Raw genomic sequence first — 71,245 nt, forward strand, 5'->3', positions numbered from 1 at the left:
CGCTGGGTCACTGAGCAAATCCAAGGGGACTCGAGGCTGTGCAGGTGGATGGGCACAGGTGTCCCCTGCTGCCCTCAGCTGTCACCCAGTGCCACTGGGCCCTGCCCAGGAACCTGCCTGGCATGCTCGGGTGCAGGGACAGCCGAACTCTGCTGCCAGCACCCCAGGGCTGCCCCTGCATCTCCCGAACACCTCCCATGTGACTCCAGGTCACAGGGTTTGGCCACACCTGTGCCACTCACAGCTGTCTTCATCTGTCAGCAGGAAGAAGGAAGGAAAGGAACCAGGGCAGGAAGGGGAGGAAAGAGGAGGAAACGAGAGCAGGAAGGGCAGGAAAGGAGGGAGAGAGAGAGAGGGAGAGGTGAGGAGGCTGCATTCAGCATTGAGGAGCAGAGTGGCCGATAAGCACCGTACCTGAGGCTTCCAATGTCTTCCTCAACTTCCACCAGCACTTTGCCCAGCGGCCTGGCCGTCCTGACGACCTTCCCAGATGTGCTCTTCATCCCTGAAATCGTGAGTGCTGCCTTGTCCCTGGGGGAGGGCCGTGGCTGCTGCTTGGGCACTCAGCACAGGTTGTGCTGCAGATGTCCGAGGGGTGACACTTGTCCCCAAACACGTGGCTCAGGACCCGCGCCAGGTCCCTGAGCCACAGGGGGCTGGAGGGCATCTCATCCTCGGAGAAAACCACAGGCTCTGAAGCTCTCCTTTACTCTGCAGTGGGATTTTTCCGGAGCCTTTGAAAAACGTTTTAATTTCCTGCCTGAAAAAACACCAGGGGCTGCCGGTGGTTTTAAGTAGGCGCCAAATGGAGCTGGTTAATGAGCGGAGGTGATTTTAGCGGATAGCACAGGCTGCTCGCTTGGAGCAGGGGATTAGGGAGCGGAGAGAATTGTTGGCAGCAGCCGAGGCTGCTCTGCTCCATGGCGGCATTCCTGAACCGCAGGTACAGAGCTGCTGGACCCTGGGCGTGTGGGAGAGCAAAGGGTGAGCAAACACCTTGTAACCTCTTTCCACACTGTAACTTCATTGAGCGGAAGGAGATCATAATCTTAATGGATTTGGCGTACGTGGTTAAGAGCCATTGCTCTGAGCATAGGTTATTGGATACAAAGTCTCAGCCTGAACTTTTCATCCTGTCCTCTGCCCCACGCATGAAACGTGCTCTTCTCACAAGAGCTTGGGAGGCTTTTTTCCAAATTCCCAGCACTTTGGTCCAGCTTTGAAAGCTCTGGCTGAGTATTGTAGGATGGCATTTAGATTATTTTATGCTAAAAAGTTCAGTTTTGCCATCTGGCACCAAATCCTTTCCTGTCACCCAGCCTGCCCCCCACTCCTGGGATTTACAGAGTTTCCTTCATTCCCTTGGTGATAACAATATAGCAAAGAGGATGTAGACCTGATCTCTGCCCAAGAGCAATGCCGAGGTATCCTGCAGCTACAGGAGGGAGGATGTTGAGTGCCTGTGGAGATTTTGGCTGGGCTGACACTTGCCAGCCACCCCTGCCCCTAAGTTATGTTGGTCCTGTTGGCCTCAGAGAGCTCATTCCCCTTGAACTGTTTCTTTGTAATCCCTGTCTCCAGGGGATTTGGCAGGGCAGCTTGCTGAAGTGAGCACCCTTTGGTTTGGGTAAGGTCTGGAAATGTGCATCCTGAAGGCCCAGGAACCACCCAGGAAGGAGGAATGCTGCATGACTGGATTTCTCCATCTCTAGGCAGATTCTGGGCTGTGCAGCTGTGTGACCTCTGCTGTGTACAAAGGAGGTGGCTGCTTTGAATCAGAGGGATAAAGAGTTTCTCATTCCTTAGTGGAATCTCAGGTTGCCTACCTTGGGCTGAGATGGTAACATAACAAAACAAAACAAAATTGGCATTTTAAATGCTAAGATGGTTGTGAAATTTTCAGAAGATCCTACCTGCAGCTCAGATGATTGCCACATTTGCATGGGCTGATCAAAAGCTACCATTTTTAATCCGAGAGGCTCAGTTTAATTCTTGTAATCTATTTAATTTGAAGAACTTTCTGCACATATGGCTACCCAGACCTATGTGGAAAACCTGAAACAAGCTGAAAGCAGATATGTTTGCTTTGTAAAAGCTATTTAAAGGACAAATTTTTTCCTTAAACTGCTGTCCACATCCTGCTGTGAGTTATTGAAAGCCTCTCAATCCTTCCTTCCTTTTTATGAATCTTCACCATAAAAACCAAAGTCAATAATCAAACCAGGTCAAACAGACATTTCTGAGTGGGTAAGCACAGCCTGCAGGAAGGAGAGATGGTGAGTGGTAGGAAGTGGGCTGTGGTGCTTCTTTCCCCAACCTCGTATCTCACCATAATTTATGCTTGATTTTAATGGAGCATAACGCTTTTCCTCAGGATTTTTAGCTGCAACACACTCATTGTGTCAGCCCATGAGTGATTAAAAGGACTGGATTAGGGTTCAAGGCTCAGCCTTTGGTTGTTACAAGAGGGACCACAAGAGCAGCACTTTGGAAGACCCATTTTCACTCAGGTCTTTGCCACATCTCAACCACATAATTGATGTAATGTGTCAATTTGCACAATGGCACCAACAAACTTTCCTTCTACTGTGGGGTGACACAAATGATGTAATATTTTCTGAGTAACCATAAATCAGAGACTTTCTTTCCACTTGCAAAATGATTGGAAGGAAATGGAAATGGAAATGAGTATGAGCTGGCACTTGGATGCTGGCTGGGATTCACTGGCCATACAAGGATCAGAATGACCTTAGAGTCAGCAAGGCTCTCCTATCTGCCTGAATCCCAGACTGGCTGGTGGTGAGGGATAGGTCCCCATAACAGCACTGATCCACAGAGTGTGGGCTCAGCTGTGGAGCTCCTCATCACAGGATGCTGCACAGACTGAACTCTGCACAGGTCCGAGGAATAACTGGGCTGATTTTGTGGCACAGAAAAGCTACTGAGGGCATTTCAGTGCAAGGCACCACTTGCACTCCAGACATTCCACAACACTGAACATAATGCTCCCATCCTCTTGTGCAGGAATCTGCTGGTGAAGGGATAGAGCCCAGACATAGCTGTCCCTGTGCACCACCCATGGCAAAACCCATGGCAAACTCCCAAGGCTGGCTGAGAAGGTCCCACCCGCTCCCACACCAGCAGCTGGGACCAGGCACAGCTCTGATGTAGCCAATGAAGGATGACCCAAAAAGCTGGAGCACCAATACAAACTTCCTTTCCCAAGAAGGATCTGAGAGCCTCAGGCTCTTTTCCCCTACCCAGGGGGTCAAACCTCTCCTCAGCCTGTTCTCTCCTTACAGAGTGATATTTGCATGTGACCCTTGTGAGGGTAGGTGTCTGTGCTGCTTGTGACACTGCTCCTGGCAGGGATCTGACACGCTGGGTGTGAGGCAAACACACCTCTCCTAAATCAGCCTCCCTGTTCATTAAAGCCAGCCTTCAGAAAGGTCTGAGCCAGCCTCCTAAGCACACTGGTGTAGGGAGGGTGTGAGTGGTAGTGGCACCAGTGAGGAATTTTTTGGTCAGGATCAGTGGCAGATACTCCCAGCTAAATGCTCATTTTTGAGTGGAGGCTGGGAAGAACTCATGGGCTGCTGCCATGTGCAGTGCCAGAGACATGAGGGGCTTTTGGCTCTGCTCTGGACAAGTCACTTTATCCCACACTCACCCTGTCCCCCACTTTCACTTGCAGATCTTTGGGGGCCTTGTGTGGATCCTGGTGGCATCCTCGAAGGTCCTAGAACCCATGCTGCAGGGCTGGGTGATGTTTGTCTCCGTGTTCTGCTTCGTCATGTCCATCTCTCTCCTGTGCCTCTACATCTGTGGGGCTCATGGCGGCGGCGGCAGCTGCTGGGTCACCTTGGTACGTGCCTGTGACAAACCCTAGGGGTGGCTTTGTCACCAGCAGGGTGCTGCTGCTGCTCCCCATACTGCAGCCTGGGGATGGTTGTAGGGGCAGTGTGACTCCCTTGGAGGTGACAGTGTGATCCTTGTTCCTTAGGATGCCATCTGCCACAGCACGGCAGCGCTGTTCTACCTCAGCGCCGCCGTGCTGGAAGCCTACATGACCCATTTGCTTGGCATCTCCGTGTACCTGTCACAGGAGTACAGAGAGAACATTGCTGCTGTGGTGAGTGCCTGGCAGGAGGGCAGGGAATGGCAGCAGGTGGCTCTGGAGTGGCCTCAAGTGCAAATCTGTATTTGCACCAACAGTCTGGGGAGGGGAGAGAGAAACCAGTTGCCGTCTCAGCATGCACGGGTGTCCCCAGACATGTGGCACGTCACAAGGAGTGGGCTCAGTGCTGGGGTGGCACCGTGCCCCAGAACACTGACGAGCTGCTGTGTTTTTCCATCCCAGGTCTTTGCATTCGTGGCCACCCTGCTGTATGTGATCCACAAGGTGTTCTCGCTCCTGCGGTGGAAATCGTCCTGAGAGCCTGAACAGCCCCAGGAACAACAGCTGCCCTCTCCAGGCTGGGTTTGGGGTTTGTTTTCTAATGTATAGCCTAGAAACAAGCAGCTTTTTATGTGGGATCTTGGTGATGAAGACAAGGGGCCTGCCAGAGAAAGGAATATCTTGGCACAATCTGTTTCCCTTCAATATCTTCCAGGCTGGGTACAGTTTGATGCAGGGGCCAAAATAAAAAAATAAAAAAAGCCATCCAGCTTTAAAAGAACATAGTATAGTTGGGTTCAAAGGGCTAAAATATCCCTGGACTTCACCTTTATGTGTCCAGAGTTGTTACTGGTATCAGGGGAAAAGTGAACAACAAACACCAAGGAGCACAAGTGTGAAACTGTCATTTTAATTGCTGTGTGCCCATTTAAGTGCGTTTCCCCCCCTAAAACCGCCATGCAAATTAATATTTTCATGCAGTTTCTGAAAATGCCTTCTCTGACTTGCAATGAACAATGGGAACAATATTTAACTTAGCTCAGGAGCAATGTGGATCACTGCAGCTCCTGAAGGCTGCTGCTGAATTTTGAGGTACAACTGTAAGTCCAGGAATTACCACTGCCCTTGATCCCACCCCTACAAAGCACAACCTGGAAGGGGCTCAGTGGGCTGTAGGAGAATTCTCTGGGTGATCAGGATCAAATCCTTAGTAAGCAGAGGCAATCAACTCCTGCATTTGGTGAATGGCTACTCTCTCACACACTGCCACGGTGTCACTAATAAAGATGGGTTTGCTGTGATTTTGAGAATGGGTGAGTCCTTGCTGCTCTTTTTCCCTTTGCTGCACCCAGACAGGGCAGTGCCACCATGGGGGTTGAGTGAGTGGCTGGGCGGAGCTCAATTGCCAGCTGGGGTTAAACCTTGACAATGAATTAATTGAAGTGGGGTTTAGGCCCAGGAAGGGATGTTTTCAACCTGTTAGAGGTGCCTAAAAACCAGTAGTGCTAAATTATCTCTTCTAGGTTGTGGGGAAGAGAGAGAAAATACAAGAGAGAAATAAAAGTTGAGTTGGAGGCTCCTCTGTTGCTTCATATCCAGGGAAACTTTTGACCTGTGACCATGGGTTTGGTTTGAAGCTTTTTAATTGCAAACTAAGAAAAACATTTGTGGAGATTTTTTTCCTCGCTGAAAACCAGCCTGACTTGTTTTGCTTGTGTTACTGTGACTACAGGGAACTGGTTGCAACAGAGATGGAAAGAGAAATCCCTTTTCAGAGCAGGGAGGGAACTCAAAGCCACTTTGGACAATGGCACATGGCTCTGAAGTTCAACATCCCCCTGTTGAAACTGGTTTCACCATCCCATCATCATGGGGTGTGTGGGGGTGTTGGTGCCCAGGTTCTATGAACGCCCCTGAATGTGACACAAAGATGCCTTTCTGCTTGGATGGGTTTACAAAGGCAGGGATCTGCAGCCCTACCCTGGGCCTTGGGATGAGCTGTCTCTGTTCCACCTGTGCCCAGGCCCCTGCACCCAGCAGCGCTGCCTGTCCCCTCACCTCCCTGTCCCTGTGCCTTGTGGCCATCCCATTTGCAGCCCACGGCTTGGCATGGCCCCAGTCTCCTTCCTTCTGCTTTGCTTTGCCCTTTGCTTTCCCCTTGCCCTGCACACACCAGTTCACACCAGTCTGCACCAGTCCTCCTCTGTGTCCCTCTGTCCCACCCTGTTTGCTGAGTGCCTCCCCCACAGCATCAGCCCAGCCTTGCTGGGAGCCAGCAGTGGGGAAAAGCAGCCAGGTGCTGCTGGCATGGCAGTGTCCATTGGCTGGAGGGACACTGAGGGAGGCTCTGTGGCCTCAGTGTCACCTGGGGAGGCTTGGGCATATGGAAGGGACTCCCCCCGCCACCACTCACAGAAATTGGAGCTGGAACTTTGATACCCTCCTGGTGTGACCCCAAGTTCAACCCCAGGCAGCTGAGCAGGGGGAAGGGGGGGCCCTGCTTGGCACAGGCTGCAGGGCCCCAGCACAGGACAGTGACATTGGGAGGGGTGGCTGCTGAATTGCAGCAACATGCTCCTTCCCTGCACAGTGGAAAGAGGAGAAAATGACACAAAAGAGGTTAATCATATCCAGCTTTCCTGTCACCTCAACACAGCCCCAAAGACTGCCATCCGTGCCCTGGAAGCTGGGCAGCCCAAAGGAGCTGTCTGGAAAATGGCTCACCCCCAGCACTTCCTGAAGGAAAAGATGCTGCCCAGAGCTCTCCCAGGACCTCCAGACCACATCTGCAGCACATCTCTTCCCCACAGAGAGCCCTGAGGGCAGCACTGACCCCAGAATTTGCTGACGCTCTGCTGGAAACACGGGGCATGATGGACACTGCAGGCTAGCAAGCCTTCGGGGACACTTCCATGGGGCCAATGGCACTCTGGCAGGGCTCCCCAGGATGTGGAAAGGCTGGCCCTGCACTTTGTTCAACACAGACACTTCAGTCCCTGCCTGCAGAGCTGGCCTGGCCCAAAATCCCACACCCTGCACTTGCTCAGGAATTCCCAGATCCCCCCAGACCGGTATCCCTCCATTGCAGGGATTCCCTTGCAGATGTAACTGCCAGATGGAGCAGCCCATTTAAAAAGCCACAAATCAGGCTTTTTTTCAGAGCATTTACAAGTGCCATTCACACTGTTGAAACACTGGGCCTACTGTGCCCCTGCAGCCACACCAGGTTTCATCTGGTTGTGTAAGTGGAATCCTCATCTCTGCTCTTCTCCAGCTCCCTCAGCAGGACAAGGAGGTCTCCAGGCACCTGCCCTGGAGAACAGGCAATTACATGCTAGTTAAACCAATCTATGCACCTGCAGGCAGGCAAAGCCTCAGTTCCTATTAAAAACAAGATTGCAGGCATATTCATTAACTATGCCCAGATTGTAATCTTGGTTGCTCTTGCTTAACTAAGTGGTTTAACCACCCTGTTAACTATTCTCCAAATATTTGCATACTGGATACCTTGCCTCCAGCAATGCAATGAGTTAGGAGAACCTCCATCTTCTTCTGAATTGCAGGAGAAGAATTTGATTTTTAATAGAAAATTATGACCAGCTCCATGGAAAATGCAGGAGTTTCTCATTTTACAGCCAGCTTTGTCTGTGAGCAATGAGCAATCTGTGTGCTGGGTAAAACATCTACACAAGCCCCTGTGTTAATATGAACAAAACTGTGGGAACAGTAAAGCCACAAAAGATGAATTTAATGTAGGGACCTAAGCTCAACAGCAGAGATACCAGCTGAAGGTGAGCACACATTCCCCAACAACAGCTTGATGTGCTAGGACAAGAAACTTTGCAACCTGAACACCTGGAAATCCCTATTGAAGGTATATTTTGACTGAGGTAATAAAGGTATTTTTTTTCCTGGCAAAAAGGAAAAAAACCTTCATCCCACTGCTCAGCAGGCATGGCCTTGGAAATAGAATTTTCATTGCAAGAGTGAGATAAAACTCAACTAAATCCACCCTCCCTGTCTGTATATACACAACTGCTGTTTTTAGAAACCTGCATTGAAATCAGTGTAAAACATTGCTCCTAAATGTCTTTAACATCAGAACTCCAAATGTAAATTCCCAGGCTGGTCTTGAAGGATTTCTAAGGTATTTTCTCCCATACTAACAAAAGAGGTGGCCCAAGCATCTTTTGGCATTTGGGGAAATGCCATGACAGGCACTCAGAGACTGGGAGGCACAGAACTGAGCTCCTGAGCCCCCACTGCTGCTGCTTGCTTCAGCATCTCCCAGACACCAGCATGTAGCAACAACAACAACAACAAAAAGACCCAAACAAACCCAAACTAAACTCACTCTGATGATTCTTTATTGTTTTCACAATCTTGTATTTTCAACAGTTTCCCAAGAGCTTGTGAAAGAAACATGGACAAACCACCTCTGGAGTGGAGTAAATGCATGCTTGAAGCCCAAGACTCGTTCTCTGACTGCTTCCATCTGAACTTTCCCACCTGGACAGGCTCAGGGGAATTGTGGGAAAGCAAACAGTGCTCCTGGATGGCAGCAGTGACGTGGATGGCACGAGAGAGCTCCTGCTGCCCTCCCTGGAACTCAAACCCAGACAGCCTTGTCTTGAGCCAGGCTTTCCCAGCTGCTCTGAGCTGGAGACACCACGGCGGGCCCGAAGCTGTCAGCACGCCGCCCGTCTGACACTGGCCCAGGGGGATTTCAGCATTCCCTGGGCTTCCTTCACCTCCCTCCATTCCAGCTTTGTGTTGGGAACCTCATCCTCAGGCTCAGGCTCCTCACGGACAGGCCCCTGGGGCAGGGCCACCACGATGGGCAGGGGGCCCTGCTCCTCCCGGAACTCCACCACGTAGAGGCTCTTCTGGTCCGCCAGCTGCTGGTGAGTCTCCTGGCAGCAGGACAGGGAAAGGACAACCAAAACTAGGATGAAAACTGTGAGGCTTTACTTCAGGCCAAAACCTACACAGGATGTGGGGCAGGGGAAAAAGGCCCCAAAAAGTCATTTCCTAATAAACAGTTAAAGCACTGTGTAAATGAAATGCCTTGTCAGGTTTATCTTACAGGGCAACAATTCAGATAGCCAGACCTCAGGTACACTGATCAGCCCTGCAGTGTCATCCCAGAGGAACCTGCTTCTGGAAAGACATACCCTGCTCATAAACATGCCTGTTGGCAGGAACATCTTTATGTCTTTATGTGGATATAAATTTTGCTTTGGTAACAGAAAAGTGCCTGTTACTGCCCAGACAGGTGGCATTAACTAACATAAAGGTACACTCATAAAGATATGAATGTAACATTATTTTCAATTACACCTGTCCCTTGCCTACAAGGTGTTTTGATCTCATTCAGATTTTACAGAGTAAATGTTTACAGGTGACAGGAAAGTTTTCCTTCTCAGGGCAGTGAAGAAAACATATAAAGTGCATAACTCCAAAAGTAGTAATTTATACAGCAAACCTTTCTTCTGTTTGTTCTGTGGAAGATTCTCAGAGACATTAATTAAAAATACAATGCCAGACTTCCCCAAGTGTGACTGCCCTGAGGTATTGCTAAGCTGGGAGATCTGTGACTCCCAGCAGGCAAAGAGGATCACAACCCCCTCACCTCCTGAGGCTGAACTGATGACATTGGCCAGGACAGGGTGACAGATTTGACAGCTACAGCTCTCAGGGCTGTATTGGCAATGGAAGCAGCTAAATCTTGGCAGCCACCAAAGCTGCAAACAAGGGAGATAACCACGAATTTCCAGAGGGCTGACTCATCCTGAGGCTGCTGTTCAAAGGATATAATGCTGCATGTTGGAGCTTCTCCACCAATTCCAGGCAGCTGGCTCAGACAGAGACATCTCCACTGTGAGCACTCAGAGGTGGAGGGAACACCACCATCTCCCTGGCTGAATTCAGAGATCTCAATTACAGCAGCAATAGAAGCAGCTGGGGCTTCAGTCCTTGCTCAATGAGAACTTGGAGCACAAACAAGCAGCAGCAACCACACCTGGCCCACAATTGCCTCTGCCCAGGATTTTTCAGTAGTCACCAAATCCCCACCAAATGAAAGCTCAGGAATTCAGATGTCCCCTGCAGACACCTGGCTGTGGAACAGGCAGAGTTACACACAGCTCTTCCTGACTGGACAACTCAATAAAACTGCTGAGGAATGACCCCCTTTGCTGATTTTGTTTGTAAGATCACCTCATTTTAAGCGTGGAATATAAACTGTTTGCCCACAAACCATTACAACATCCATCCCCTCCTGTGCCCATACCTAATGGGCACTGGGAGTGTACCCACCTGTAGGGTCAAGCCCCTAAAGAGAGCTCTGGTGATGTTAATCAAGTTTTTGGATCCAGTGACCTTGGCATACATGTCCTTAATGCCAATTAGCCTGCAGAGGGTGATAATGGCTCGGTGGCAGTGCAGACCATACCCTGGGGGGAAAACATAAATGAGCACTGTGTGATTATTTATAAGCACACAATTTACTCAGAAGAGAGCACTGAGATGTCTTTGTTGTTTTTGTTACCCAGCATGGTAGAACACATTAGATGTTGAAAATGGCTCCAGGGGCTGTGCAGAGGCATCACTTCCCTTTGCCTGGCCCAGCAATTGGAATGAGTTGGACTTTGTCATAATTTTAGTGGCACAGAGTGAAGGAGAGACAAACATATTTCAAAATCCACAAACACAGAGGTTTGTGTGTGACCTGCATCCCTCTCCATCACAGAGATGGAGATTTTATCAGCTCCAATGCATAACTGTACTACACTGGCATTAATTGCAGATGGTTTCTTACACCTGCCAGGTTTTAATGGGGGAGATATTTTTTGAATAGTCTACTTTTGATCCAGAGAGCTTTGTTTCACATGGCTTAGTCCTAGTGATCTTTAAAAACTGCAGGACAGTCTTGCTGCTGCTGAGTAAAGGACACAAAAAAGAAATAAATCCTGGGGACCAAATGGCTGGAAAGCTACAGAAAATGTTTATTTTAGTGAGGTTATCTGATTGGAGACCTTGTCAGTTAGGAAACTGAGGGAAAAAGGGGAAACCAGAAACAAAATATACAGAGACACAGATCTGAAAGAAACCCAAAGAGACAAAGAAAAGAAAAAACCACCCCCCTAACTGATGAGCTCTCATGAAACTTCAGGTGCCACTTCCAGGAAGATCAAACTGTCTTCACAACCACCAAGGCTGTAAAGGAAGAGAGACCTGGAGTGGGAGGGGTGTGAGAACTTACAGCTCTACACAAACCCACCAGTGGCTGGAGCAGGACCAGAGTCCATACCCAGCTAATTTAGGACTGAAGGAATTACACAGAGAGCTCCCACCAGTGTAAAAGGGACAAATCCCAATTTGCAAGAGCAAAGCCATGGCAGCAACAGTAGGTATTTCTAAAGAAAAATGATTGATGATTTTCAACATTTAAAACATGGTAGACTAGACACTACATAAGTTCATCAAATAAATACCAGTCAGTAATCATGAAAAATTCAAAATTTAAACTTCTTTAATTACCTTTGTTTTGTTTCTTCATGCGGATTTTTGTCCTTTTAAATTTCACAGAAATGTCATGGTAAACTGGAGGGGGGGAAAAAGGTATTATAGATAAATTCTTCCTTCTAGAAAAGCTTTAGTTAGTGCCTTCCTTTTTCTGAACTGTGAAGTTGGTTTTATTCTCCCCTGATTTCTTTAAAGAGGATGATTAGTCTAGGTACATTTCAGGAATAGATTATGAATGCTGAGATACCTGTGAATACTGTTGAAAAGTAGGTGTGCCTCCAGTGAGCCACATTTAGTTTTGACCTGAGCTCACATGACACAGTTTTACTCATATTTTTAAAATAATCTACTTTTTAACCTAAGATTTCCCCATAGGCATCAGCATTCTTGGATTTTCCATAGAGAATACTAACAAAAAACTACCAGGAAACATCAGGCTGACCCTCCAGCCCAGGCTCTCCCTGCCTGCTGGGTCAGCACACATGGACTGAGTCACAGGGAGTCATCTCCTCTGACACAGTAAGGGGAAAAGCACAGGAATTCACTGTAAAGAAAAATGCCCTGACAGTATCTGACTCCCTTAACTCAAACTGTGCCAGAAAAGATCTAATCTTGCTATTAAGAGCCTGAAATACTGTGCATGAGGTATCCAAATTTTAAGCACAGCACCATGGAATTGTTTGGGTTGGAAGGAACCTTTTAAAGGTCAGCTGGTCCAACCCTCCACAATGAGCAGGGAAACCTGCAACTAGACTAGGTTGTCAAGAATTATAATACAATGCATCAGACCAGAAAAACTTGATTTAACATTTTTTTTATGCTTTGCAAGTAGTTGCAACCAGTTCTTGCTGGCATATTCAATGCTCACATTGAGAGAATAATACTTACTTGTGTGGTTCTGATACAGCTCTATAAAGTGTAAGGAACTTATTGCTTTATTCTTTGCCTAGGGAACAAAAGCAGAAAACATTTTTCCCCTTGAATTCTTCTGCTAAGCATTTGCAATTTACCATTATTCAATTAATTAGACATAAAAAAAGAAAGAAAAACAACTTAGGAAAACAGATTTGCCACATCTAAACTCTGTGGAAATGAAGATGTTTGGTCTGGAGAAGAGGAGGCTCAGGGGAGACCTTACTGCTCCCTACAGACACCTGAAAGGAGACCCCAGTGAGGTGGGGGTTGGTCTCTTTTCCCAAGTAGCAAGGGATGGGATGAGAGGAAATTGCCTCAAGTTGTGCCAGTGGAGGTTTAGATGGGAAAAATTTCTCCCCTGCAGGGGTTACCAAGCACTGGACAAGGCTGCCAGTGGAGTGGCTCAGTCACCATCCCTGGAGGTGTTTGGAAGATGTGCAGACAGGGCACTGAGGCTGCTGGGAGACTTGGCAGTGTTAGATCAACAGCTGGACTGGGTGATCTTAAAGGGCATTTCTAACCTAAATCATTCTATGATTATCTGTATCAAGACAGGCAAAGCAAACACATGGATTTACTTCTTTGCAAAGACTACAAATTATAACTGATTATTGGGGAAAAAAACCCATAAGTTGTAGGTATGAATTATTTGTAATTGTCATAAAGTAAAAAAAATTCAATCAACATACTTTCCTTAAAGCGTTTGTCCTGTCACCTGCCTTCCCTATGGCAAAACCTGCAAGACAGAAAGAGGCATTTTATTGCTGAAAAACAGATGATGCAGATGATCTTCAGAAAGAAAACTGGAAAAAACCAAAGAACTTCACAGCCAAGTTTAGCATTTAAATTTCCACTCCATTGCACAGACCATACTCAAAAAGTGGTTCAGAGAAAATCACAGAGACAAACAGTTAAGGAGTTATGAACACCTACATGTGGATGCCAACTGCTTGTTGTCAAAGGAAAAAAACAAATAATAAGGCTTAAGCTGTTTTTATGTGTTTGACCAAACTTTGTTTCAAACAATTGAGTAGTGATGACTGCTCCAGACAAAAGAAAGTCCACTCTGTTTAAAGATAAAGAAGGGAATGAAGAAAAAAAGCCTGGAACAACTTCAGTCCCATCATTTAGGACATCTGGATTACAGTGATAACACATTCCATGAAGAAGCTTTCCAAAGAAGAGGCAGGAAGAGTGCAAGCAAAATCCAGCTGGAGGAACACACAAGGCCTTGAATCTTTCACAGAAGCAAAGTTCAGCAAAACTCTGGCTGACCATGAACACAGCTGTCTTACGAAAGCTGCCACAAAACATTCCATCATCAGATGTTACCTTGTTCATAAAATGATTACATACATACAATAAATACATACATACAATAAATACATACATACCTGCAGCCCCTTTACCATTCCCAACAGCCACTAAGGCACGGACTGATTTTTTTCTGCCTTCCTTTGCCTTCATACAAAACACATTTCTCACCTGAAGAAAAAAAAAACAACCATACAAAGTTTCCTGTTATTGCCCATAGTCCAAATGGGTTGGGTTTTGTTAGTTTTTCTTTTTTTTAATTTTTTTTTAAAGAGAGTCGAGTTTGCCAAAAAAAGGTACTGGAGGTCTGTAGTGTACACTTAAAATATCTATACTGTCTTTGTCAATGGGTAGCAACTGCAGTGGGACACTGGCTTCAAGGCATTAAATACATAAAGGTTGTTAAAAATCCACACTCAGAGAGAAAGTTACCTCATGAAAGTTACCTTTCATGAAAGTAACCCCTCTGTTGTGTTCAGCTGCACAACAGATAATGCTCTAATGCTGCCAGCTTTATGTGTGATTTCAAGCATTATGAGAAAACATGGTAAAGAAATGGAAAGTAACACTAATATTGAAAAAGTGACACCAATATTGAAGTGCCCCACCTCATATTTTAACCTAATTTAGAAGCACTCTCAGGAATTGCTCAAGGTCTGTTGTTGCTCTACATGAATTAGAATTTAGGACTAAAATCTACTTGCATGCTGCAGAAGGCAGTCTCATTACAGAGATAACAGCTGCTGAAAAGGAGATTCCATTTAAGAGAGGGGAAGAAGAAGGAAATAGCCTGAAGCTCTGTCAGAGGAGCTTTAGTTTGGATATCAGGAAAAACCTTTTCACCCAGAGGGTGCTTGGGCCCTGCAACAGGCTCCCCAGGGCAGTGCTCACAGCACCAAGCCTGACAGAGCTCAGGCAGTGTTTGGACAACAGTCTGGGGCACTTGCTGTGATCCTTGGGCTGTTCTGTGCAGGGCCAGGAGCTGGACTCAGTGATCCTGATGGGTCCCTTCCAAGTCAGAATATTCCATGATTCTATCAGCAAGTCACTGCTTTACAGCCCCCACCTTAGATGGTTCAATACATCCCAAAGTGGACAAGAGACAGATGTACAGGTGGGAGGGAGAGCATATTCTGGGAAAAGGGAGGACAACCTGACCTAGAGAATGCAGAATGTGGCAAAAGGTCACTAAAATGATGAGATAAGGGGAAGAGACTGGTTACATGTCAGCCCAAACCAGCTTTGGTCTGCTGGGGTTTAGAAATACTTCAGAGTTTGTCCTTTGGTGAACCTGGCTCATTTTGATGTGCAAACCACAGCTCTGAGGCTGAGGCTACCTGCCTGTGAGTGGGGACCCCTAACATCAAACAGGAATTCAGAATGTGCTATACCCTTAAATCCAGGTGAGAGACAGCTAAGCAAGGAGCAGCTTAGCCAAGCAGTGATGTAGATTCGTGATGCAGAACTGTAAATAATCAAACTGATTATGCAGAACTATAAATAAATCAAATGGCTCCACTGTGTGTGCACTGACTTCTTGCACACTGGGTGAGAGAACCCAATTTTGGGACAACAACCTGAGATCCTTTGTCCATCTGATCTAGCTCCCTTGGTTTGGTTTATATATTGCACTAAATGTTTATTTAAATACAGACATACAGTTTATATGCTGTATGTAGTACATGAATTATATACCAAGTATCAAAAGATAATACATAGCATACATAAAAATCCTTCTCCCTATATGTAATTCATCAGTAAGCTGCTCTGCTTGTAGTGCTATGCATCTGAAAGTAGATTATTAGAAAATACTTGGTCATGGTTTAAACATTCTTACTAAAATTCACCATAAGAAATCCAAATAAAAAAAAAAACCAACCCGAAACCAACAACCCCCCCCAAAATTCCAGTGTCTTCACTAGGTACAGATTATGGTTAGGGTTTCAAAAATTTCACCTTGTTTTCATCAAAATAAAGATGCTGTTTAATTCAAGGTGCCCACACATTCTAGAGAGCACTTTGAAGAAATATCAGCCTTGCCAATTGCTTATTCCAAGCTATTTTTCTTTCTTCAAACTCATTGCTGACAAGAACAAGCTAAAAAACCACACCCCATAAGATGAAAGTGCCTGTGTAAATGGGCTATTTAGAGAAAATGCAAAATAATAATGGAAGGAAAGAGAGTGAAGCAGAATCATCTCCCCAGGAGCATCAAGAGAGTACTATTTTTGCTTTGCACACACTTTTATCTTCTGCTGCCAATCTCAGTAGGTATCTGTACAAAAATAGAATCAGCACATCAAAAATAAAGGATGTAGAAATCTCCTCATGGATTATTCCTCTCCCTTTCCAGAATGTGGCAATAAAGACACATGCAAGGAGCTTCTGTGCCACTCTTCAACCAGCACAGACTCTGAAAAGTGACTGAAACCCAGGCACAACCACCTCTATGATCAGACTGCCACTCAAGTTAGACTGAAAGCCAAGTTTTAAACTTCAAAAGCAGATGCAGCACATGCTCAACCTGAATCACAGAGTACCTCAAATTAACTGTCTCCTTGTATCCAGCATCCAGTGGTGAAATGCTGCAAACTCAGCTTTCTTTCTAGACTTGAGGGAAGAGCAGCACCTCAAAACCAAAATGAAACCACCTCAAACATCTATCAAGAGGAGAAATGACAATGTGGAAGCAAGTTACACTCAAAGAAAGGCTGCTAAACATTCTTATGCTTTCAGCTCTTGCACTTGGTTAAAAAAAGGGTCAAAATCCAACACTTCCAGTGATGTTTTGTTTTTGTAAAAGCCAAATGGATGACTGGCCAACTTTATTGCCCTTGGGAATCCCTCCTTTCTAGAAATCCTATTTTAGCCATGATTTCTAGGAACCTGCCACCTCTAGGCCACACTACTGACCCTGCCACTCTTTTGCTGCTGCTCTTATGCAGAGAAATGTCTGCACAGGCTGATCCCCTCAGGGGACAGCAGCTTCTGGTCCCAGCAGCTCTCCAAGGTACAAGGGGAAATGAGATAAAATGAGAGCAGGGTGCAGTGCTGAAAGAGAAGCACTTCCATGCCAATGAGCCCAGACAGGGTCAGGGGCACAGCTAAAAGGTTTGGGAATCCAGTTACCTAAAGAATTGAGAAATCAACTTGTTAACAAAAGCCAAAGCCATGGCAGCTACATCACGTGCCCATCAGCACTCTGTGCACCAAGGGTAGAGCAGACTGGTACCACAATGGCAGAACACCTCCCAGCTGCAGTGTTTACACTGAAATGGCTCTTAACCTTGCACCCTCAGAGCAGGAGATGCTCTCCCCATCCAAGCACTCTTACAGAAAGATGGGGATGCAAGCCACACTGAGCCCTGCAAGCCAACACAACAGAAATAACAACACTCACACAAACACAAGCAGCACTAATTACCTTGTCCTGCTCCTCTCTCTCCTCTCTCTCAGTGTGGCCTCATAGTACAGCTCCCAGCTGAGTACAGATCCTTTGGACTGAGCCCCCAGTAATGCACCCTCACAGTCACTCTGCATCTGCAATGGCTTTATTTCCTTTTCAAAGGATGGGCCATAATTATGCCCAATTAAAAGTCACTCAAAAGCTTCTGGGTGTTCCAAATGTCAGTTATTTCTTCCATACAGCCTGACAGGTAAGAGATAAAAATCATCAAGTATTTATTGAACAGAACCAGTTGAGGATAGCATTCCTAAACTCTACTTTTAGGGCAGGCCAAAATCTTTTGAGTACTCCCAGAGTATCAGAAATAGTGCACAGCTCTGACCTCTCATGTTTTCCTGGGACAGGGAGTTTCAGGTGCTATGTTAAAAACTTTCTGAAATTTTCATTGCCAGTCTAAAGACACTGTCAGCATCCTCTAGGGAACAGAAGACTTCCCTGTATTCTAAAAGCAAAATTTAGAGCCTACAAATACCCCAGAAGTACTTCTGAGGCAACATCTCATTAGAAGTAAATTATTACTCAAAGAGTATCCTTTATACCATATAATTTTTTAGTCAAGGCTGTCAAACAATGGATCTCAGACACTGTAATTCATGCAGTATTTCTTTCTCACAAGCCGTTTTTTTTTTCCCTCTTTGCAAAAACAACTTCCAATGACTTATGAAGAGAAACAAAGGGGTTTAGCCCATGCAATAAAGAACATTCTCTTTGTCACAAGTAACAAGTCTACCAAGCTGAGTAAAGAAAAGGCCTGATGCAGGCAGGGAAGCAGCTCCCTCATGTCAAAGTGACAGCAACAAGGCAAACAAGATGTCCAGGAAGGAGCAGAAGCCATCATGCAGCCACTGACACCCAGGGCTCTCTGTCCCCTGCAGCCACCATCCCTTCATGCTGTGTTTCTGGCAGTTCCTCAGAGCCCCCTAACTGGTGGCAGTGGCACAGATGACATTTCCAAGCTGTGTGACATCAATGACAGAGGTGCCTCCCAGGGCCACACCTGCACTACAACAGAGGAGGAAGGAGGAACACTCTGACTGTTGGTTTGGCAACTGTTTTCCTCACAGTTATCAGTTATGAACTAGGAACTTTTCAGTTAGAAACCTCAGGAATTAAGTGAAGAACTAATGAATTCCTGTGCTAGATGAGTCAGTATAAATGGGATGGAGTGGTTGGTTGTTTTCCTGCCTAGCAAGCTCATAAACTGAACTTTAATTTACAGGTTATATTGCTCTGCAAATCTGAGTGGTCCAAATGGACTGAGACAAGAACACCTATTGCTACTTTGCATTCTGTAGTTCAACACTCAAACACAAATCTCTGACTGTTTTTGTTGGTTTATTTAAAAATGCTCCTACCATACCTGAACCATCTGGCTCAAAACCAGATCTATTCTGACCCTGGAAAGGTTGCACTGACCCTGCTAAAATGGAGCCGGGCTTGCCCAAAATTCTTCAAGTTGCCTTCACCAGAAACAGGCAATGGGAACAAAAAACCATGAACAAACCAGCAAGTGATCACCAAGATCACAGTTTTCACAACTGGTAGGAGGCAATTTCAGCATTGGACAAAACCCCTTTGAGATCTGTTTTTTACAAAGGGCTTTATTTATAACTTTATCTTCTCCTTTAGAAAGCTCCCCTTAATGAGAGACTCAGAGGGCCACCAACCTCATGCTCTGTGGATTCAGGCCCCACTGAGCACAAGGTCTCACTTTCTAGTTTTAATTGCACTGCAAGGCAATTACTATTAAAGCACAGGATGTCAGGTAGGCTACTTTTTTTTTTCTATGTTACTATGTTCATTTTGGAGAAAAATAAAAGGAAAATTCATCTGAGGGTTGATGACACATGAAATGAAGCCTTAAAGTGAAAATAATAATGGCACATGTCAGCTGCACCTGTAGATTTTAATTACCACTGTGATTATATTATGTTAGAACACCAGTTAAGCATTACCATCAGTTCTATTTAAAGAGATTGTTCTTATCTCTAATATATGAGTAGAACTGGAAATGTTGCCTTAGGCTGGCAGGGAAAGTAAGAAAAGTTAACCCAAGTTGTCTACAATAACTTTAGTTCTAGTTGACATGAAAGTCTGAGCTTGTCTGTACTCTATTTTTCAGTCAGGAGAAATCAAATTACAGCTTTTCTGTTCCTACATTATAAGAAAACACTTTAATAAGCAATTTCTCTTTGTTTAGCAAAACAGCACAGCCTTTTCAGTAGCATAATCACAAGAGAAAGGGCCTATTATACTTTTGTTCATGAGGCAGTCCTTTAAAAATTGTTTTGAGTTTCTTGCTGTGAAGCACAACTTCCCAGCAAACATTTAATCTCCTGTACTGTTGTGAAGGCAAATATAATGGAAAACACATCCAGAAATAGCAGCATGTCTCTCACCTATTTAAGCCAGGAATGCTAAAATGATCTATTTATTTCAAAACTCATACTTGTTATCAGAAAATTGTAAGACTCAATTATCTTGAGCTCACTGCTGATTTTGAACAGAGAACTTTTGCTGCTGCTATTTTTCTGCAAAACCATTCCACTTTCTCAGTTCACAACTGTGGCAATCTCATGTAACAACAGAGCCCCAGCCTGCTTCTAAAAGCTTTTTTATTACTCAAATATAATAAAGCATTGAGACAGATTTCTACAGCACATGGAACCCCTGCAGAGCAACTTAGCTCTGCTGTTTGTAAATAATTCTGCCACTACAGCAGGGCAAACTCCCCTGCTCTGGCACCCAAAGTGAGAGCCAGCTGTGACATGGCACAGCAGCAGGCAACATCCTCTGCTCTGCCATGAGCCCCTTCAGGCAGCAGAAGGCACTGCCAGCTGCAGGGCTTGGGAACAAAAATCACTTCTCTTAGAAACAATTCCTGTGCAATTCAATTTTTACAAATGGCCTTCAAACACAGACTCAGCTAAAGGCCAAGTGCTCCAAATGGTCTTTGCTGCATCAGTCAAAGCCCATAGTGTGGTCCAGTGCACTCCAAAAATCCACTGAGATATGAAAATGGGTTAACAGGTCACAGATTTTGTCTCCCCATCCCTTCTGACAGATTATCTAACTTGTTTTTAAAAAGCTCCAATGACAGACATTCCATATACTCCCAATCCATTCCAGTATTCAAATTCCCATTTGCAAGTCATTCTTTATGTCTAAATTTACCTTGCTTTTTATTTATATCCATTGCTTTTTATCCTTTGCTTTTTATCCTTACAGCAGACATCTAGAAAGCAACTCATGATTTTTAATTACCCAGACTGAGATTACAATACAGCATCACTGTTTTCCACATCTCAGGAGGTACCAAAACTCACTGCCACAAGCAAAGATTTGGATTTATCCAGAAAACACTCAAGCCACTGGATAGAATTCCAACTGATGGTCATCTCAGCAAAATGCAGAAAGATAATCAAGGACAAGGAAACCCATTTGCACATTACCAGAACCGGAGAGAAGCCTCAGATGCTTTTCTGGAGTACAGCTGTCAGGTAGCTCTGCTTCTGACTTGCCTGGTTATTCTTTTAACTTTCAGACAAGGAGCTGTTGTGAATCAGGCTATTTTGTTAAGAAAATGTTTCTCTTAGCCCTTCTCTCTCAAATGAAGAGACAAGGTAACTCACTTTCTCATAGGTTGTGCAGCTGAAACAGAAAACCAGATGAATTCCTACTGCTACAATACTGACTTAGCAAAGACTTGGTAAATAATTCCAAGGTCAATGTAAAGTAGTGATAATTCTTCAAAGTCCCTGGAAAGATCTGCAATGCTTACCTCAATGACTCTTGTTTCAAAATCTTCATAAGTTTCTGTAGGGAGAAAAACAGGGTGTTACATTTCCTTGTGTTCCTTCTCTATCAGCACACCCTCCTGTAGGTGGTACAAATTAAGAAGGACACAACTTCTATGGAGCTGTAATTTATAAAGCAGTCTCAGCAAGAAGTAGAAATGGTAAGATTAGAATAATTTGAACCAGCAGTGTAAACTGCCTTCTTCCCTATATACTGTTCTAAAACTCCAAATAAACCTCAAATTTCATATATACAGAGCAAAAGCTGTAAATTATTAAAATCACCAGATGGGTCACTTCCATTATGACTAAAGTATTATCCAAAATTTTTCAGAATATTCTGAAGCCCTTATCATATAATTAACAGGGATTCAAAGAGATTTGGGGTTTGGACTAGATGACCTGTAAAAAGCTTCTTCCAACTCAACCTATTCTTTGATTCTATGATTCTGTGGAAATGCAAGCACTTCTGTATCCACACGTCTGTGAAATTCCAGAAAGGGGAGGGGGGTGCATGAAACAAAACAATATATGACCACTTCAAATAACCACAGTCCTTACAAACTCTTGCTTTTCCAACTTACCCCATGAACAAGAGCATTTCAGTATAACACAGAAAACCTTTACTTTGTGTTGTTACTTGTGTTGTGAGATTTTGGAGGAAAGCTTAAAAAAGCCTTTAATAATGTAGAACTGGGGCCTCAGTCCTTGACCAAACATTGGTTTATTATCTACACAAACCCTCCAAGATGTTTATAAACATGATCATCTTGGCACAGTTTAGAGATCTGTCAGTTCAGAGATCTGTCAGGCTGCACAAAGCAGATTTCTGGCTGACAGTAAGGATATGAATCCCAGCAGGCACTCTCTGATCCCTCTGAAGCTCTTCAGGTTCTGAAGAAATACTGCAAACCTGGGAGAAAAGTAATTTGATTTCTAAGTGGAAAACACTGTTCCTTCTGCACTCCTAGCTAGCACAAAAAGTGACACCAGGGAATCCAGTCATGCCACAGTCTCAAGCCAAAAGGATTCTTTGGGTTTGGCAGTTTCAGGTCTGCTCTTCCTATCACCTTCACATTGCTTTGCATACAGGGATTGTCCCAATTCCCCTGCAAAATCATTAATCCTCTGAATAAAAAGAAAGAAACTGAAAGAACTATGGGGGCCTGAAGATCCCCAACATTTTTAGCAGACTAAAAAAAAACCAGTGCATGCTAACCAGAAACTGCTTTTTCTCAAACTCATTTATAATACAGGCTGACAGCTTCATTCTCCTATTTTGATTGCAGTGCCCTTTCCTCTTTTTGGCAGAACTTGATCTGACTAGAACAGGCTCCACACTGCCAACTTTAATGCAAGTAATCCATATCAGTAGTACCAGCCAAAAGCAAAATCAAGGAAAACACCGGAAGGTAAAGTTCACAAATGCATAAACACTGTTTACAACAGCTGTCACTTCTTTTAGTGGGATAAACTCAACACAGTCTTGTGTTCAGAGTATGGAATTAAAACCATGGCACTTCTTGACTTGTTCCATGTTCCACCACTGACTTATGAGGAATTTGGAGCAATTAATCTCTCAGATCTCCTATTTTTACATTGACAGATTCAGTGACAGTTGGCCAAGTCCATTGTCCCATCACTGCCTTCCACAGAATATTTGCTTTTAGGGTAACAAAATGAAATGCAATAGTGCTAGAAAATACCACCTGTTTTTCTTAGCTCCTCTTACTATAAAAGTGTACAGAAAGATGTCAATAAGCAGAGTTTCACAATAAAAACTCAGCCCAACAGGAGCTGACAAGTCTTTTTAATGTTTAATTAGTTGAAAAAGATTAGGTTTCTAAATTTTAAAGCTACTGTAGAATCTTTAGTAGTCTGAATAACAGCATTGTAAAAAAGTCACCTCTCTGCTGTACATGTAAAAGCTCTAGCTTCACTATATTGAACTACTTAGGAAATAAAAAATAACTTTTATAGTTATTATGGTAGTTATTTATTGCAGCTTCTTCTAAAAGCTACATTCAAACTACATAATCTTTAACCCTATTTCATTATTTGAACTAGAATTTCAACAAGATTGATTTATCCCACAGGATCTTTTAAGAAACTATAAAAAAACCATGACTATACTTCATACTCAAGACAATTGATGGTGGACACAGAAGAACATTTCCATCCTTCAAGACTCCTGTAGCAGTCTGACAGAACAGAGTACTCTGTAATGCCACATAAAATCATTCAGTCTGTAATGGAACAGAACAGTCTAACAGCTGCAGGAAATAAAGCAGTGTTTTAACAGATATCACTGGTGTGAGCAGTACCTGCTCTTTGATTTAGCTTGCTTGCGTGTGGGCCTGGAACAAAGAACAAAACCAATTTTCAATCACAGAAAAAGTCTGGATCTCACTTTCTCCAAGTCTCCCCTCAGAAAGGTGAAGGGAGAGGCAGAAGATAATTGGTTTTCTCACCTCCATTGGGACCAGGGTCAGGAGGATCCAGAATGACACCTCCCCAGCACTTTCCACTCCATCCTCCCTCTCTCTTAATTTTTATTTTCTTTTTCTTCTCAAATGTATCTCTCTGCTGAATGATTTCAGACTGAATTCTCTCTCGTTCTTCTTTTTTTCGTTGGGAAACTTCCTGCACTTTCCCAGTTTGCAGCACAGGAGCATTAAGACCAGGCCAGAGGAAACCAGAACGTCCTTAGAAATAACAGAGAAAAATTATGCTTTGCTCCAAGTGAGAATTGCAACTCTGCACTCAGGAAAAATGCAACAAAATGGAAAATTCTCACATATTTCAAATGCATTCTATGATGCAGAATTTGTAACTGGAAAAGCAAAACCAACATTAAATAATCATATCAAGATTTTTTTGTTTAAATACAAAAATATCTCAAGCAGTTCTGGCATCACAGAAAAGAAATTTGTCCACTTATGAAATCAAGAAGCACTGTACACAAAAACATCAAGATGTGTCTTCAGCTTTGTATTTGTGATCTACCTTCACCAATCTCCTGGCCTCTATTGAGATTCTTCCTTAGCTTTTTCTTCTTTTTCTTTCCTCTTCCTTTCTTTACTCCCACGCCAGTCTCTGCCAAAGCTCCTTTCCACAGCTGATCAGCTGTCACTGAAATGAAAAACAGAACTTCCTTAAGTTATATTCAAGTACAGCTTACACTGGAAACTGAAGCTGAACAAAAAATAACCCCCAACTTGAAACCTGCTTGATCTTTGCTTTGCTGGAATTTAAACTGTAGCATTGCTGCCTTGCCAAGAAAGTAATTTCCTACTCTGTGCATATGTATTTGGTGCAAAGATGTGTCTGTACTCCTGATTACTGCACTGAGAGATGCCCACAGCCAAGGGCATGTTTTTTACAAGGTTTTTCAAAATTGATTTAAAGACAAGTAACCAGTATGGTATTCATTTCTAGGTCATGAAAAGAAAATTATTCATTAGTAACTCAGAGCAGCAATACCTTGCAGTACATATCCAAGGACATTGATCAGTGACAGTCAACTTAAATCACCCCAAAAAATATCCAGGGGCTACCCTGCTTTAAAAGCCACAAAACACAAAATAGCTGGCAAAACATAAACCTGCTGCTCTTCTCAAGTACTGAAAATATAATGTCTCCCTTATTGCCTGTGTGAATGGAAGGGAATGTAAGGAGAAAGGAATACAAAACACTTCAACAGCATTATCACAGACCTCTGGCTCTGTCAGGCCTCCTCAGGCAATGGCTGTGGGGAGGATCATGCACTGCCTTGGGGCTTCACCCAGCACAGCAGAGCAGGACTTAGGAAACATATTCAGTAATTACCTGCAAAACTCCTGCTCACCCAGCTGATGGCAATAAAGGATACCACAGCAGCTTAGACAAAAAAAAGAAACAAAACCCAAACAAAAAAAACAACAAAAGAAAAAACTATACCAAAAAGAAACTGATTCTGTGAAAAGACACCATAGATTATATTTCACAGAATCAGAGAGGATGGGTCAGGCTGGAAGGGACCACTGTGGGTCATCTGCTCCAACCTCCCTGCTCAAGCAGGGCCATCCCAGAGCACAGGGCACAGGATGGTGTCCAGGTGGTTCTTGGCTATCCCCAGTGAGGGAGACTCCACAGCCTCTGGGCAATCTGTCCCAGTGCTCGGGCACTGCACAGGGAAGCTCTTCCTCATGTTCAGGTGGAACTTCCTGAGCCTCAGTTCCTGCCCCATTGTCCCACTGCCTCTGGACAGAGCCTGGTCCATGCTCTGGCCCCTCCCTGCAGGCACTGACAGACATGGATGAGGTTCCTCCCAGTGTCTCTTCTCCAGGCTGAGCAGCCCCAGCTCCCCCAGCCTCTCCTCAGAACTGAGGTGCTCCAGTCCCTTCATCATCTCTGTCCCCCTCTGCTGGACCCTCTCCAGGAGCTCCAGGTCTCCCTTGTCCTGAGGATGCCAGAACTGGAGCCAGCACTCCAGACTGGCCTCCCCAGGGCTGAGCAGAGGGGCAGGATCACCTCCCTGCCCTGCTGCCAATGCAGTTCCTGATGCAGCCCAGGGTCCCCTTGGCCTTCTTGTCCCCAGGGCAGGGCTGGCCCATGGACAGCTCCTTGTCCAGCAGCACCCCCAGGTCCTTCTGTGCAGAGCTGCTGCCCAGCAGGTCACCCCAGCCTGTGCTGGTGCCTGGGGCTGTTCCTGCCCAGCTGCAGACCCTGCACTGGCCCCTGTGGAATTCCAGGAGGTTCCTCCCTGCCCATCTCTCCAGCCAGAATGCAGCAGCATCACCAAGGTTCTGTTTGCAAACCAATGCTATTATGTGCTTGACCTAGGGGCAGTGTAAATCTTGTCTTCTCTGATTACAAACTGATTTTATTTATTTAAAGCAGACAAAAAAGCTCAGTAAAAACTTTCAACCAGGGGAATTAAAATAACCATAAAATCGCTACCACTTCCCACCAGCAATTAATTATTTTCAGAATGATGTGGTTGAGAGATCCTGCCCCACAGACTGGAAAATGCTTTGGAACTGGGCAAGCTCTGCCATGCTGACAACACAGTGAGATGCCCAGAGATGCCACTGAGTGCCCAGGTTTATTTTTGTACTAAGTTTGTTTAAGGTGTCAAGGTGGTTCTTCCAAAAGTTTGACACACACCTATTCACTCAAATATCTTTTTCCAAGTAGGAAGCATAACTGATTCCTTTTTGAGACTCCTGAATCCAGCAATCAAAGCTCAGTACACAAGGAAGGACACACGACTCTGCAAGTCCAGGGAGCTACAAAATAATATTACCTCAAGACAGCCAAGAGCAGGGTGGCTTCCACATACCCAAAAAACATGGGCTATGAACAGCTCAACAAGGCAAAAGATGTAACAGGATTTTGGCTCTACTGCAGACAAGTGGAAATCTGTGTATTACAGACCAGCACAAATGCCCATGGATAACAGCAAAGTTTATCCCACTTCTTATATGCTCTGAGGCAAGAATTGAAAAGCCTCCTGGGTAGGTTTTAGTCCCTGTAAAATACAAGTTTTTGTCTGAAATTACATGCTCTTTTCTAGACATTCAAGTGAACCCCAATGTCCAGAGGTTTGGAAGTTAAAAAAAAATCCCACAAACAGCAGCTGCATCAAATGTCTTAAAACCAGGGTCTGAACTGTCAGCCACTAAAAACCTTCCAGCTGATTACAACACACCAATGCATGTAGCTGTGAGCTAAGTGTGTGGGGGAAACAAAACCAACAAAAAACCCCACCAAAACCAACAAAAACTTATATATAAAAATGCATTACCTCCCTAGTGCAAATTTTTTTGGGGGGAAAAAAAAAGCAAATTAAGTAGGTAATGTGTTTTTCAGTAAATTCATGCTAAGTTAACTATGGGGCTGTTCCATTAGGTGGAATGCTGATCATCAATCCTGTTAAGCTTCTTAGCTGATTCAGAAAACACTGTGTAACTAGCAATTCTTTTTTAAAAATGATAATCCTGCTAGCCCGGAAACATGGAATCACAATAAAGGTACTTACATTTTTCTTTGCAAGGCTATTTTTAAGCTGGAACAGTCCCTCAATCTGCAGTTTGGGTGACCCTACAAAGGGTCAAACAGCTACAAAAGAGGCTGCAGAGGGGCAGCAACAAGCAGCTAAGAGAAAAGAGCAGTTCTGGAGCTGGTAATATATGCCAAAAAAATCCTGCTCTTTGAGCTGCACTCCAAATATACATACAATCAGATCACTTTAATTCCAATAGAGGGAAGTAGCAAAGGTCACAGAGTAAGGACATTGTGTTGCACCAGAGGAGAGCATTCAATGTCAACATATCCATGAAGAACAGGTCAGGCCAAGTCAAGCTTTGGCCTCAAGCACTGCACAAATCCTGACAAAATTAGAACCAGATGAAAACATCACATTTGGTCCCAAAGTGCAATTCATCTCATCAGTCTATAATAATACCATCATGTGTTTGGAAAGCAGCTGCATTTAATGAAACACATCAGAAGCCTGCAGGCTGCAGAGTTCTTTATAGGATGGAGGTATCATGCTGATTTTAAGACAAAGTGACAAGAATGGGATGTGAAAGGGATAGGCTGTCATCAGGAGGATTGCAGTGGTGGGGACATTGCTTGTGACAGACAGACAACACACCACTGGAGAAAATAAAAATCTGTGTGTAAGAAAGGTCAATCTGACTTGGCAGCAAAGCACCAAGGTGATTAGTGAGCACACACAGGCAGAAGGAGTGGATGATTTTGAGGAAACAACTGCAGACAGACAGCAGGACCAGTGCACTGCCTTCACACTTGTGGAGATGCTCTGGAATGAAGACACTGCAGCAGATATGCAGTGTCTCTGAGATTTATGGGCTTATTTTATTTTGCCTTTGTGAAAGAGGATGTTGCATGCCTTCCTCAAGAGCTAAAATAAAACCAGTCATAAAAGCCACTACACATTTTTAGTCAGTCACCCAAAAGCACAGAGCTACTGAGTGGGGGGAAAAAGTGTAATCTATAAGATTTTATTTTATAGACTAGAAAAAGATCTACTACTGAATGGAGCTGAAAGCATGCTTCCTGCAAGCTGATCACTAAGAACAGTAAGTCTGTGTGACATCACTCCATTTTGCTTAATCTACACAAAAGGTATTTGTAATACTCTGGAAAGGATTTGGGTTTTGTCTTTTTATATTATCCCTGAATAGCTGGAATGAGACAGGTAATTATCAGATTAATATTTGGCCACACCTCAGTAAACCAAAAGTACTGAAAGACTTGCTGTAAGCCCCATCAGAAACCAGTATCCTAGATACTCATTAACTGAGATTAAAATCAGATTTCTTTGTCTCCTGGAAGATGAGTTCACAGCTTGCTGAGCACACAAAGAAAGACAAAGAGCAGTAAACTGGAAAACTGAAGGGAATAAAAGGAGAAGAAAGGATCAATTTTGTAAAACAGCTACGTAGGCTCACTTCTTTCCAATACAAGTAATCTTTCCCTAAGGTTTTTGGTGACAAATAGCTTGTGGCAGCACAGCAGCAGAGATAGAAAGACATTAATATTGACATAATAAAAAGAGTAAAGAACTTGTTATAATAATCATACTTCTACTTACATTAAACAGTGCCTCAGTGCACTGCTGTCCACTAACACCATTACATTTGTGCAGCTGTACTACCTAAGGAGCTCAGTAAGGTCTTTTCCACCACTTACATTCTCTTCCAAGTTTCAGCCTGGAATACATACTTTTATTAACAGATGAAATCTTAGAAAACACCAATTGCCACCATCTCCAAACAAAAACAGGATTTAGAAAAAAATGCTTCATGCATATGAATTGTGAGCAAGCAGAGAATGTGCTGCTACAGATTTAATGATAAATTACAGTCTATAGACAGCTGCTTAATGACCACAGTGAGACATTTCTTCTTGGATGCAGGCCTTTAACTTCATTAATTTACCCCTTTTACTTAATCCAGAAGTTTAACACACTTATCTGGAACCTGGAGACCCACACACTTCCTGATTTGAAGGACTTCAGCCTTGGTCTCCCATTTTCTGCAGGAATGTACATCTCTCTGTTGCTCTACAAACACCATTCCAAAAAACAACTTTCTGCTTTCAGCTCCCTTTCCACGTGTACTTCAAAGATTCCTAGGACAGAGGCTGGCACAGAGCAGGCTACATCAACCACTCTAACCAGGATTTGGCAAAGAACTGCAATTTAAGTAGCTTAGGTTAGGAAAACGAGTGATCCAAAAATCTAAGCTTATGATGTCATATTCTCTCTCCAGCATCTTACAAAATGTGCCTGACAACAATATCCTTAACTACAAAGCATTTAGGGTAAAGCTGCTAGGAAAAAACATACACAGAGCAGCTGTCTTAAGAGCAAAACCTACAACACAATGCAGTGGCTGAACATGACTCAAATAATTTAGATGTCATTTCCAATTGCATGTATTAACATTCAACTTCAAGCTCAATTCTTATGAGTGGCTGCAGTCATTCTCACAATTACATTAAAACCTACTTCCAAAACAACAGCAGTGAACCATCCAAAACAAAGATGGAGTTTGACTTTATAGACCTTAATCATCTTCAGCTGAACTCATACACTGCTCAAAACCTGTCAACTCAGTTCACACCATCTGTTATTCCTGAGGAGTTATCTTTCTAATGAATCTTCTGCTTAGCTTTAAACATGGAAGTCTTTCATTCCAAGACCTACTCAGGCTTTGTAAAGTTACTTATGGAAAATGTTTAACTCCTCTAGGTTGAATCCTCTCCTCCATGATTCAAAAGGGAATATTCTGCAGATGAAAATACAGAGATTTATTAATGAGAGAAAAATGGAACAATGGCATTCTAATACCAGAGGGATCACTTTTAACATGTGAGATTCTACAGCAGACTCATCAACATCAGTGTGCCCATGCCAAATGAGAACTGCTCTTGCCACTTGACCTCTGCAATGCCACTGTCTGCCATCATATGACATCAGTTTCTTATTTTCTGTCTAACCCATGAGCAGAAAAGCATGGATCTATATGATCAATAAAAAATGAGATATAGTGCCAGATTATTCTCAATTAAGTCACCACACTCAAAACATTGTTTTCTTCAAAGAAAAAGACCCTTTCTCAAAAGTGCCCTCTCAGCCTTGTTAAATGGCAGCATATGATGGATATCTGATACTGAGTTCTGCTGGAAGATAATGAGAAGACAAAAATCTCCCCCTCCCTGGTGAGGCCATTAAAAACCAGGGCTGCTTAGGCAAAATACATTCTTGTCATGGTTTGACACTGGCACAATGCCAGTGCTTCTATGAAGATACTTTCTCTCTGGTTTCTGCTGTGAGATGTGACTAGGAATAAGCAAAGCAGGCTCTTACTTAGGGAAAAAGAACTAGAACTTTATTAACTACTCTACAATTACAGATAAAAAGGAACACACACACAGGGAAAATGAAAACTTCACAAGTGCATTCTCTCTTCCCCTTACCAAATTTCTAACACAATACATTTGGTTCTTCAAATCACTAACTCTCGGTCTAGCACTACTTTTTAGACAATCAATCTTCAGTTCATCAAGAGGAGAGGAGTCCTTCTTGTACCATGGACTTCCCCTGGAAACACAGCTGAAGCCTCGTGTGTTTCTGTGTCACTCGTGGCACCGCCCGGAGTACATCTGCCGTCGTGACTTCTTCTTTTCCATGTCCAGTGCTCTCACCACTGAACATGGACCAGAACTGCTTCTAGGGTTGTCTTTTTTAAGGATGCCTTGTTTCGTTCTAAAAAAGGCACAGTCTCTCTTTTGGGACACTTGTCTCCACAATCTCTCTTTTGGGACACCTGTCTTCCCCATATTTTCACCCCCTGGGGCCGAGGGGCATCAACACTGAACCCTCTTGGTTCTGAGGCCATTGCCTCCCCCTAGAATGCAGTCTCTGTATCACAAGGAACATGGTTCTGTCCATGGCTATACAAAAAGAGTCCAGCAAAAGCCACTCCATCATTTCTTCCCACTAGGATTCTTCTCTATTCTTCTACTATCTCTCACTCGCCCAGACTTCTCTCACACTGGCCTATTTCTTTCTTCATCTTCTACTCTATCTTCTAGAAAAGGTCAATGTTCTGTAAAGTTCTCATTCTCCAAAAAGGGGTTAAAAGCTCCTACAAGCGGCCGGCTGAACCCCCCCCCTCTTCTCCGTCCCAGCTGTGCTGCCGGCGCAGGCCCATGTTTATCCAGTGTCAAGGTTACAGTCTCAGGCAGCGGCTCTCTTTCTCTCTCTCTCTGTGTCTCTCAGGGGGGGCTGCCCGATGGCTCCCGGTGTCTCTCTCTCTTTTTCTCTCTTCCACCCTTCCACCCCGGGGCTCAGGCCTACTTCTCTCGGCCTCATGGCTTTCCCCTCCCCCTGCCCAGCCAGCAGCTGGGCCGGGGGAGAGACCCAAACTCTTTCCCGCCGGAAACTCAAGAGGACCCTCCCAGGGGAGAGCTTTGCTTTTAACTCCGTGTTCTCAGAGGCGTGTCCATGTCTCAATGGTCAGGTTAAATGCCAATATTAAAGTCTGAATATCTATTGGCCAAAAACACAGCATCTCAAAAAACACATTTCCTGTCAAACCACCACAATTCTCCTCTTTGCCATTCTGCCTCCAGCCCCTGCAGATGTCATCTTCTGAGGGTATCATCTGTGAGCTCTCCAGGGCTTTCCACAAACCTGGGAAGCCCTGAGGACTGTGAAGTGTTCAGTCTGGACAGCACTGCTGAGTCCCACAGCATTAACTGGTGCAGCATCATCCAGCTGCCAGCATCTGGGCACTGGAAATGTCTCACCGGGACAAGGGCTACAGCAACACCACAAAAATCAACATGAGGCCACACAAGGAATCACTACCATGGGACAGATATAAAAATGGTTTTAGATAAAAGTTAACAGGTTAAAAATAAGAACTGCACATACCGGGTATGTTTCCACTGAAAACTTAAGCTCAGTTCTACTTCTCACTGCTAGAGGGATTTCCACAAGAGTGAAACAGGGAAAAAACCCTCATCTGCTACCAAACTTTCTCTGTTTGATTTTATTAATACAAGTCTGAAGCTCTTGGGGCTACCTATTTATTCACAGTAATTTAATAACATTGTTAAAAAATGCAAAAGCTCCAATTATGTGGATTGCATGAAAATTTTGTTTAGGTGGGTCTGCAAATTTGTTGACACAAAAAGACATCTATAGTCTAATTATTTTCCCCTCAAGATAGAATGGGAAAGTTTTGGGTATTTTCCTCAAAATCCAGAAACAAAACTTGCATCCTGATAGTACAACAAAACCTGGAAAATATTCTAAAAGATGCATTCACAGTGCTACACTGACACAGGGAATAACTCCACTTAACTGCAAGCCCTGAGCACACTTCCACAGTGCACTCAGATTAGAGTTTCATATTTTCTAAAACTGGCAATTTGTCACAATGTCAGCAGAAGCTGCAGACGTGGGATTGTCAGGTTGATTGTCAGTCTCAATTCAAACCCTGAATAAATCCAGCTACAATTCCAGCAACTGAGAAACTGTATTTTTTTTCTTCATAACATTTTATGAAAAACAAGGACCTTAAATGTGGCTAGTATATGTTGCTGTAAATGCTACTATCTTTTGAAGGTTGCTTTGATATTAAAGTTTTAGTTTTTTATTTTTAGTAACTATCATGTCTCAGTGTCACCAGATGGATATGGAGAAGAGAAATTTCAGTGAGGTTTCAGCAAACTAAACACCTTTGGCTTAGTTCAGTTCCTCAAAACAAAATGAAAATCAGGTTAAATGCCTTTGAAAAGTAGTATCATAAAACTATCAAAATAAATACTGTAAAAATAACCCAATCAAATCAAAACCCAATAGAAGAATTGTACCTCTCCAGGTACAATTAACTATAAGGCATTCAGTCCCCTTTCTTTTGACTAAAAGCAAATAACTAACTATTTTTCAACATACAGACAACTCTCTTGTAAAAGGAAAAAGCAATTTAAAAAAGCAGTGGTAGAGATGTAACTCTTTACAACCTTAATGCTGAAACATCAAAACTCCTCTTATGGTACAACTGATAATGACAAGAGGCAGCTCTGTAATTATTTATCTGGAATGCTCATATTTCAAGAAAAATTCTTTGTAAATTGAAAAAGTAAGTATTTTTAAATTCTGATCATGGAGTTAGACATGGATGTCAAAATGAACACTTTATCCCAAAGAAAACTCACATAAGACTACAAAAACATGGTACAAAATGTAATTAAGGAGCATCCTCAAGGAGCAGTGGAAGGTGTAAGAAAGGTCACAGAAGTGCCTCTGGAACAAGGTGCTCTTTAAGGTCCTTCCTACCCAAACCATGACTGGCTCCCAAGGGTAAATAATGGAATCACCTGTGAGTTGGACAGTCTAATTTTCATATAGTCCCAGTATCAAACAAAAGCTCTTTATCTCACAGGCACTTGGATCCATAACAGATGTTGAGAAAATCATGTTTCTCAGATGTTGAGAAAATCATGCTGCTTTGGATTCCTGGGGTCAAAGAAAATTCCTGAGGCTGGGAGACAGCCAAACCAGTAAATGAAAACTGAACTCCTTCCCATGGTCAGGAGGGTGGAAAGGGGAAAGAATAAGGTTGGAATAAGAAGATAATTTTACATGATTTCATTAAAAAATCACTGAAATATGTCACAGGACAGGAATAAATCCCTGTGTATGTTTTTGTGTCAGAGCTGAAGGAGAGAGCTACCTGGGTAAGGATCAGAGACAAACGCCAAGGGTAATTGCAATTCCTCCTATTTAAATGAATTCCTTCTCTTTAAACCAGTCAAACCATTAAAAATAATAGTTATGTTGGAGGTACAGATGACCCTACCAACAAGAGCATGGTGATATTGCCCAAGGAATGATGGAAGATCATTAAGCATTCACTAAGGAGAGAGACAAATCCAGTCACCCTTCCCAGGCACAAAGCTCTGTCATTTGGCTGACATTTCACTTGACAGCTACTCCACATAAAATGGTCATATCTGCATTTTAAATGTTGCCACTTCTGAAGGAACTGCACTGCTAAGAATTTGAGTGATTTATACTGTTTGTATCCACTTCATTTGAATTGTGAAGATTTTGCTTTTTACTTCTGTAAGAGAAAGTGTTCTTAGATTAACTGTACTTTGAAATACAAAACCCTGAGTCTTCTGAATCTCATGGCTACTGTCCCTGCTTCATACATAAAGGAGGTACACTTTCATTTTTCCAGGTTGCTACACCTCATTAAATAAGGCAATAGTTTTAGGTAGTTTGCCTAAATATATCAAATTTTACTAAACAACATGGATGCCATCACAGCAAATATTTGTAATTCAGTCATTTAACCAGACATCTGGAAAAGCTCCTGGTAAAACAGAGCTCATCCAGAGCTTGTGAGTATGAATACAAGTCTAATTAAGGAAATAATCTAACCTACAAATCCTAATCATGCTGCAATCATGTGGTGCTACATGTTTAATTTAAGATAAACAAAATAACAACAGAGGGTGGCTTCTTACATATTCTCATCTTGTTGCTGCTTGTCTGAATGAATTCTCCCTGCAGGTGGCAACCTTAGAAAGCCTTTTCCATGCAGAGCCTGCAGCTCACACTGCAGCCTTTCCAAAGCCTTCGGAGACCTCTCCACCCTCAATTACTTGGAATCTGCCAATGGTCAAAATTTACTGGATAAGATGAGCAGCAAGCCCAGCCTGACTGGTTAACCCCTTCTCTTGAGCAGATGTAAAGAAAGCAAATGCAGTATTCTGCACCCAGGTGTTGAGAATGGGAAGAGACCACCAAGAGAGGTTGATTCTGCAGAGCTCTTAAATTCTATGGATCAGAAACAATCAAATTTTGACTCTCTAATTGCTGCAGTTATCTCTGCCAGAGATTGTGTCCTTACCATTTCTTCTCTTCCCCTGTGGGACAGGATAAGGGAGCACAAAGCAGGTGAAAAAGGCCCCCAGGTACCTCAGCTCACAGCCCTGAGTGTGGATTTAAACAGCCAGCACTCCTCAGCTATGGCAAGCATTCCTTTCAGGGCTGAGGAAAACACTGCTCCAGAGCAGACAATCTGCAGGTTGTTATCCTTGCAGCAATTTCACCTTTGAGGCAGCACAGCTTGAACAGCAGGCCTTGCCTGTGGCTCAAAATTAATTTAGGAGATAAACACAATTTATACTCTGAATAAAGGCCTAGGAAACAGAGGCTTCCTCCTCCCATCCAATGACACACATTAGATGGAGTCACTGTGATACAAAGCAAACCCTTGTTTGCTATTAAAAGATGATAAATTGATTTTGTGCACACACTTCTGTCAACACCTGCAGCTGCCACTGTAATCTCAGGAGACACAAAAAAGTCAGCATACACAGATTTTCATGTCTCTCCAAGGCAGTGTTTTCTTTCCCTCTCCTGATGGTTACAGTTAATAATTTTTATCCACCTCAGGACTTACAGGTATTGAAGAAGCTGCTTTTCCTGCACTGCTCCAGTGTCCCAGTCCAGGGGGCAGAGAGGGAGCACCGTGTCTGGAGAGCCCATGCCAGGCTGGAGTAGGAGCTGCAACTCCCTCCCACTGGCACAGGAGCAAACCCTGGGAACAGAGACAGACAGGTGTTTATAGACAGCATATTTCCTTCCTTAAAGCTGTGGTTTCTTCAAATATAGGCATGGGAAGAGAAGCCAGTGATTTTCAAAGGGAATCAGACTTGAACCTTTTGTCTTGAAGTGCAAAGCAGAATGTGGGAGGGAAAACATTGCAACAGAAAATGTCACAAAGAGAAGAAGGCACTCTATCTTGCTGATAGAGTGATTTTAATGAATTATTAAGAAGTAGTTGCAGCCTTTTATTTTTCCTGGTTAACCTGCAATAAATTATTGGGGTTTTTTAAGGATATTCTCGTGACTAGACTGTGGAAATGTTTTCCTTCACTAAGGAAAAACCACCAGCCTGTTTTTAAGCCCTTCTTAAAGTTCAGGCTCCAATCAGAGTTTGGCACCACTTCATTACAGATTGCCCTGAGGATGAAAAGAGACCTGAAATTCATTACCTGCTTAGATTTGGCTGAAGAAAAGAAAGGCAAGAAAGTTTTCAGAGGACTGTGGAACATAAAGATGCGTTTTCCCTTCCTTCTATGTATACTTTAAAAAATAATACATTTGAGTTTCAAAAAGTGACTGCAGAGGATCCATGTGCCCATGGATGGGGGTGTGCCCATGGATGCCTGGCTGTGCCCATGGATGTCTGGATGTGCCCGTGGATGCCTGGCTGTGCCCATGGAGAGATGTCCGTGTGTGCCCACGGATGCCTGGATGTGCCCATGGATGCCCAGATGTGCCCATGGATGTCCGGATGTGCCCATGGATGCCCAGATGTGCCCATGGATGCCCAGATGTGCCCATGGACAGATGTCCGTGTGTGCCCCCTGAGCGCGCTCCCCTCGCCCTGCGGGGATTCCCCCCGCCTCTCTGCCCGTGCCGGTGGCCGCTGCCCTCCCCGCGGAGGCTGTCCCGTCTCCCCGCTGCCCCATCACCTCTCCAGGCCGCCCGGAGGGCGCCGCGGGCACACGCCCGCCCGGCCGCCACCACCGCCGCCGCCATGCCAGGCCCGCGCCCCCTCCCGGCCGCCGTAGTGAGGTGCCCCGCGCGGTGCCTGATGACAAAGCGCAGGGAACGAGAGCGGCTGGGGAAAAAGCGGGCGGAAAGCGAAGGGCAGCGGCTGCCGCTCAGCTGGAGCCTTTTCTGCCGCTGTAGTGACGCCTCTGCTGACACTGTCCCTGCACCGTTAACAATCCCGCAGGCAGGCGGGCGCTGAACAGCCGCAAAGGGAAAGGGCCTGGCAGGTCCCCAGTGCCGCCATGGCGGGGCCCGGCCGTGCGTGCGGAGCCCGCTCCGGGTTTGTGTTCTGTGGGCACTGAGGCTTCTTTTGGAAGCGATTCTTGTTAGGTGCTTCTGTTCCAGCTCCGCTGGTGCCTCATCGTTCGAACTGCGCCTTTAAAGTTGTTAATGCTTCGTTCCTCGGTACTCAGAATAAATAGTGGCATGAGAGAGGCGTTCGGGGCTTTGCTCCCATTGCAGTGCTTCTGTTGGCCACCAACATCGCTGGGCGAGCCAATAAATACACACTCCATAGAGACATCCATTATTTATTTCAGAGTGTCACAAACCTGGGTGCTCGGTGATACTCCAAAAATCAAGGAATGAATGCTCACTGGCTACAAGTTACACAGTTCTGTTGTTAATTAGTATTCTCTATTGTTTAATGACTCTCACTTCTCAGCTGATTTGTCTGCATGCTCAGGCTTTCTCTTGCTCTGAGGTGGGCTCAGCTGGTGGCTGATGTGGAAACCCAGAGCACCGGGAATATTCCTCTGGCTGCTCTGGGGTGCCCTGACCGCCAGGGCAGCACTGACTTTGACCCTCATCCATGGAGAAAGTTTCCCGGACTTCAGGATAGACTGGAATCCACGAAAGCGTGAAATTGATTATAGAGGGTAGTGTAGGTGTATCACTTGGTTAGAAATTTGGGTTTTGAGATTTTTAGTGTGTTGTGGGTGGAAGCAAGATGGAGGGCACAGGGTGTTGTCCTGGGTTTCTTCTTCATGCTTCTTCTTCCTTCTTCTTCATGGGTTTGGGTGGCATTTTGTAACTGGGCAGAAAATTCCCCATTGGGGGCTCTTTGGGGTCAGTTATTGGGTTACAAGGGAAAATAATCTAGGTGTCAGTTCTTAATTGGATAGTTGAGTCTTAAAAGACCTTGTAACAAGAGATTGTTGGCCATTTTGTGCCTTCTAATGAAAAGCTGCCAGACTCACAGCAGTGAGACTGTTTTACTGATAAAAATAATAAACACCTGAGTCGAAACATGAGCTACTGTCTCCAGTGCCTTCAATCCAGACCCAGAGAAACCCATGGTTGTGATCTGTCCCTGCTGGAATTACCTTTTACCCAGGCAGAGCTGATTCAGCACAGTCCCTGAGTTGTCTTTATTGGTTTCTTCCTTATCTTGGGAGTTCTGCTAAATGTCCTTGGGGCCCATAAATTCTGCATTCTTTGTGTCCACTATCTGTGGTACATCCTTCTTCCCAAGCCTGGTTAACAGAAATAAAAACTGTGAAAACCTTTGCCAATCACTTGTTTTTAAAATCTAAAAAGTTTAATAGTAATAAAATGGTTATAAAAATAGAAATATAATTAGAGTAATAAAAATCTTGGACAGTTTGGATTAGGACAATTTGAGACAATAGAAACAAAGAGTTACAGACATCTGGGTACCTTTTTCTGGGCAACATAAGCCTGAAAAAGGACACACACGTTAACAGAGGATTAACCCTTAAAAACAGCAGCCTGTTGCATATTCATACACCTCATACATGATGCATAAATTCCATTCAAACACAGGATTCTGTCTGGTCAGAGTCAGCTTCTTCCTCTGAATCCTAACGGCATCTTCAGGGCTGAGCTGAGTGAGGCAGGAAGAAGTTCCCAGTTTCTTCTGATAATGGGGCAATAAATTCTCTTTCTCTGAAAGATTTAGGTGCCCTGTGGCTGCTATCTGGTGCAAGTCCTCTCCTCTCTTTAAAAAAATATCTTACATGGCATAGCTTCTATTTTAACCTTATGTTATAACCTAAAACTATATTTAACACACTACTTAAGAGAATTAATACAGCATAACTTTCTAACATAACACATACAATATTCATTTTAATATTTGTGAAAAGCCAATCATAAAATACGTATTTTTCACAAATAGTTATATAATTACAGTAATAAAAATTTGAACAGTTTGGATTAGGACAATATAAGACAATATTAGGGATGTCTGGGTACCTCTTTCTGGGCAGCATGAGCCCAAAAAAGGACACACGTTAACAGAGGATTAACCCTTAAAAGCAATAGCCTGTTGCATATTCATACACCTCATACATGATGCATAAATTCCATTCAAACACAGGATTCTGTCTGGTCATTGTCAACTTATTCCTCTTAATCCTAACAGCGTCATCCTGAATGAGCAAGGCAAGAAGAAGTTAATTTCTTCTGATAATGGGGCAATAAATTCTCTTTGAAAGATTCAGGTGTCCTGTGGCTGCTACCTAGTGCAAGTCCTCTCCTCTCTTTAAAAAAATATCTTACATGGCATAGTTTCTATTTTAACATTATGTTAGAACCTAAAATATATTTAACACACTACTTAAAAAATTAATACAGCATAACTTTCTAACGTAACACATAAAATATTCATTTTAATATTTGTGAAAAGCCAATCATAAAATACACATTTTTCACAAAACTATATCTTTATAACAAAGTTACTTTAACACTACACATATAAAATCCATTTTAATATCTGCAAAAAGCCAATATTATAATATGTATTTATAACAAGCTGTGAAGAGTGCTGAGGTCACTGGTCTGAGCCTCCTTTTCTCCAGGTTAAACCCCCCCAGCTGCTCCTCACAGGACTTGTGCTCCAGCCCTTTCAGCAGCTCCATTGTCCTTCTCTGGAGTCTTTCCAGCCCCTCCATATCCATCCTGAATTGGAGGGCCCAGAACTGGACACAGCACTCCAGGTGTGACCTCAGTGCCCAGTACAGGGGACAATCCCTGCCCTGCTCCTGCTGGCCAGGGACACTATTCCAGACACTATTCCAGATCCAGGCCAGGTGTCATTGGCCTTCCTGGCCCATGCTCAGTCTGCTGTCACCTGTGGGAAATGAATTTGTAGAGAGTTTTTCAAGTCTGCTAGAAAGTTTATATAGAATGTATTTGTATGCAAATTCTGAGATCAGAAAAATTGATTTAGAAGTGTTATTGAATAGGGTAGATATGGTTGAGAGAAAAATAGAAATAAGGTTTAAAGGATGGTTTTATAAATAAGATGAGTAATTTTGTGAAGAGTAATTTTAGATGATTAGCTTTAAAGTATTTATAGTATAGTGCAGTAAAAGTTGATAAGCTACGAAATGTTTATCATGTATTGTAATTAGGAAATTGTTGGTTTTTGATTGTAATGGTATGAATTATAATATTTGTATTATTTTTTATATGAGATTGAAAATGGAATAAAAGTTTTTAAAATGTTTTTTAGTTTAGATACTGTCTTGAGTTATCTGTGTAGTGTAAAATTTTCGATTGTGGGTGTTTTTGTTGGGTTGGAGATAAGGTTTTTGTCATGAAATATTGATAAATAGTTGGTGAGGTGTCCATCCTGAATGGAGGGCCCAAAACTGGAGGTGTGACCTCAGTGCCCAGTACAGGGGACAATCCCTGCCCTGCTCCTGCTGGCCACATTATTCCAGATCCAGGCCAGGTGCCATTGACCTTCCTGGCCCCCTGGGCACACCTGGCTCACATTCAGTTCTGCCATCCAACACCCCCAGCTCCACTTTCCTGGGCCCCTTCCCAGCCACTCTACCCCAGCCTGTGCTGCTGCAGGAGCTGGCACTTGGCCATGTTGAACTTCATCAATTGGCCTCAGCCCATGGATCCAGCCTGCCCAGGTCCCTCTGCAGAGCCTTTCTGCCCTCCAGCAACCAACACTGCCACCAAACTGGGTGTCATCCACACATTTACTGAGGCTGCTCTCAGTCCCCTCATACAGATCATTGATAAAAGATATTAAACAGGACTGGGCCCAATACTGAGCCCTGGGGACACCTCTGGTGACCAGACACATTGTGGGGGCAGAATTCCCCATTCCCCACCACACCTGGGCCCAGCCATCCAGGAAGTTCTTCTCCCAGCAAAGAGAGCCCCTGCCCAAGCTGTGGGCTGCCAGCTTTTCCCAGAGAATGCTGTGGGAGATGGTGTCAAAGGCTTTGCTGAAGTCCAGCTGGACACATCCACAGCTTTTCCCTTTTTCCCACCCACTAGTTAGGTCATTTGATCATGAAAGGAGATCAGGCTGGTCAGGCAGGACCTGCCTTTCCTAAAACCCATCCTGGCTGTCCTTGATCCCCTGGCTGAAGATCTGTTCCATTGCCTTCCCAGGCAGTGAGGTCAGGCTGACAGGCCTGGAGTTCCCCAGATCCTCCTTCCAACCCCTCCTGTGGATGGTGTCACCCTGACCAGCCTCCAGTCACCTGGGACCTCCGTGGTCAGCCAGCACTGATGGTCAATGATGGGGAGTGCCTTGGGGAGCCCTTCCAGCAGCTCCCTCAGTGCCCTGGGATAGATCTCATCCAGTCCCATAGACTTGTAAGAGTCCAAACGTGCTTTGGGATCTGCTCAGAACCCTAAAGACCCTCACAGCAAGGGTGAGAAGGTGGCCTGGCAGTTCAGCTGCACACACCTTGTCCCTTTGGGTGCAGTCCCCTTGGGGTGGGATCTGTCTCTGCACAGTGCCTGCCACTGTGGCTGTGGGCCATTGCCCTGTCAAGGGTGAGAAGGCAGAATGCTGGGGAATGAATTCTTACTCTTTCAGAACATTTTTCTGAAGGGAAAATGTTTCTGGAGAAGCTTCACAGCAGCTTTTTTTTTCCCTTGTTATTTTCTCCATTCTGTGCAGCAAAGGCAGTGGAGTTGTTGGTCTGGACAGCACCTTCCACAATACAGGCATGTCTGTACACTGCATTACCAATCTGCTCCCTGGTTTCAGAATGAAAGACTACAGGAATAACAAACTGCTTCACTGGCATCAATGAGCAGAAGCACACAGCCTACAGTGTCCTCAGTATTTGTCATACATTCAACATGCAACACAATGATTGCTTTGTACCTTATGGGACAAAAATACACCCAGAAGCTGTAAAGAAGAATTTCCTGTAGTGTTCTGGCAGATTAGCTGCTGGCAGAAAATTGATGCAAGACATAATCTTTTAAACAGGATTTTTATCTTATCTTCTGGCACTTAAAATATGCCCATTCTCACAGTGTTAAGATATCACATGTGCCAGGACATGACCCTGCAGTGTCACCCTGGATAAAACCAATTAGTCCCTCATAAATTCCTGCAGATATGTTCACTGAGCTCTTTATTTCCAGTTCTTCCTTTTGGAAGTAATTGTGTCATGTAGAGAATTAAACCCTCTTTTATATTTATGCACTGGGTGATGTAATGGAAATGCCACTTTCTGTGCATCATTTACCAAAGAGAAGGAATTTGCCTTGTACAAATTTGTTACCCAGGCAGGGAAATGGCTCTTTAGTCACTGTACCTTGTTACACTGGGACAGCTGCTCGGTGCCAGCAGTGTGAGCAGGGCTGAGTTTTCTTGTCTTGTGCCAGTAGGAATTGCTTTATGCACTAACCAGCCTCTCAGAATGCTGCATAGAATAAAAAAGATGGAGAAAAAGTAAAATACAGTCCTGAAAGCCAGTCCCTGCAGTCCAGCTTAAAGATTAAACTCAAAGAGAATGAATTTCCTCCTTCTTGAGAGTTACTACACTGATTTTCTTCCCACCCCCTCTAAAAAATGGAGCTACATTTTAAGGAAAGACTTTCTAAAAGGGTCTAAACCATCTTGGAGCAAAAGCTGCATTTAGTATCCCACTGTGTTCCTGTGAGACACATATCAGGTCTGCCCTGCACTGGAATACTTTCAGCAAAGTGATGTTAACAGCTATTTCTTTGCTGTCTTAGGGCACAGAAAACAATTCCATCATATCTGATAACTGATTTGGATCAGGATTAGTCACTGATTTGTGAAGGGTGCTGCTGCCACCGGGAGGGGCACAATGCAGGCTGATAATGGCCATAGCAGGGCAGGCTTCCTGCTCCAACAAAGAGGAATTGTGCTCTCTAATAATGCCAGCAGACAAAAATTCCAGAGGAGATGTGATTTTGATTAGGGTTTTCCCCGTCTTTGAATAATAGCCAAGTCTCAATCTAGTTAATTTGTATCTGCAAGACTGATAATTTTAAACAACTGATAACATAAAGCCCTGGGGCTTTTTTTTTTTTTTTTTTTTTTTTTGCCTGGTTCATTGCTTGTCAGTCTCTGTTTTAAAGTCACTCCCCAGTGCACATTTTCCCATTGTAAAAGCAGTATCAAACAAATACCTCACACTGCTTTGGCTCCTCCTTGGTAGGAACTTCAGATATGCAGGGAGAAAGCAGAATAGATTCTCCATGGAAACCTGGAGTTTGCTTTTGTACATCTTGGGGGCTGATGGCTGAATCCTGTTTCAATGAGGTGTCATGAAAGATGCCAGACCAAGGCCATCAACAGCAGCCATGAGGCCGTGAGGGTGCACCTTGCCAGAGTGCAGATGCCTTTAGTACCAAAGTGGTTTTAGGGTTTCTGCCAAAACCCTGTTTCTCCTCAGCCAGGCAGCAGTGACTGACACACCATCTCCTAGGTGGTCATTCCTTTGTTTGGTGGCAGCAAAATCAAAATTCCCTTTGCAAATGCTACCCCTGCAGTTCCTGCCTGTTTGTGTCATGGTTTAACCCCATCCAGCAAGAGCTGCTACAAGATCTCTGAGACCAAAGACCAGATCAGGAGAATGGTAAAGCCAATACAAATCTCTGCTAATTTAGAGGTGCTGTACAACTGCTGAGAGCAGGCACCTTTCAGTAATTTGAAATCTTCAGGGGGTGTTTAATAATACACCTGCTCATTGATTTGGGGTCAGAAACATTCCTGCCCTGGTCAGTATGCTTTCTCCTCCTCTCTGTCTCTCCCCCTCTTTTTTTCAGTCCATTTGTCTCACATTTGTCTGATCACTTATTTTTTTCAGGAGTTCCAGGTACTTGACTTTTCTTATTATTTGGGCATAAGCATCAGTTTTATGGAAGTGGTGGTGACATGTGAATCCCAGGTGCTTTCATTATCAGGGATATCCACGACAGAGTTGCAGCAGCTGTAGTGATGCTGCACCCAACAGCACTGTGTGATGTGGCATCAGGTGAAACCCTTGCTGCCTCTTCCCAATAAAAAATGATACAAAAAGTTATATCAATGCTCATATCTAAAGCACTTGCTGGTTGCTCTGCCTGGCTACTCCTTCACTTTTGATACACAGCTGGTCAGCTTGGGCCTTGCAACTGCTGCTTGTGCTGGGAGTCACACGGGAAAATCAGTCACTCATAACAGTTACCCTGTTTTGAAGGCTGTGCAGTCAGAAAAATAGTCAATCAGTTATACAGACCAATAAACAAAGCAGGATCTGGCAGGCCCAGAGGCTGCTCAAAGATACCTCCATCCAGGATAACATTCATCTCAGCCCTGCTTGGCCACATATTTCCTCTGAGGTGTGAATATGATTGTTACCTGGCACCAAATGCATTGTACTTGGATTCTGTATGGCAGCAGCCAGACACTCAGGAGTAGTAAAAAAAGCAACTGATCTGCTCTTCACATTATTTGTGTGCTCTCCATCCCATTGCTGGCAGGAACAATCCATACTCCACCTGTCTCACACACATGATTTGCTAAGCAGAAGGCTGCTGTCCCCAAAAAGCAGCTGCTGGCACTCAGGTGTACAGTGGGCACATCCAAGAGCTCTGGCTGAGCTCTGCACTGGCAGCAGAGCTGGGACACACAGACACTGGAGTGACAGTGACAGCACACCTGGCCCATCCAGGCTCTCTGTACAACTCTTCTTGTCACTGTTGTGCTGGCATGAGCAGATCCCAAGAACAGGGAATCAGAGGGGTCTGGCACGCCAGGCTTCAGATATTCTACACTTGACTTCCCTAGGACCTGATGTGAAGTAGAGGGTGCAGGAATCCTACAGAATAGTGAGGAATCCTACAGGAGCAGCTGCTGCAGCTGCTGGACACTCCTGTCTGCAAACCTTCTCTTCCAAAGGCTCCTTGCCAGGGCCACTGTCACATGGCAGCAGGAAATAAAGCTGCAAGCTGTTGCTGGCAGGCTCAGATCCCTGCCTCTGGCTGAAGCATGAGTGTAGACAACAGAAAACAGAAGAGGAAACTTTGATACTGGTCACTCTGAAAGATACCAGTTACCACAAAGGAAGGCAGAAACTCTGTATAGGACCAAGGCATTCACTACCAGCACTAAACCTACAAGTTGGAACCTACAAGTTGGAACCTCTAAACCTCTAAGTAGAAACCTCTAAACCTCTAAGTTGGAATTTCTCCTTTGAGTATGTGGGGTCTTTGTTTTCCTTCTCTAAAAACCTTGTACTGAGAGAAGTAAGAGCAGTGTTTGTCATAGGTCACTTCATGAGGAATTTTTACCTCTGTGCTATCTGCCAGGATAACAGGTTATTTATTCACCTGCAGTATCTCAATTTTTTCAATGACTACAGGACTCTCTCAGGACAACATTCTCTTGCATATTCTTGGGTTGTTAAATAAGCTCTAGCAGTCAGAGCTGTCAGGAAAAGGTAGCTTAAAAGAGTTCTGCGCTTACTTGGGTTTGCCTCTCCCCTGTGCTGGTGGCAAGGCTGATCCTGCCACAAAGTTCACCATCTTTTGGACTGCACTCCTGGACTGTCCTGCTCCCTGTCAGCCCAGCACCTCACATTCACTTGTTTCCCATCTGCATGACTTATCTGAGCCACACCCAGCTTGATTTATGGATCAAAGGCTCATTCATGAGATAGCAAATTTAGGGAAGCACCAAGCAAAAAGTCAAATCTCATGTTGCCTGCCTGCAGTAGTAGCACAAAACTGGGAGGCTGGAGTGCTCAGAGCTGGTTCTGGGGACTGCTTCTGTCCCAGCCACAATGAGCACCAGCCTGCCTTGTCTTCCTGAGGAGGAGCCCAGTGTTTTCCCAGAAGTCACTCAAGGTCTGTAGAAATCAGTCCTAATAAGAGTGACATGTTGCCAGGGACTGGGACATCTCTAGAGAATGTCAAGAAGCCAAAGGGTACATTGTGAATAACAGAGATGAGGAGTTATGGCTCAGAAAATAGATGCTTTCAGGCACAAAATGAATGTTCATTTTGCTTGAGAGGACTTTAAAGAAATTAAAGCATACTGTCATCTCCTCTTTAAACTACATCTCTAGAACAGAGGTGATGAGATTTTCTTTTTTGCCTCCCTGACAAGTCAGAGATTAAAGAAATTTAAAATTAATGCAACACTCAAAAAAATTTAAAAAATAAAAAGAAACTCCCTGTCTGCCAGTCCTGTGAGTTGGTGGAGGTGACCTGGGCCAGGGCAGCTGAGCTGGTTTGTGTCAGGGTCTGAAATACAGAACAAAGGCAGAATAGCTGTCAGACAGGTCTGAACTCTCTGCCTCAGACATCCCAGCACACTGAGGGGGAATCTCAGCCCCTTCTCTCTTGGGTGGGGTAGGTAAACATGAGCACACTGTCAAAGAGGATGTGAAAGGCTACTCTGCCCGTGAGGAAAGGCTGAGAGAGCTGGAGCTGATCAGCCGGGAGCAGGGAAGGGGCTCCAGGGAGACTTTTTTACTTTATTGTGTCCTTTTAATACTTAAAGGAGCCTTAGAAGAAAGACAGGGGCAAACTTTTTAGTAGGGCAATTGGCAATTTTTTAATGTTGTTTTTTGCAATAGAATGGGGGATAATGGTTTAAAACTAAAAGAGGGTAGATTTAGACCAAGTATAAGATATAATTTTTATAATGAGAATGATAAAATGCTGGAAGAGGTTGCCCAGGGAGGTGCCTCATCCCTGAAAACATACAGGGTCAGGTTGGATGGGGCTCTCAGCAAACTGGTCTGGTTGAAGAGATCCCTGTGAATTGCAGGGGGGTTGGACTAGATGACCTTTGAAAGGTGCTTACCAACTCAAATGATTCTATGAGGGCTGTCAGGAATCCTGGCAGGTGGCTCTGGGAGGGGAGGCTGGTGAGGACAGGCTTCCATGAGGCACCTGAATCAGGCTGGGGGAGATTCACAGCAGGGACAGACAGCTGCATCATTTCTAACACAGTCCTTTGAGATGCTGTTCCTCCTTTTTATTGCTCCCTACTTAGCCGTGTTTTCCTCTCCAATACTGGTTTAGGCACAGCACGAGGCTGCCCCTGGAGGGGCCCTGGCTGATGCTGTGATGTGTTTTCCCAGGCTGGGATCCCCAGGCAATTACAGACTGACTGGAAATCAGTGGAACAACTTCACAGCCACATCCTGTCAAGATTTGATCTAAGCAATTGTACAAAAATTGAAAACTAGTATCTTCACATGCATAATGCATGCTTTGATTTTCTGCTTGCTTGGCATCCTTCTAAAGAAGCTGTTGAAATATTTCATCAACAAATAAAGATCTCAGCAGAAGCCTGAGATAACATGCTGAAGGAAAGGAAACCAAAGCAATGGGAGACACTAGATTTTCCTGAAGTCAAGTCCTGTCCTGCTCCTCAGCATTCCTGTGGCAGATCCTGACCTGTGAACAGTCCAACCACTGCTGAGGGCCCAGAGGTCAGGCTGATGTCTGGCCCTGGGGTGGACAATGATGTCCAGCAGCTGCACAAACAGCAGCAGCAGCTCCCAAGGGCACAGCTGGAAGGATGCCCACAGGAGCACATCATTGCTGAGGCCAATGTTCTCTTGCCCATAAAAGAGGCAAAGAACAAGGCAGAAACCTTTTATTTGTGCTGGGCTTTGGGAAAAAAATTAAAGCAAGAATGTTTGGAAGCCCAAAGAATGGTCTCCTAAGAAAGAGGTTTAATTTCCATGCTGAGAAGTTTCACTGGAACTCCAGCTCCTGTTACTGGGTTTTGCCAGTTTATAGCCAGAAATAAAATAACTACTCACAGTAGCTTCTCCCTGCCCTCCCAAGTAAAACAATGAAATTTAAATTACGTGCAGTGAATAATTTTTAAAATACTGCAGAGAAAGTTGCTTGAACACTTGTAAGCAATTGGAAGGGATTATTTTTAGCAGTGTGTTTGGAGTGCTCTGCTCCAGAACACACCCTGTGGAATGCTATTAGCACAGTGGGCCAAACCTTTCACTGGTGGGAAATGGCATAGCCCACTAATCCCACTGACCCTACTGCTTCCCCTTCCTCCTCCTGCCTTGGGAAAAACCTGTCTGGTTTGCCAACAAAGGATACTTCAGCCTCAGAGAGAAGAGCTCTGTTACTAATAACTGAATCAAGTGCAGTCCATGGTCTGCAGTCTGTGCAGGCCTTTGAAACCACCCAGGGTGTGCAAACCCCTCCATTTTACTAGGAAAGAATCCCATAAGTGCCATGGAGTAGTTCAAGACCATGGACTGAGGCTAAAAGTTTGGGAGCTTCAGGGCCTGAAGTGCAGAATAAACTCTAGTAAGAAAATTTGGTCTTTAGGCCAGATGATCCATGATGGGACAAAGTCATTTAGCAGAGAACAGAGATCTTTCTTGGTGAAGGCACGTTGTGTCCTCAAAGATCCTATTTCCAAGCAATAGGAAATCCATGCAGAGAAATCTGTTCAGTCTGTATCTTCAGGCCATCTTTAAAGATCCCCAGAAGAAACCACCACCACAGATAAAAGGTTACTGTCATTGCATGGTCATGCTACAGAAGCAAACTGGGAGCTTTATTCTCTCTTTTTGGATGGCCATTGAGAAGATATTGGCTTTAGATATATCCCTACAAGAGTGTGAAGCTGAACACCTGACTTCAGAAAATAGCAATTCTCTGTCAAGGGTAAACTGAGAGTATTTTACTTTTGGGAAGCAGAGCAATGGCTTCCCTTCCCTTCCCTTCCCTTCCCTTCCCTTCCCTTCCCTTCCCTTCCCTTCCCTTCCCTTCCCTTCCCTTCCCTTCCCTTCCCTTCCCTTCCCTTCCCTTCCCTTCCCTTCCCTTCCCTTCCCTTCCCTTCCCTTCCCTTCCCTTCCCTTCCCTTCCCTTCCCTTCCCTTCCCTTCCCTTCCCTTCCCTTCCCTTCCCTTCTTCTCACAAATGAAAGGCACATGGAGAAACAGCTGTTCCTTCTCAGGGTGGGAGAGGATAAACCCTTAGACTGAGCTTTTCCCCTGGCAAATATTTCCAGGAGGTGAAGGTCAGGATTGATCATGGAGGTTTCAAAGGTCTTAGAAGGAACCAAGTGTCCCGACCCTAATGGCCATCAATAAAAAATATATCTTGGAAATTGTTTCAAGAATCTTCTTTTTATTCCTCTAAATGAGGCAGTCACAGACATCCATTGCTCCATCCACAGAAAATAACACACAAAAATATGTTAATGCTGGAGACTTAAAACATTGAAGACTCCAAGGGTTGCTTAGATTTATTGCTGGCTTCAAACCAGTGCACCTTCTGCTGTATCACCAGAGTGAAATAATACTAAAAACAAAGAACAATGCTGAAAAGATAAACCATTACTGTGTTTAAATCCTGAAAATAATGCATTTTAAAGACTGGTTTAGTCATCAGACCAGCCAGAACAATGAGGAGTAGAAAAGTGAGTTATCCAAGCTGCTGGCAAAAACTGGCTCCAGGCATTGTGAGGATGGCGTGTGTTGACCTGTAGCAGGTCCACAAGAAGCTCCTGAACTAAAGGGCTCTCATGCAGAACTGTGGAGCATTTGTAAAGCTGATGAAAGCCCAGAACAACATGAGGAAGGGCATGAACTGGCAGGGATGGGCAGTGCAAGCATTGTAAGGAAAACAGACCATCCTGTTCCACTCCTAAAACCCCTTGAACTAGCTGATGAAACAATTTCCATAGGAAGAAATTGAGACTATTGCCACTGCAGCCAAAAGCCAGCAAAAGGTCCATGGTTTTGTGAAGGTTTCAGATATTGCATCTCATTGTCATGTCTTGAAACCAACATAGAATCACAGAATTATAAACAAGTCCAATTGTAACATCAATTTGCTTGAGTTTGAGCACTCCTTCCTAGAGGATCTCCAAGGCAGAGATGGAGCATACATCTGCCTAGACCTGTCCTCATGTACCTTGGGAAGCTCTTGGAGTGATCCCTGCCTTATGAAAGGGGAACAGGTTCCTGCCCAAAACCAGAAAATACTCAGTGTAAGATCCCTGTCAGCCCCCAGAGGTTCCCCATTTTGCTTCAGGGTTTTTTGTTTAAGCTGTGGCTGTCTCAGCAGCTACACGAGACTGGCCTGGATCAGCTGCTGAGGGATGTGAATGCTTCAGGGTGAGCAGGAATTGACACCCTCACTGAGCTGCCTTGGGGTTTTTTGTGTCACTTCACCCACTCAGGGTGTGCAGCTGAGCTGACTCACGTCTGGCACAAGAGCTGCGCAGCTTCCCTGTGCTCCCTGTGGGCTGCACCTGCCATGCCAGCCTCTCACCCCTCAGCCAAAGAAAATCTCAATTATTAGTGTCATCCCCACTCCCCCATCTCCTCTTGGTGTCTCTGTGGTTTTTGCTGTGTCTGGTGACACTCCCCAGGGTGCACAGTGTTAGCATGTCCCAGACCTGGGGTGCTCGCAGCATGTTTCACTTCTGGTCTCACCAACACCTGCAGTATTTACTCCTGAACCAAGGGAGGCTTTTCTCCATGCACTGCTGATCAGTCCTTCAGGGGCAGATTCCCCCTGCCATGGGACAGAAGTTCTGCCCTTCCTGTCACCCTCACCTTCTACCAGTGCAGTTACATTTCTTTTCACAGAGAAAAGCAATTCTTCTCAAGAATATCTTTGGGATTTACATTCTCTGAACTTCAGAGAAAGACAACACAATCTTTATTATTTGCTGTCCTTGTGTTTGTGTAAAAGTAGAATGCAACATGGAGATTGTTTACCCAAAGTTATGGTATTTTGTTTTCTTGGCCTATCAGGGCCAACAGTGTGTGTGTGTCAGGACTGTCGAGTAAGAGTCACAAGACTGAGTGCAGTGTGTGCAGTTGTGTGTGGGGTTGAGTGTTAGGCAGATTCAGTTTTAGATGTATAGAATAATATAGTAAAATAAAGTAATTAATTAACCTTCTGATATCAATAGAATCAAATGCATCATTCTCTCCCCTCATCAGGGCCCTCTCAGCATTGCAATACCCCAGCCTCCCCCCTTGGCCCCAGGAGCAGGCAGAGACTGCACCATCTCCACCACTGTCACTCTCCCAGGGCAGGGCAAGACCAAAAGCTCCATGAAAACCAGAATGCACAAAGGGATGTATTGGCTAAGAGGATGAGCAGGAAACTGATTCCTGTTTCTCTGCTTTGAGTCCACCAGGAAGGCTGGAGGAGCCTCTAGAACTCTCTGTGGCTTTCCTGATTCTCTTCTCTCTGTTTCCTTCCTGTGTGGATGATGAGTTGGGCAGCATCCAGGGAATTGAACCCCGAGATCAGCCAGATGAGTGGAAAAATCCAGGACATAAAGATCAAGATGGAAAATTTGTCTGTGTTCAAATTATCATTAGATCTCACAGAACAAGAGAAATACTTTCCCTTAAGAGAGTAAATGTCTTGTTTTTGTGGGATCTGGGAGTTGTAGGAAATCTGCCAAAGAAATATTATCTCTCCTCCATTTTCTCTGCCCCTGCTTCCCCCTGCCCCCTGCAAACTTGAGTCAAGAGAGTTTGGAGGTTTCCATAGTTACACAGCACCATTAAGCAAGAGGGAAAAAGAATACCTTGGGGACCATGGAAGAAAACAAAAAATTATGTTTATTAATAAGTCCAGTTGAACTGCTCCCTGTTGGCTCCATCCCAATTAAATTAGGTGTGGAGCAGAAGGAGGCTGCTAGTGAAAATCCTGTGAATGCCCCGTTCATTCGTGGGTGTCAGACTTTGACTCAGGGTGTGATGTCTCTGGTGCCTGAGCAGATAATGACCAGCACTCGCCCAGATTCCGGCTCAACAGCAGTTTCAGTAGTGACAGTGGGGACCTCTTGTGGGATCCCATTACAGCTCATCACCAACATGCAAAACGCCATTCCCCAACCCAGGGAGGGAAGCCTGGCAGCAAACTTACAGTAAATGCTCAGAAGATGAGGCAAGTTTCTCATCCTGCTCTGTTTTCTGTCTAACACGAGCTTTGCAGGCTGCATTGTACTAACAAGGCAAAGAGGTTCCAGTCTATGGCAAACTATTTGTTAGGAAAAGTGCATTGATTCAGGAGTTTTCCATCTCCCTTTACAAACATCATGCACTGGTGGAAGTGAACAAAACAAAACAAAACTTTTTGAATGACTCTAGGGCAAGGCCTAATATTTCAAAATAAGATTTATGCCAATTAACCTCCATTATCTGGTTACAAAGCAACATACAGGAAAGCTGCTAAATCAAATTATTATACTCAATTCTGTCTTGAGGTTAGGGTGTGTGTCCTCATTAAATTTAGGGAGTGTCCCATATATCTTTAGGAAATTGGACATTATGGTGTAATAAAGTACTTCATTTTTTCAGTGGATGCCATATGTTATATTAATTGCTAGGAAAAACAAAATCATATCAGCATTTATGAACAACAGAAGTGAAATTATGGCTTTGATGCTCTTCAGGTAAGGTACCTCCAGGAAGAGGCACTGTGGAACAAGGGTCAACCCATGGGGATGATGAAGAGAGAAGCAGCAGCAGCACAAAGGAGAAAATACTTGGTACCTGTGGACACAGGAGGAGAAACACAGAAGTCCAAAAGGGGAGAGCAAAATGTGGAGAAATCCCAAGACTGCTGTTTGGGAGGAGTAGGGTGGAGACAGGAGAGAGAAGGGTGGCAAGTCCAGAGCAGATGCTTGATTTGCAGGAGGACCTGAGAGGCTCAGATGGAAAAGTCTGCCAGGGCCATGCAGTGGCTGCACAGGGAACATGCCCCCATCCTGTCTGGAAGTCAATCCCCCCTGCCATGCTATCAGCTGGGAGGGCACTGGATTGAGATGAATGAAAACCACTCTCATGAGGAAAGCAATATTAGTTAAAATGTCTTCTCATGCATTTAGTTAATTACTATGTGAATTGCTTTAATGCTACACAGAATACACAGCTGTGTTTAATGAGCTGCTGAAAGGCTTTCTGGGCAAACTTTAATAATATCAGTATTCTCACTGAGGAAAATGGCTGCAGGGGAAAATGCAGCTGTTGGCACCTCACATGTTCCGAGTGACAGCTCGCCAGCTATTATCTTTAGGGCACACGGGAGTCTGGTTCATTAATATGAAATGTTAAATATTTATGCTTATCACCAGTGTGCAGCCACCTGGGCACGCTGCAAGCCCAGTGCCTCTGGTGACAATTTCCAGGACAGGTTAAATAAAGCAAAACCCTCCTTTTCCCTTCTGTCACAGCTCACCCTTCCCAGGCATCAGACCTGGAACCACATCATGCTTTCCTGGGACTCTGTCCAGCAGGCCTGCATCCCCTCCATGAGGAATGGACACAGCTCATACACAGCTGACCTGGTACAATTAGCAAAGAACCAGCTGATTGATTGTTCAGGTGCAAGGAAGGCTGTGGTACATCCCAGTGTGAGGCACACCTTCCCTGGGACACACAGCTGTCCCCTGTCTGTGCCTGGGGTCCCTTCAGCAGCTCTCCAAGCCAAGCTCCTCCCCAGGGACAGCCTGCAGTGAGCTGCCCCTGTTCATGGCTCTGGCTGCAGGTGGGGAAGGGCAGTGTGGATTTGTCTTTACAAACAAGCTGTGGGTCTGCTGGTAGATAAAACTAGCACTGGGAGATAAAAGAAACAATGGGAAGGATTCCACTGATTGATGAATGGAAAAAGATATTTGCTCTTTTACAAATAAACTTTAGGTTTGCTGATAAACAAAATTAGACATTGATAGATGAAAGAAACAATGGGGAAGGAAAACCCCTAAATTCCATAAGAGTTAAAAATGAAAAGGGAGGGTTATACATTAGAGGGAAATCTTTGGTATCAGGTGTATCAGGAAGTCTGTACCTCTCAAGTACCTGAGCCAAAGGTGGAAAGAGAAGGGAAATGCCACTGGGAAATTGGGATAAAAGGGAGGCTGTGTCTGCCAAAAATTGGAGAGACCCCAGGGGAATGCCCCATGGCCTCTCCCTTTATTTGAATAAAGCCAGAAAGGACTCCTCTGTCTCCTTTTTGGACATAAACCTCTGGTGTTTGTGGATTAATTTTCCTAACAGTGCTGACCATTTTCTTCTGAGAACTTCCCCCTGGAGTCTTCTGCTGCCTCAAAGTGACTTTGGGTATCGTGATGAGTTGAGACAACCTGAAGCACTCAGAGATCTGAGAACACTGAGAGAAGCATTTGTTTATCTTTGCTTGGAAGAAGCACAGCCACTTGGGAAAGATAAATTTCAGCACTGTTTTTGACATCTATAAACAAAGTCAAATATTTTGACTGTAGCAGTGTAATGACTGCCATGCATTACAAACACAGTCAGAAGCACTTTCTGCTGAGCACTTGATCAGGCTGGTGGGTACTTGGTTTGCCCTCTTTTTCTTGCCTCATTCAGAATAAAGTACCAATGTTCTGAATATAATTTGTGAATACATTATTTTGAGCTCAGGAAATGCTTCAGTCTTTTCCGATTTTCAGAGCACTTGAAGGACCAAGTGCAAACATTCTTGCCTGTATCATTTATTGAGGAAAGAAACCATTAGCTTCAACAAGAGCAATATCTTAGCTGTGCAATTATGCTTATGGCTTGTCATCTGCCACTAATGCCTAGGGGAATGAGAGCTTTTATTGCAGAATTATGCTGAAAAAGAAATCAGCACCTGTGTGCTGGGGAAATCTTGCTTTAACTCGCTCAGCAATAGTGGCCAGCTCTATTTGCTCCTTTTCTTGATGAACATCCTTTGTGCGGGGTCATTCTGCTTGCTGACTCTTTGCTCAGGTTGCTATAGCTCACGTGTGAGGAAATGCTGTGGGTGCTCCCAGCCCACTCTGTTGTTTCCCTGGATGCCTCTGTCCCTGCCTTGCAAGAGTCCTCAGAATTGCAGCCTGCTCAGGGCATAAATGTATTTGTGAATATAGATAGGGCCATAAAATCCCACTTTACACTCTGCAGTTTTTAGATCAGTGCTTTGAAGGAGGCTCACAAGATATTTAACTGGCTGAGTTGCTGGATGGAAAGTGGCTTGTGGATGGAGCTAAGAGCTTTCTGGAGAATTTTCCAAACCAGGCAATTCTTCTTTGAGCCTCTTTGATCTTCAGTAACAAGACCTCCCAGGAGACTTGCAGCTCTGCCTGGCTTCTGCCAGGCTAAAGAGAACAGTATTTTTCTCTCCCTTTTTCCTCTTATTGAAGCATTTTGCCTTCTGGGCACAGTTTTCCTTCATAATAACCTGATTTTGCTTGTTTTTTTTTTTTTTTTTTTTTTTTTTGTTTTTTTTTTTTTTTTAAAGAAGAGATGGATTGGAGAAAAAACCAAACCAGCAAAAATCTGAGACCAGCCAAATCTTTGTCAGGGCAGATCTAATGTTATGATCTGAAAGGAGATTAAGAATGAGAATGTGTCCCTAATCAGTCCTATGGAGAGAAGAAGAGCCAAGGACAGGCAGAGGGGCTGTGCTCCTCCTAGTGCAGTGTGAGGCAGCAGCACAGTGCAGGGCTCCAAAGTTCACAACAGACACCTTGGAAGTGATGCTGGGAGTTCTTAATCTCATCTGGGAGTTCTTCATCTTCTCCTTTCTCCCAGCACTGTTCCTGCAGCAGGTGACATTGCAGAGAAAAACCAAGAGAAGCCTGGATTGTCCCCTGAGCCACCAACATGTACAAGCCCAGGACCTGGATTTCCATGGCACTCCTGAAATAACAAAGAGCACATCAGCTCCACAACAACAAGTTGTTCTCACCCCTCATGCCCAGTGCAGAAATCTTGTTTTCCTTGCTCTGCCTGTGACTCATAGAAATTTTCCTCCAAGTGTGCAACAGACACCAACAAGGAGAGGAGCTGGCTAGTGACAGTCTGTAGGATCACCATTCATACAAATTCCTGCAGGTCACTTGGACTCATGCACTAATTTAACTGCCTCTGCCTTTTTTTTTTTTTTTTTTTTTTTTTAATAAGAGAAGAGCTGTCTTGTCCAAGTAAGTAAAACATTCCAGGCCTGAAGAGGTTTGCCAAGGTAATTGAGAGCTTCCTGTAAGAGAGCACATATGTTGAAGTGCCAGAAGAAGCAGCAGGGCACCATTCAAGGAATGGCAGACATGCAGCAAGTCAAGAGAGCAGCTGTGCCATCCAGGATGGAGCACAGATCATTCCTGGGAGCTGGCAGCAGGAACTGTGAGCACTGCTGGGTGCCCATTGCTGCTGGGACACCTGGTGTGACTTCTGCCTTGGTTCCTGAAGCCAGCTGAGGTCTGGGTTGGGTTGTAGAGTAACAGTGACACAGTGTCATGGGTGCTGTCAGGAGACTTGGAATCTGTTGTTTCTAATTTTCTGTGTCCCCACAAGGAACCCTGGACAGCCACTTCTAGATGCATGCAAGTGCTGAAGAATGGGGGAGCAACAGAAATGTGTCTTTCCAGAAACCAGAAATGGTTTAAAATCAGCTTTATCCTCCCCTTTTACAGTGCCATGAGTTTTGCCACAGTCCTGTGGGCTCTCCACTGTCTCTGCCCATTTAGCCCCCGGGGAGAAATGCCTCTTCTGACAGCAGGAGCTGACCAAGGTGCCGCCTCTTTGTTTGGGATGATCCGTTTGGCATCCTCCTGGCAGGGTGGCATAGCCAAGCCCCAGATCTCCCCAGAGGTGGGGACTGCCAGCCAGGGAGGCTGCCAGGACACAGGCAAAGGCATGATCTGGTGTTGGCACCAGCCCAGCTGTGCGTCAGGGGCCAGAGGCTCCATGGAGCCATTCTCATGTTAATGAAACTTCCCTATCAGAGAATCCAGGAGCCCCTCTGGAGTCTCTCCTGCACCACCTGAGCTGGGACTGAAACCCCTTCTCAGCTACAGCCCCACCCCTCAGAGTCAGACCAGGTTTCCTTACCAGCTTGACCTCAAGTGTAAATTATGTTAATTATGTTAATTATATAGGATGGGTACTGCATGACCTTTATTCCTAGAGATACTCTGCACCTCTGCTACTTTGTGCTCTTCTCATTTGTGTACCCCCATAAATGCTTAATAGGAGATGACCTGCAGCTTCCTTGGTTACCAATGGCATGGACAGCTGAATCTGGCAGCTGTGAGCTCTTTTTCTCCAGGGACTTGTGCCTGACAAATGCTGAAAGCCATTAAAGACCAACTCACCTGAACAGATCACTTATTATTCATATATTAGAAAAATAACGACTGCCTAATAAATAAATGGTAAAGCCATTAAGTAAAGCCAATAAGCCATTTTTATTTTTGTAGAAAAAAATATGGGTAAAAGATGTGCACAGGAATGGATGTGTGAATGCTGTGTCCTGACCAAAAGCCAATTCCACGGAGGAGAAAAGATGGGAAAACTTGATCTGTTTGCTCTTGTGTCTCTATCTAAACAAGAGCCCTGGGGCTGGTAGCCCTCAGCAAGGCTATTTCCCACCTAGAGGAATGCTGGTGTCATTGTGTTCATTCAAACCAGAGCAAGAGCACACCAGGAGGCAGAGCTGAGTAGCAGAAAAATGCCCTGGGAGACAGCTTGGAAAAAGTAGGTTTATTCTCAGCTGCAGGACAAAACTTGTGGTCGAGCCAGCTCCTTCATCTATAAAGCAGACATCTGTGCTTAGAAAGTCAGGTGCTGGAATTGTACAGGAGCTGCTCTGTGGAAACAGACCAGCTTTAAAAAAGGACAGTTGTTCTTGGAAATAAGTCATATGTATATATATATTTTTTTAAAATTTATTTATACCTACCTATATTTATTTGTCTACATAAATATGTATTTGTGTACCTATATTTATGTACAAAGATGTATATTTGTTTATATATGTGGATGTATACATACATACACATATTCATGTGCAGAAATAAATTGACTCTGTGCAGGACCAGAATCTCAGCTGGTGCTATTCTCCTTCTCACTTCTCCTTCACTTTCTCCTTCTCCTCCTTTTCCTTCTTCTATAGTGAAATGGAGTGAAAAGGCTTGAAACTGTGAAATGAGTGCCAGGAGGCAGAACAGAAGGCCTCTCTATCTGTGTAAGGATTTAAATAACTCAGCTTTCAGGGGCAAGGCTCAGAAGTTTTGAATGCTGAGGGCTGGTAGATGGCCCTGCCTCTAAAAGCAGTTCTCAGGCTGCCCTTCCTGTGCCTTCCTCCAGCTGACATCTTGCTGTATTAAATCTTGCCAAATTAGGGGGAGATAAATGGTGAGGTGTACAATTTACATGGTGGTGCTTTTATGGTGGTATTTATATGGTATTTATCCCTCTGCCCTGCATAAGAGAACTTCTGGGCAGGCTTACATCAGTGACCAAAGGAAGGTCAGGGTCCCTGACATCGTGATTTGCTCTTCCTGTGATCAAAAAAACATTTCCACATAGGGACAACCTGCAAAATGCCCAGGTGAGGCATCTTCCCTTCCCTCAGCCTGTGAGGGGTTCTCTGCACAGCTGGGCTCAGATGTGCCACAGTGGTCTCACCACAGAACTACACCAGTGCTGATGTGAGATGAGTGCTTCAAGCCTGTGCTTAGGGCTTTAGGAAGCCTTTGAAGCAGTATTCCCATCTTTTAATCAATTTCAAGACCCTTTGAAAGACCTGGAATCAAGGAAAGCAAACCAGAAAACTTCATCCAGTCACTAAAATCAAAGTGTGTAACAATGGAAGAAGAGAGCAATACCACATATTGAGCTGTAAACAGCAGCATTGCACATCCAAGAGTGCCTGCCAAAACAAAGAAAAGCAAAGTGCATGGAGCAAACTCCCAGTTCTGGGATTCCCAGAGCAGTGGGTTTGGCTTAGAGACTTCCCAATGGCAGAGGAGGCAGTCAGGGGTTAAAGAATCAAATTTGTCATCACCAGCTCTTATTCCAGAGCCCAAGGGAGGAGGAGGGCTCTGGGCTCCATGCCAGGACCCCATCACACAGTAACATTATCCAAAGTTCTAGTTAGAGCTGATTGGGAAGATTTAGACCAGGCAAGAAACCCTAAGAACATGCCTTTCTGTCAAAGCTGGAAAAAAACTTGTGAGAACTGTGTGATTCTGACAAAAAACACACAGTGAAAATGTTTTGCACTTCATTTTGGAATATTTTATTGCATCTGCTGTTATTTCTTGATTTTGTTTTTAATATTCTGACATCATGGGAGAAAATATGGATTCAATATTTTTTATGGGAAAATGGCATTGTCAAAAATCCTTTTTTTTCTGTGACTCTCCATTTAACAGGGCAGTGGATTTCTCACAAAATGTGCTGGAACAGGGACCAGAGTGACTGTGGGATTGCCATCCCTGCAGATACTCAAACCTCACTGAACATGGCCCTGAGCAAACCCATGTAATTGGACCTGCTTGGAGCAGGGAGTCAGACTTGAACTCCTCCGAGCCAACCTACATTATTCTGTATTCTGTGATGCAGAGGATGGGGAGAGGCTTGCTATGACACTGGAGAATTAAAGCCTGAGGAAGATTTTTTTTTCCCCATTTCACTCTCTTCTCCACAGAAAATCATGAAGTGCAAACCATTAAATTTCAAGAACCTAAAAATACTCCATAGCACTGCCTCCTCTGGCAGAAGGGTGGTGGGGTCATTTGATCTTCTTTTTAACACAGATTTTTTTTCTTTTCAGTTTAACATCAAACAGCTCCAGTTAGAAGTAGGACCTGAAGGATTTGCCCTCCTTGGACCTGGCCTACTCCTGCAGATCTGTGACGAGGCAATCCAGCCTGGAAGTTCAGAGTGCTGGTGGATGGCTCACAGCAGGGACTGACAGCAGCACCAGCTCCTCTTCCTCTGCATTTCCCAGCTGCTTTTTCCATGGAGCCAAACAGGATTCTTTGCTTTTGCAGATGGATCACCACAAGTCCCTGTTCTTTCATGTTAAAGGCAATTAGTGGATATTTATAGTGCACTCCACGTGGAGGGACTGCTTTGGATTTAAGTGCTGTGGCCCAGCCCAAAGAGAGATTCGTGACTGTGGCTGCCTCTGCAGCCATGCTTTAACTTCAGATTTAGTAACCCTCAAACAGTTTCTATTTTCTCTTTCCTCGGTGCTTCCATACATCCACCTTGACATCCCCACCTCTCTGAGGCCCCAGTGCTGGTGGTTTGGGAGCCCAGGAGCTCCCAGGGTTTGGAGCAGGGGATGGAAGCAGCTGCCTGCACTGGCACTTCCCCTCTGGCACCTGCCAGACCCATCCTGTGGTGTGCCCTGGGTGAAATGTGCATGGAATATCCTGATGCAGTGCCATGTTCTGGCTACACCTTGCAGATTCCCTTGCTGGAGGCACTGATTTAAACAGACCCCAGTCTAGAATTAGTCCTCTCTCTCTCTCTCAATAACACTCTGTACTCCATACTGCAAATATTTCTTCCTGTGCTCTGCTACATGCAGAGAAAATGAAGCAGCACACAAACCTTTGCAGTTCAAGCGTCCCAAATACCATTACACAGCCACTTTCAAATTCTCAGCATTTGCCATCCAGGCTGCTCAGAAGGAATTCACATTACCAATATATTATAGTTAAATATTATGCAGTTAGAAAATCAAATTTCCTCCATAAGAGAGACATAAGCATTGTAGAAAAAAAAGCAGTTGATGACATTGCAATCAAGCACTCTTGTGGGGTGGGGGAGAGTGCAATAAAGTTCACACAGGCAGCATTAAATCTGTTACCTGCTAAATCGTGGATACTTGGTTTTTACAGTGGCAAACATCTTCCTTTAATGCTTTTTCCTGTTATGCATTTTCTTGAGCCACAATTTATCCTGGGCAAAAATCCCTACAGATCTCATCTCCTGTGGTTATTTCCCCTAGGACAGGTTGGGAATGGCTGGAAAGCCTGTTTGAATTATGGTTTAAAACTTCCACTTTCATTGTAGCAGGGCAGAAGGCTGATGGGCACGTTGAAGCAGATGTGGATAGAGACTCCACACAGTGAATTATAGACCCTGAGGAGCCAAATTCTGGACCTCAAATGCTGCAAGGGAACCTGTGAGGCTCCTGGGGCACCCAGTGACTCACCAGCCACTGTCTCACCTGCACTCCAGTTCTTACAGCACCTCCCACTTGTTAAGGCCAAGCAACAGCTTTCTCCTGCAAATCTCTGTGCTAATCTTAGTTTAATTAAAAAAAAACCCTTCAGATTAAATTAGCAGTGCCAGTTAAGGCTTCTGCAGTTGTTAAAGCAAACATTCTCCTGATTTTAACGTGTGCCTGGCACCAGGTGCCTCTGAGAGGATGGTGGGATCTGTTCCCTTGCTCATTTGCCTGACCCTGGTACAGGGTACCAATTTACTGTACTCAATTTAAATTTAGCTCCTGAGGAGGAGGCCCAGGAGAAGCTGCCACCACCAGGCATCTCCCTGAAAGTCACCAAGCTTCCATGGTCCTGCCCTCTTATCTCTGTTCAGAATATCACAGTGACTTCCCACGGGCAAAAAGGTATCTCAGTGAGGTTTGGGAGGAAAGCTTAATTCTTGACATTCTCTACTCTCAACTTCTCCAGCATTCACAGAGCCTTTCTCTTTCTCTTTTTTGTTCACTTTGACCCTGCTCCAAAACTACTCCTACCTCTTGATGTGGAATTCAGCGCTTCCACTTCTGCCTTCTTTTCAATATCTGCCCAAATATGCACCAGCCCACATGCACAGCCACAGGAGCTCCTTTGCAGGACAACTTTGGTCCCTGAGAGAAATGAAAACTCCAATTGCTTATTCAGCCTGCCCAATACAGGGAGACTGTTCCCTGTCTTGCTTTTACTTGGTGTGAGTAATTCAAGTTTGACAATTGCATGGTCTTTCTGCTTCTGTGATTACAAGTTTGCATTTGTAAAAGCTGCATGAACTGGATGCTTCCTAATGACTGATAATATTTCTAAATCACATTAGAGCTTGGGGATGTACCCTGACCTCCTCCTTATTTTATCTTGGCCCTCCACTGTCACCATCATATTTTCTGAAAAATCCTCTTTGCCCAGAATTCTTCTCCTGGGAAGCTGAGAGGCCTCAAGAAAAAGGAAAACAATCTTATCTCATTTGCTTCTCTTGTGTTTTGCTGCTTTGGAATGTGGCTTGGAGAGTGTTTATCCAACAAGTGGTTGTTTGATTGGTTTCATGTGAATTGTTTTACCTTAATGATCAATCACAGTCAGGCTGTGTCAGACTCTGGAGAGAGTAATGAGATTCATTATCATTCTTTGTAGCTTTCTGTCTGTATCCATTCTCTATTCTTTAGTATAGCTTTAGCATAGTATAATATAATATAATATAATATAATATAATATAATATAATATAATATAATATAATATAATAGCCTGCTAAGAACGTGGAGTCAGATTCATTCCTTCCTGCCACAGGGGACCCCAGAAAATACCACACTGCACTTCTTATTTCGATGAGTTGCTTACATTGGACACTTCTGACATTTGAGAGAACACAGTGATACCTTTTGGAACCTTCCTTTTCCTAAGCAGGCACATCACAGCCAAAATCTCAGCTGTTTATTGAACCAGCCCAGCACTGGCAGCACAAAATGATGGCTGTGTATTACCAGTAGTTATAAGTGGTGTTTTACAGAACATTTGCCCCTCTTTGCAATGTGTGTAGATGTGAAGCAAATCTGATCCCTGCTGTTAACAGGCTGGGCAACTAAACCACCTCTGTGGTTATTCCAATGGTCACCATCAGAGCTGCTGTTCCAGAAGGAAGAAAGCAAGTCTGAGAGGAATGATGCTTATCTCAGCAGGATTCCTCAGGTTTTCTTTCCTTTAATGCTCTTTTCTTTTCTGTCTCAGGAAGTAATATGTTATTAAGTGTCCTTTGTGTGAGAGTTCAGGGAATGATGGCAGAGATCTGAGTCTCTCTTTTGCTAGTTGCTAATGCAAACAGCATTTCGGGGTCGGTTATTTAAATGGAATTACTCTAAAATCAGCATTTACCTTAAAAGCATTAAAACCTTCCTTCTGAATAAATGATAGCAATAGATACTGAAAAAGCCCAACATATATTTTTGTCAGGAACACAAAGTGTTAGCTTCTGAGCACTTATGATGAACTTCACCTTCCAAATTGCTTCAAGAAATGCTTTCCACTCAGCTGCAGGACTCATCTCTCTTTATTCTCCCATTGCTTCTGTGCAGAGCAGTGCAACTAATTGATGTTTATTTCCCTGGCTGTTAAGAAAATGAAACAATTTCCATTGCTATTTTTGTTTTTAACTGAGGCCCCTATGAGTTAAAAATACGTTTCACATTGCCAATGAAGTTTAGCTGGAAAATGACTAAAAAATAAAAGTTGACAAGAATATAAATTTGCATTAAAAGTCCAACATAGTGCATTAAAAAAGGCAAGAGTAAGATTTTCTGAGCTGCTGTGAGCAATCTGGTGAAACAGCATAGACTCCATGGGACATTTTGGTGTCAACTGAATCTGCTTTGCTGCTTTCCCATTTTTGGGAACCAATTGCACAGACTGTGGGCTGCTGCTCTGGCCACAGACTGTGTTGCGGTGAGCAGAATGCAGGTGTCTTGTCCTGAAGAGATTTATTAACTGCACTGAGCAAAAACCTTGTAATTCGGAATCTGATTCAAAAAGCAGACAGGTGTTGGTCGAGCTTTGCCTTCAGCAAAATCCTGCTGGCTGCAACACAATTGAAAATCCTCTTCAGTGTTAATGCTTGGGAGCTGATATCTGACTGCTTTGAGGAATGCTTAGTCATACTCAAATGTCACATTTGGATTCTGCTTGCATTGGTCTGGGGTGTTGCTCTGTTCCTCAGACAAAGAGTGGACAATATCTCCCAGGTTTTAAAGGGTTTTGCTCCCTGCAGACACACACAGGAGGAATAGATATAGGTTCCTGTAAAAAACATGAGCAACCAGGCCCTCAGGCCCTTACAATACAGTAGGGTCTAGTGTTCACATCCCAAAAGGGTTTTATAACATGAAGTGAATTGTATCTGATGTATCAACTCCTCTGTTCTGTAGAGCTCATAATGAGAGTCTGGCAAACAATTTCTTCTGAATAATTTGCTGCATGAATCCAACCCCTTTCCCAGCTGGCAGAAGCCATGAATACTATGCAATTCCTTGAATATATTCAGTGCTGCCCAAATTAATGGAAATATGTTGTTCCCAACTTGCCCTTCTTGGTTGGGAGGTCAGGTATAAAACCAGCACTGCCAGTTCCTTGCTACTTCACCAAACTTTCCCTTCCTTTGGTGGGGAAAGGCAGCCTGTCTGTTACCCAGGTGAAGGGGACCAGGATTTCTGTGGGAGCTGGTCTCTGCTGCTTGCCTTTGGGGCAATATGAAGCACCAGCAAGGAGCAGGGTCACTATCTGGGCAGGAAGGATCCCAACAGAGCAGGCACATTCCAGCTGCACTGCCCCCAAGTCCAGCTGCATCCACATCCACACTCTCTTAAAATCAGCCTAAAGTCACAGCCTCAAACCTTGTGCCATCCAATCCAACATCTGAGCTTTACTTCCCTCTTAGGGTAGAAAGAGACCTGGGAATTACTCTGAAGTTGGCTGCAAATAAAACTTGCCAGAACTGCAAGGAAAAAAACCCAAAAACCTCAGAAGAGGGTTATGGGGTTTTTTTGGGACTATGAAAGCCAAAATATCTTAGTAGCAAGCCCTGCTGGAACAGAACAGGTGGGTATTTTTTCCTCTCTCAGTCGACTTACCTAAGGACAGTCTTGGATCATAGTTAAGAATTGGACAGTCCTTTGCCCTGTTTTTTTTTTGGGGGGGGGGATGTGGGTGGTATATGAAGTGGGGTTGTAGTTGGTTTTTAATTTTTTTATTTTAAACTGATCACCCTCCAAATAAAACACTACAGGAGAAGACATGTGACTTTGTGAAACATTTGGTGAGAGAAGACTGACAGAAATATTTCCTGATCCCATCAATCCTGACTAAGAGGGCCAGGAGAAATTAGCTGTTGATCTTTGTAGTAGATAAAACACTGCTGCTGAAAGCAACTGCTAAACAAAGGGGCAGCTTCTTATGGAACTCTGGCTCTGTGTCTCTTTTGAACAATTACATGGTGTTGCTGTGTAAACAGCTCAGTGCCATAGCTTGTTGTGTTCTGGTACCTTCCAAAACACTGCATAAAGGCATCATAATTAACCTTAGTGATCCACCAGTATTCAAACAGCAGTGTTTTGGTTTTTTTCCCCTAGAGATTTCCTGGTTCTGTTTTACCCCATGGCAGTGTGGTTAAGAGCTAAGTTTGGGAAGATGCAGTCAGCTCCTTTCAACAGGAAGAGAAGCCACATTCTTTAGGGTAAATGGAGCATTAAAGCTCCTCACAGGCCAGTGGAAACAGAATTTCAATTGTTTTGAAACAGGTGGTTTCAAAAGCAAAGGTAGAAAAAGAATCAATGTGATTTTTCACCTGCTGCCCCCAGGACTGATAATTCAGTTTGTCGCTGTGACTTTGGGTGGAGAACAAAAAAATATTAATTTTTTCCACCTGAGTGAGCTTTACAAAATGTGCCCATTGAAGGTGTGAGAATGCCTGAAGGGATGTGATGTGTTTGCTGTGCAGAATTCATGACTGGTGATTTTATTTCCTCTTTCTGCACCGAGTTCATTCCAGCTGGTGCCTGAATCTCTCAGCACCATTCATCTTCCAGCTCACCCAGGGATGCACAGCTGGTCATCTGGCTTCTAAAAATGCCTTAAAGTCCCCAATGATACTTTAAAACAATTAAGAGGGGTGAATAATCTCTTTAATTTAGGCCATCATACTACCTGAACTAATAACTCCTTTAGCTCAGAGAGAGTTCTGCCTATTCCCTCTTCCTTCTCTTCTCTGTTTCAAACTGATGGAAGAGACTCACTTGCCTGACTCCCACACTGCTCTGCTCATTTCAGACCTGACCATGCTGCAAACATTTCTCATCACAATTATTTAATGCTTACTTTTTCCTCATAAAAGGTCATATTAACCCAATTTCTTCACAAAAGAAAAATTACCATTCTTGCAGATGCCTATGAGGTGCTGGCCAGGAGCCGTGGCAGGGTGATCACAGCAGACATAGTTCTCCTGTCTGAAAAGTCTTATCACTTTGATAAGAGTGAAGTGATATCACTTGTGAAGAGAAGAGAAGAGAAGAGAAGAGAAGAGAAGAGAAGAGAAGAGAAGAGAAGAGAAGAGAAGAGAAGAGAAAAGGAGAAGAGAAGAGAAGAGAAAGGAGAAGAGAAGAGATTTCAGTTGGATGGGACCTACAACGATCATTTAGTCCAGCTGCCTCAGTACTTCAGGGCTGATAAAAAGAGAATTTACAATTGGAAATGAGAAAAAAATGATCCCCATAAAAGCCATGCCATTGTGAGATGCCCTTTCAAAAAAAAAAAAAAAAAAGTCTTTGGAGATGTCCTTGTGTTTGTCTGCCATTTCCAAGAAGTTTAGCTGGCGGATCAAAAGAGGTTCTTTCCTGTCACAGGACGTTCCTGTGCTATCACTATCAGTGATAAAGAAGGCTGAAAACCCCATTTCATTGTGATAAAGACCCATGAACCTCTTTCATCTCAGTGGAAAAGAGCTTCCTACTGCACTAATTCCAGGGCCCTTCCCCAGCACTGCCCCTGGAAGATCCCTGACATGGGGATGGAGATGCAGCAGTTGGGCACAAGCAAGAGAAGTGGAGAAGCAGGAAAACATTGGCTTCCTCTTTATGGATTCCATGCCTGAGTCCTTCAGGCCCCAGAATATCAGTGCCCTCTAGAAAACCCTGAATGTTTTGTTTTAACATTAATTACAGCCCTTCTGTACTTGCTCTTCTTGGGCAGCATCCTGCTACAAAAGCACCTAAAATGACCCAGTCTCCTTGAGGCAAGGTCCATCTCTGCTATATCTGGATAGCACCAAGCACAAAGTGGATTTTAGCCCCCAGCTGTGTATCTTTGGCACAACTGTAATAATATCCAAGAAAGAATATTTTTCAGGGGTAGAAGTAGTATCTGTGTTGGGATCCATTGATTTTTCTCCAAGCTTTCTAAACGTGCAGAGATTGCTGAAAGCCTCTAAGCTACAGCCACGTACCTGCCTGATGCAGGATGACTGTACAAAAAGTCCAATTTAGTGGGGCTTGCAATCTAAAGTTCATCTCCACCTCCCTGCTCTTGGCTGGGCACAAGGGGAGCAGCTTTCCTGTGTAAGCCTTCATTAAGATTGAAGAATTGTTGCTGTATGCAGAGATATTTTATGTAGCAGGGCTTGGCTATGACTGATGCTTTATATTAAAACTGATTAGTGTTCACAGCAGAACAGATGTGGAGCTCTGATTCCTTCCCCTGTGTTAGTTCTGCTTTTTTGATTGTGATCCCAAACAACTTTTTCCTTCTCTAGAGAGAAGGTCCATGGAACTGTCCCAGCAGCACAAAGCTCCTGGGGTACCACGCTGTGGGCAGTGGGAGAGGAGTGACAAATATGGGGCAAACTCTGTCTTCAGGGTGCCTTGGGCCAGCCCAGATCACCCAGCACATGCCAGGACAGGACACTGTGCCACCAGCAGGGCTGCACTGCAGGGTGGGAAGCAGAAGAGGAGAACAGGGCTGAAATGCTGTGCTGACTTTAAAAGAGGATCACAAGGAAGAGCTGAAATTAAAGCCCAGTATGAGCCCATTTCCCAAGGCCCCTCCACTTCCTGGGGGCTCACCATATTAGATGTAACTATTTCCCTTGGTTCATGGCAAATTAATTTCTGAAAAAATTGAGTGAAAGAATGTGGTATTTTCAGGGATCCACATCGAAGGGAGGAATGATGAATCTGACTCCATGTTCTCAGAAGGCTAATTTATTATTTTATGATCTATATTATATTAAAGAATACTATACTAAAACTATACTAAACTATAGTAAAGAATAGAGAAAGGATATAGACAGAAGGTTAAAAGATACTAATGAAAACTCGTGACCCTCTCTTCAGAGTCTGACACAGAAACCAATGAAACAATCACCTGTTGGTAAACAATGCCTAAACATATTCCAAAGCAGCAAGACACAGGAGAAGCAAATTAGATAATTATTGTTTTCCTTTTTTCCCCCTGAGGCTTCTCAGCTTCCCAGGAGAGAAATCCTGGGCAGAGATTTTTCAGAAAATATGACGGTGACAAAAGAAAAACATTTCTTGATGTGACTTCAAGCATGGTGGCATTGCAGGACAAAACTGGAGCCTTTCCTTCAGCAAGCTCCTGGGGACACTGCTGCCAGAACACTCACTGCAACATTGAGCTGAAAACATTCCTGCTCCTTGCAGGGGTTGGACTGAATGGCATTTAAAAGTTCCCTTCAAACTGAAACCCCTCTGTGATTCTATGATCCCAAGGGTCACAATCCCCATTCTGCTAGGAAAGCCAAGGAGGGAGGAAGCAAAGTGAGCTCCATCTCCACCTGTGAACAGAGAGATTCCTCCAGGGCAGTTCATTATCACCTGAAAAAACTCGACTCTCACAGAAAGTTTTTATTAATGCGACAAAATTATTTTATTACTGTGGCAAAAGCCACAGCGAACACTCAGAGCCTTTGCACTCAGCTGTGGCAGCTTGGAGAGGCACCTACACCTGGCAAAAAAAGCTCATGACTTTTTTTTATTATTCAGGCAGGTTTTTCAACTCTGTAATATTTTTCTGCACAAGCTTCTGGAAGGCATTTGGTCCCTGAACCCCAAAATTCAAATGGGCTGGGTGTCTGCTGGCTGAGCTGGGGGTGATGAGGCTTTGGTGTGAGAGTGGGTTTAAGACAGAGCACAAAGACCATGTGCTAAAATAATTACAATCTGGCTAATGTGATGAGTATCAGTGGTGTTATCCATGCTGATAACAACTTCAGATGGACAGGAACCTACCAGGAGCTCCATATAATTAGGTGCACCTATGTATAATAAATGTCTAATAGAGTACATAATGAAAATGATGGGCCACTTAGTTAACTTACACAGTAAGTACATCCCATTTAAGGAAGTGCATTTCAATTAGGGATGGACAGACAATATCCACCATGCAGGAAATGCTAGTGCTGCAATGCTTAATTTAATTATGAAGCAGAAAGAAAAGCAATATTTCGGCATCATTTCTGGAGGATCAATTCCCCCTCCTGCACAAATTCTTTTAACTGCCTTGAAGGCATGGATGGGCAAAAGTCATGCTGTGGTTTTACCAACTAAACAATCTATAGGGGTGTGGATTATGGAATACATCACTCTTTGTGAAGAGTATAATTTCTTGCTGTATTATATTAAACTCAGATTAATCAAAAGACCACATACAACTTTATTTATATGGAAGGAGAAAGGTGGGGGAATTGGGGTGAGGGGCAGCTTCTTCTTGCTTAAATTCTCAGTTGCACAGGAATGTTCTGTTTTTTCTGGTTCCAGTCTTGGTCTCTGTGGTTTTGATCAGCCAGCATTTTCATAAGGAGGAAAAAAAATTGCCTTTTTTCAGGTCCCTGTGTTAGTGAGGGACACAGGAGCAGGAAGAGTAAAGGGGGATGGATGGGATGCAGTGGTGAGGAGGGACATTGCCACCCAGCTGTGCCAAGGAGCCTGGCCCTGAGAAGTTTATGTGCCAGGCCCAAACCTGTGTCTCTTTAAAGGCTGCTGAAAAGCTGGATAAAATCCAGAGGAGGACAATAAAACTTGGCCAGCAGCTGGAGATGATACTTTGGGAAAGAGAGCTTCTTCTGCTCCAGTTATTGAGAGAGAGAGGTGAGTGGTGCATGAGCCTTCAGGAGATGCAAGTGTTGAAAGGATTTTTCACTGAATGGGGAAAGAAAATCCTAATGTTTCTGTTTGGGATTGGACTTGGGGCTTGCTTTACCAGAGAGCAGATTCCTGAGACCAGTGCAAAGGAAATGCAGATGTTTTTGGCTGGTTTGAGGGGTGACCACTTGGTGCTGCATGCACCAAGCCAACCTGGCTTTGACAAACCAGGGGCAGCATCTGGCTGGAAATGACTCAAAAGTGGCTCCTTGATTTTTTAATGCCACTTCTACATCCCTGTGCACTGCACTGCTTCATCTCTCCCAAAGTGGGACGCGGTAAGGCTGAGCCTTCAAAACCTAAGGAGCTTTAAATGACAGTCCCACTGCTCTTGTTTTAAACCCATTATGTAATGCTTAGATACCTTGACAGAAAGCACATTATACATTTGGATAAATACACAAACACCATGTTCCTCTGCTATGCAAGGTATCCTTGAAAAGCTTGTGTCCTTTAGCCTTTCCCTCGGAAAACTGCCACCTTTTCCTTTTTTGCACCACAACTATGGTTTTCTGCCTTTAAACACCAGGCAGCTCTTTTTTAGCAGTAAAAAGAGCAAGTCCATTTCCAGGAAGCTTAAATGTACCTGCACAGGAAAATATTTAAGGGCCCAGAAAATAAGAAAACTAGATGTCAGCTTAGTTGGCAGCTATGAGTATACAAAGAAGGAAGATCTATTGTAGTCTTTGCAATGGTGTTCAATATTTAAAGTTAAATGCCCATCAATTAACTGGAGAAGAGAGGTCTAAGAACATTTCCCTGAAGTGACTATAAATATAATTTGCTGTAATTATGAAGCCCTTTCTGTTGCCATAGTGACTTAAAATGGCTTTAGTCTACCTGAGAATTTGGTTAATAGATTTTGACTTCAGCTCACTGTCGTGGTTTAACCCCAGCCAGCAGCCAAGCCCCACACAGCCACTCACTCACTCCCCCACCAGCAGAACTGGGAGAGAATCAGAAGAGTAAAAGCTGGAAAGCTCATGGCTTGAGATCAAGACAGTTTAATAGGGAAAGCTGTGCACACAAGGAAAGCAGAACAAGGAATGGGCAGGCAGAAGTTCAGCCATCTCCAGGAGAGCAGGGCGTCATCACACATAATGGTGACTTGGGAAGACAAGCCCAATCACTCCAAATGTGCTCCCCTTCCTCCTTCTTCCCCCCACTTTATACACTGAACAGGATGTCACATGGTCTGGAATATCCCTCTGGTCAGTTGGGGTCACCTGTCCTGGCTGTGTCTCCTCTCAACCTCCCCTGCACCTCCAGCCCCCCCATACCAGCAACTCCAGTGGGAAAAGAAGAAAAGGCCTTCAAGACCTGTTCAGCAGTAACAAAAACATTTCTGCATTATCAGCCCTGCATTCAGCACAAATCCAAAAGACAGGCCCACAGCAGCCACTGAGGAGAGGGTTAACTCCACCCCAGCCAAAACCAGCACATTCACGTATCCATTTTCAAGGGGCTGATGGATTATCATAGATTTTTTTTTTTTGGTTATTCAAAGGTAGATAAGGACACTGATGCCTTGTGAAGGCTGACCTAGAACAGAAACTAGACAGAGCTAAAGAATAAAGCAGGGATTTATTAAGAGGCCTCAAATAGATCCATCTTGGGCAGCACAACCCAAAACGGCCACAAAATGCATGACCAGGCACAGGGTCTCACACTTTCATAAGTTGTGGTCCATTAGCATATTGGAGCTAATTGTCCAA

General features: G+C 44.2%; 2 protein-coding genes across 5 annotated transcripts; one reads left to right on the forward strand and one right to left on the reverse strand.

Annotated features, from left to right (window-relative positions):
* The first annotated feature begins 426 nt into the window (after positions 1 to 426).
* On the forward strand, positions 427 to 5,143 carry MAL (mal, T cell differentiation protein). Of its 4 annotated transcripts, XM_066547825.1 has the most exons (4): positions 427 to 513; positions 3,695 to 3,865; positions 4,004 to 4,132; positions 4,361 to 5,143. In XM_066547825.1, exons 1-4 carry the CDS (start codon positions 427 to 429, stop codon positions 4,433 to 4,435), a joined length of 462 nt encoding a protein of 153 aa, XP_066403922.1. In that variant the 3' UTR covers positions 4,436 to 5,143. The 4 variants fall into 4 exon arrangements, with proteins under 4 accessions (XP_066403922.1, XP_066403924.1, XP_066403923.1 ...); XM_066547827.1 differs by lacking the exon at positions 4,004 to 4,132; XM_066547826.1 differs by lacking the exon at positions 3,695 to 3,865.
* Positions 5,144 to 8,243: 3,100 nt separating this feature from the next.
* On the reverse strand, positions 8,244 to 36,578 carry MRPS5 (mitochondrial ribosomal protein S5). Its single transcript, XM_066547829.1, has 11 exons — positions 36,497 to 36,578; positions 35,419 to 35,556; positions 23,924 to 24,049; positions 23,389 to 23,622; positions 20,902 to 20,936; positions 13,735 to 13,825; positions 13,030 to 13,076; positions 12,314 to 12,371; positions 11,441 to 11,503; positions 10,217 to 10,353; positions 8,244 to 8,811 (listed from the first exon to the last, which is right to left on the reverse strand). The coding sequence occupies exons 1-11, from the start codon at positions 36,561 to 36,563 to the stop codon at positions 8,587 to 8,589; spliced, it is 1,221 nt and encodes a 406-aa protein (XP_066403926.1). The 5' UTR covers positions 36,564 to 36,578; the 3' UTR covers positions 8,244 to 8,586.
* Between the last annotated feature and the right edge of the window lie 34,667 nt (positions 36,579 to 71,245).

The sequence above is a fragment of the Molothrus aeneus genome, chromosome 3 (assembly GCF_037042795.1).
Source record: "Molothrus aeneus isolate 106 chromosome 3, BPBGC_Maene_1.0, whole genome shotgun sequence".
NCBI classification, from domain to species: Eukaryota; Metazoa; Chordata; class Aves; order Passeriformes; family Icteridae; genus Molothrus; species Molothrus aeneus.

What these genes read in the sequence shown, in the direction of transcription:
- MAL (XM_066547825.1), top strand. Translation starts at nt 427, where the DNA reads ATGTCTTCCTCAACTTCCACCAGCACTTTGCCCAGCGGCCTGGCCGTC. An exon ending in TGCTCTTCATCCCTGAAATC is followed by an intron (nt 514 to 3,694) that starts GTGAGTGCTGCC and finishes TTTCACTTGCAG; the next exon opens with ATCTTTGGGGGCCTTGTGTG. An exon ending in GAGAGAACATTGCTGCTGTG is followed by an intron (nt 4,133 to 4,360) that starts GTGAGTGCCTGG and finishes TTTCCATCCCAG; the next exon opens with GTCTTTGCATTCGTGGCCAC.
- MRPS5 (XM_066547829.1), bottom strand. Translation starts at nt 36,563, where the DNA reads ATGGCGGCGGCGGTGGTGGCGGCCGGGCGGGCGTGTGCCCGCGGCGCC. An exon ending in AAGCAGCTTCTTCAATACCT is followed by an intron (nt 24,050 to 35,418) that starts GTAAGTCCTGAG and finishes TTTTCATTTCAG; the next exon opens with TGACAGCTGATCAGCTGTGG. An exon ending in TTAGGGGCTTGACCCTACAG is followed by an intron (nt 8,812 to 10,216) that starts GTGGGTACACTC and finishes TCCTGCTGCCAG; the next exon opens with GAGACTCACCAGCAGCTGGC.